Source organism: Eriocheir sinensis, unplaced genomic scaffold (genome assembly GCF_024679095.1).
Source record: "Eriocheir sinensis breed Jianghai 21 unplaced genomic scaffold, ASM2467909v1 Scaffold205, whole genome shotgun sequence".
Classification (NCBI taxonomy): domain Eukaryota; kingdom Metazoa; phylum Arthropoda; class Malacostraca; order Decapoda; family Varunidae; genus Eriocheir; species Eriocheir sinensis.
In genome coordinates this window covers 261,823-333,911 of record NW_026111462.1, presented here as the reverse complement: position 1 = coordinate 333,911, position 72,089 = coordinate 261,823, and positions in this window count along the sequence as shown.

The following is a 72,089-nucleotide window of genomic DNA, read 5'->3' as shown; positions in this document are numbered from 1 at the left end:
ATTTAAAATTGCATGAAATGAATATATGAAACAAACATAAAATAAGGTAAATTTGTAATGAAATATATGTAAAAATACACATAAAATAATTTAAATTTGTATGAAAATATGTAAAAAATAAAATAACATGAATTTGTATAAAATTTGTATCAAAATATATATATATATATATATATATATATATATATATATATATATATATATATATATATATATATATATATATATATATATATATATATATATATATTTTTTTTTTACGTCGCGGCCTATAGCGCCGGTAGGCTTTTTCCCGGTGGGGCCTGATTGTCGGCCCAAGGCTTCTTCCCGGTGGGTCCTGATGGTCGGCCCAGCCCGTTCTGGCGCAGGCGAGTGTTTATAGTGGCGCCATCTTGCATTGGCTTATGCTGCCCTCCCGGAGCTCATCTTTAATCCTAGAATCTAGAGTCCGGGTTGATAGGTGGTCTTCTGGACAGCATGTGGGTAGTTTTAAGCCACTCGGCTTACACATAAAATAATGTAAATATGTAGAAACATATATATACAAAATACACATAAAGTAATGGAAATTCGTTTCAAAATAAATAAACAAAATTGCAATAATAGAATGTATATATGTAGGAAAATATATATACAAAATACAAATAAAATAACAAAAATTTGTATAAAAATTTATACAAAAATACGCAAAAATAATTTAAATTTGTTAGAAAATAGATAGGTAAAATACACATAAAATTAGGCAAATTTGGATTGAAATACATATACAAAACACTCATAAAATAATGTAAATCTATATGAAAATATATAAACAATGTATTTAAATACATTTACAAAATACACATCAAATAGTGTAAATTTGAATTAAAATATATATACAAATACACTTAAATTAACGTAAATGTGTATAAAAAAATATATATAAAATCACATTAAATAATATAAATATGCATACAAAAATATATACAAAACACAAATAGAATAATGTAAAATCGTATCAAAATAAATAAACAGAATATTAATAAAATAATGTAAATTTGTATGAAAATTAAGATGCAAAATACCCCAAAAATAGCGCATTTTTTATAAAAATATATATACCAAAACACATAAAATATTTGAATTTTTATTAAAATAAATACACGAAATGCACATACAATAAGGTAAATTTGTATTGAAATAGATATGCAAAATACATATTAAACAATGTAAATTTGTGTCAAAATATATATACGAATACACATAAAATAACGCATATTTTATAAATATAAATATACAAAATACACATAAAATAACGTAAATTGATATAAAAGTATATACAAAAATAAACAAATTTAGTTTATTTTATGTGTATTTTGTATATCTATTTTCATACAAATTTAACTACTTTTGTGTATTTTTGTATATAGTTTTATATAAATTTACGATATTTTATATGTATTTTGTATATTTATTTTTATACAAATACACATTTTTTTATTGGTATTTTGTTTATTTATTTTGATACGAATTTACATTATTTTATTTGTATTTTGTATACATTTTTTTATACGTATTTACTTCATTTTATGTGTATTTTGTATATATATTTTTATAGAAATCTACGTTATTTTATGTGTACTCGTATATATATTTTGAAACAAATTTTACATTGTTTTATATGTATTTTGCATATCTATTTCAATATAAATCTACCTAATTGTATACAAAATACACATAAAATTATGTAAATTTGTATTGAAATACATATACAAAATACACATAAAATAATGTAAATTTGAATGAAAATATATAAACAAATACACTTAAAAAAACGTAAATTTGTATGAAATATATATATAAAATACACATTAAATAATGTAAATATATACATTTTCATAAAAAATTACGTTATTTTATTGTGTGTATAAGTATATATTTTGATACAAATTTTATACAAATTCATGTTATTTAATGTGTATTTGTATATATATTTTCATACAAATTTATATTATTTTATGTGTATTTTTTCATATATTTCATTACAAATTTACCTTATTTTATGTTTATTTTGTATATTTATTTCATTCAATTTTAAATTATTTTATGTGTATATTTGTATTTGTATTTAGGTTATTTTATGTGAATTTTGTATATATATTTTCATTCAAAATTACATTATTTTATTGGTATATCTTAATTTAACTCGATACGAATTTAGATTATTTCATAGGTATTTTCTATACATATTTTTATACTCATTTACATTATCTCATGTGAGTTTTGTATATATATTTTTATGCAAATTTATATAATATTCATTTTTGTACATATATTTTTATAGAAATTTGCGTAATTTTATGTATATAGTTTTATATAAATTTACGTTATTTTATGTGCATTTTGTATATTTATATTTATACAAATACACATTCTTTTATTGGTATATTGTTTATTTACATTTATACGATTTTACATTATTTTATGTGTATTTTGTATACATTTTTTTATACGTATTTACTTAATTTTATGTGTATTTTTTATATGTATTTTTATAGAAATCTACGTTATTTTATGTGTATTCGTATATATATTTTGAAAGAAATTTACATTATTTTATATATATTTTGCATATCTATTTCAATACAAATTTACCTTATTATATGTGCATTTTGTATATTTATTTTAATACAAGCTCAAATATTTTATGTGTATTTTGGTATCAATATTTTTATAAAAAATGCGTTATTTTATGGGTATTTTGCTTCTTTATTTTCATACAAATTTACATTATTTCATTAATATTCTGTGTATATATTTTTGATACGATTTCATTATTCTATTTGTGTTTTGTATATATTTTTTTATACATATATACATTATTTAATGTGTATTCTGTATATATATTTGATACAAATTTACGTTAATTTAAGTGTATTTGTTTATATATTTTCTTTCAAATTTACATTATTCTATGTGTATTTTGTATATGTATTTCAATACAAATTAACCTAATTTTATGTGTATTTTGTATATTTCTTTTCAGACAAATTTAAATTATTTTTGTGTATTTTTGTATATAGTTTTATAAAAAAAATTAGGTTATTTTACGTATGTATTTACATTATTTAATGTGTGTTTTGTATATATATTTTTATCCAAAGTTTGTATATGTTTTCTCATACAAATTTACATTATTTTATTGATATTTTGTTTATTTAGTTTGATACGAATTACATGATTATATGTGTATTTTGTACATATTTTTTATACGTTTTTACATTACTTAATGTGTATTTTGTTTATATATTTTTAAACAAATTTACGTTATTATATGTATTTTTATAAATATTTTGATACAAATTTACATTATTTTATGTATTTTGTATATACATTTCAGTTCAAATTTCAAATTTTGTATATCTATTTTCACACGAATTTAATTACTTCTGTGTATTTTTGTATATAGTTTTATACAAATTTACGTTATTTTATGAGTATTTTGTATATTTATATTTATACAAATACACATTCTTTTATTGGTATTTTGTTTATATATTTTGATACGAATTTACATTATTTTATGTGTATTTTGTATACATTTTCTTATACGTATTTACTTAATTTTATGTGTATTTTGTATATATATTTTTATAGAAATCTACGTTATTTTATGTGTATTCGTATATATATTTTGAAACAAATTTACATTGTTTTATATGTTTTTTTGCAAATCTATAGAAATGCATATACAGTATGGTAAATTTGTATTGAAAGAGATATTAAAAAATACATATAAAACAATGTAAATTTGTTTCAAAATATATATACGAACACACATAAAATAACGTAGATTTCTATAAAAAATATATACACAAAATACACATAAAATGAAATAAATACGCATAAAAAAATGTATACAAAATACACATAAAATAATGTAAACTCGCATCAAAATAAATATACAAAATACCAATAAAAGAATGTGTATTTGTATAAATACACATATATTAATATATTAATATTCTGTGTATTTATTTTGATACTATTTTACATTATTCTATTTGTGTTTTGTATATATTTTTTTATACATATTTACATTATTTAATGTGTATTTTCTATATATATTTCATACAAATTTACGTTATTTTAAGTGAATTTGTTTATATATTTTCATTCAAATTTACATTATTTTATGTGTATTTTGTATATGTATTTCAATAGAAATTTAACTAGTTTTATGTGTATTTTGTATATATATTTTTATACAAATATAGATTATTTTTGTGTATTTTTTGAATAGAGTTTTATACAAATTTACAATATTTTATGTGTATTTTGTATATCTTTTTTCATACAAATACACATTCTTTTATTGATATTTTGTTTCTTTATTGGATGCGAGTTTACATTATTTAATGTGTATTGTGTATATATATTTTTATACGTATTTACGTCATTTCATGTGTATTTTGTATATATATTTCTATAGAAATATACGTTATTTTATGTGTATTCGTATATATATATTTTGAAACAAATATACATTGTTTTATGTGCATTTTGTATATTTTTTCATTACAAATTTACCTTATTGTACGTGCATTTTGTATATTAATTTTAATACAAATTTAATCATTCTATGTGTATTCTTGTATATGTATTTTAAAAGAAATATGCTTTATTTTATGGGTATTTTGCATCTTTGTTTTCATACAAAACTACATTATTTTATTGATATTCTGTGTATTTATTTTGATACGATTTTACATTATTCTATGTATATTTTGTATATCTATTTTATACAAATGTACGTTATTTTATGTGAATTTTTTTTCATTTCATACAAATTTTGTTTATTTATTTTGATACGAATTTTCATTTTTTTAGGTGTATTTGATATATATATTTTTAAACTTATTTATATAATTTTATATGTATTTTGAATATCTATTATCACAGAAATTTACTCTATATGTTTATACAAAAAAACACAAAAATAATTTAAATTTGTATGAAAATAAATATACAAAATACACATAAAATTAGGTAAATTTGTATTGAAATACATATACAAAATACACTTAAAATAATGTAAATTTGAATGAAATTATATAAACAAATACACTTAAAATAACGTTAATTTGTATAAAATATATATAAAAAACACACATTAAATAATGAAAATATGAATAAAAAAAAATATACAAAACACAAATAGTGTAATATAAAATCGTATCAAAATATATACACAGAATATTAATAAGATATTGTACATTTGTATGAAAACTAAGATGCAAAATACCTATAAAAAAAAAAATAACGCATTTTTTATAAAATTATATATACCAAAATACACATAAAATATTTGAATTTGTATTAAAATAAATATACAAAATGCACATACAATAAGGTAAATTTGTATTGAAATAGATATGCAAAATACATATAAAACAATGTAAATTTGTTTCAAAATATATATACGAATACACATAAAATAACGTAGATTTCTATAAGTATATATATACAAAATACAAATAAAATTAAGTAAATACGAATCAAAAATGTATACAAAATACACATAAAATAATGTAAATTCGTATAAATATAAATAAACAAAATACCAATAAGAGAGTGTGTATTTGTATAAATATAAATATTCAAAATGCACATAAAATAACGTAAATTTGTATAAAACTATATACAAAAATACACAGAAGTAATTAAATTTGTAAGAAAATAGATATACAAAATACACACAAAATAAGCTAAATTTGAATTAAAATATATATACAAAATACATAAAATAAAGTAAATTCGTTTCAAAATATTTATAACAAATACACATATAATAACGTAAATTTGTAAAAAAATATATAAACAAAATACACATTAAATAATGTAAATACGTATAAAAAATATTTACAAAATACACAAATAATCAAATCATTCATATCAAAATAAATAAACAAAAAACTAATTAAATAATGTAAATTTGTATGAGAAAACATGTACAAAATACACATAAAATAACGTTTTAAGTTTCAATAAAAATATATGTACAAAAATGCATATAAAATTAGTTTGCATAAAGAAATATATACAAAACATACGTTAGATAATGTAAATGAGTATAAAAATATGTATACAAAATACCTATGAAATAATCTAAATTCGTATTTTTGGATTTTTGGAAATTTCCATTATTTTATGTGTATTTTGTATATGTATTTCAATACAAATTTACCTAATTTTATATATTTTTAGTATATTTATTTTCATACAAATTAAAATTATTTTGTGTATTTTTGTATATAGTTTTATACAAATTTAGGTTATTTTATTTGTATTTTGTATATATATTTTCCTACAAATACACATTCTTTTCATGATATTTTGTTTATTTATTATGACACGAATTTACATTATTTTATGTGTATTTTGTATATATATTTATATACGTATTTTCATTATTTAATGTTTTTGTATGTATATATATTTCTATAGAAATTCTCGTTATTTTATTGTGTGTATTCGTATATATTTTGAAACAAATTTACATTGTTTTATGTGTTTTGCATATTTTTCAATAAAAATTTACCTTATTGTATGTGCATTTTGTATATTTATTTTAATACAAATTTAATTATTTTATGTGTATTTTTACATATATATATTTTTAAAATATGAGTTATTTTATGGGTATATTGCATCTTTAATTTTACAAATTTACATTATATTGATATTCTGTGTATTTATTTTGATATGATTTTACATTATTCTATGTGTATTTTGTATATATATTTTATACTAATTTACGTATTATATGTGTATTTGAATATATATTTGATACAAATTTACATTATTTTATGTGTTTTTTGTATATTTATTTAAATTCAAATTTAGCTTATTTATATGTATTTTGTATATCTATTTTATGTATATTTTCATAGAAATTTTTTATTTATAGTATTCGTATATATATTTTGATACAAATTTACGTTATTTTATTTGTATTTTATATATTTATTTTTATACAAATTTACATTCTTTTATTGCATTTAGTTTATTTATTTTGATACAAATTTACATTATTTTATGTGTATTTTGTATGAAAATAGATATACAAAATATTTATTCGTTTCAAATTCAATAAAGAAAATTCAGATATATATTTGTAGTATATATATTTTGAAAAGATAACATTGTTTTATATGTATTTTGCATATCTATTTCAATACAAATTTACCTTATTCAATGTGCATTTTGTATATTTATTTTAATACAAATTTAAATATTTTATGTGTATTTTGGTATATATATTTTTATAAAAAAGATGTGTTATTTTATGGGTATTTTGAATCTTTATTTTTATACAAATTTACATTATTTTATTAATATTATGTCTTTTTATTTTATACTATTTTACATTATTCTCTTTGTATTTTGTATATATTTTTTTATACATATTTACATTATTTAAAGTGTATTTTGTATATATATTTTATACAAATTTACGTTATTTTAAGTGTATTTGTTTATATATTTTCATTCAAATTTACATTATTTTATGTGTATTTTGTATATGTATTTCAATACAAATTTACCTAGTTTTATGTGTATTTTGTATATTTATTTTCATACAAATTTAAATATTTTATGTGTTTTTTGGTATATATATTTTATACAAAAATGCGTTATTTAATGTGTATTTTGTATAACTATTTTCATACAAATTTACATTCTTTTATTGATATTTTGTTTATTTATTTTGACACGAATTTACATTATTAAATGTGTGTTTTGTATATATTTTTATACGTATTTACGTCATTTCATCTATTTTGTATATATATTTTATACAAATTTACGTTATTTATGTGTATTCGTATATATATATATATATATATATATATATATATATATATATATATATATATATATATATATATATATATATATATATATATATATATATATATATATATATATATATATATATATATATATATATATATATATATATATATATATATATATATATATATATATATATATATATATATATATATATATATATATATATATATATATATATATATATATATATATATATATATATATATATATATATATATATATATATATTTACATTATTTTATGTGTATTTTTGTATATTTTTTTTTTAAATATGTGTTATTTTATGTGTATTTTGTATATCTATTTTCACACAAATTTAATTACTTTTGTGTATTTTTGTATATACTTTTATATCAATTTACGTTATTTTATGAGTATTTTGTATATTTATATTTATACAAATACAAATTCTTTTATTAGTAGTTTCTTTATTTATTTCGATACGAGTTTACATTATTTTATGTGTATTTTGTACAAATTTTTTAAACGTATTTACTTCATTTTATGTGTATTTTGTATATATATCTTTATAGAAATCTGCGTTATTTTATGTGTTTTCGTATATATATTTTGAAACAAATTTACATTGTTTTATATGTATTTTGCAAATCTATTTCAGTACAAATTTACCTTATTGTGTGTGCATTTCGTATATTTATTTTAATACAAATTCAAATATTTTATGTGTGTTTTGGTATATATATTTTTATAAAAAATGCGTTATTTTATGGGTAATTTGCATCTTTATTTTCATGCACATTTATAATATTTTATTAATATTCTGTGTATTTTGATACGATTTTACATTATTCTATTTGTGTTTTGAATATATTTTTTTATACATATTTACATTATTTAATGTGTATTTTGTATATATATTTCATACAATTTTACGTTATTTTAAGTGTATTTGTTTATATATTTTCTTTCAAACTTACATTATTTTATGTGTATTTTGTATATGTATTTCAATACAAATTTGCCTAATTTTATGTGTATTTTGCATATCTATTTTCAAACAAATATATATAATTTTTGTGTGTTTTTGTATATATTTTTATACCAATTTTAGTTATTTTATTTGTATTTTCTATATATATTTTCCTACAAATATACATTCTTTTATTGGAATTCTATCTATTTATTCTGATACGAATTTACTTTATTTTATGTGTATTTTGTACATATATTTTTCTACGTGTTTACATTATTTTATGTGTATTTTGTATATATATTTTAATAAAAATTTACTTTATTTTATTGTGTGTATTCGTATATAATTTTATACAAATTTTATACAAATTCATGTTATTTTATGTGCATTTGTATATATATTTTCATACAAATCTACATTATTTTATGTGCATTTTTACATATATTTCATTACAAATTTACCTTATTTTATGTTTATTTTGAATATTTATTTCCTTCAATTTTAAATTATTTTATGTGTATATATGTATTTGTATTTAGGTTATTTTATGTGTATTTGCTATATATATTTTCATCAAAAATTACATTATTTTATTGGTATTTTGTTAGTTTAATTCGATACGAATTTAGATTATTTCATAGGTATTTTGTATACATATTTTTATACGCATTTACATTATTTAATGTGTGTTTTATATATTTATTTTTATGCAAATTTACTTTATTTTATGTGTATTTGAATATATATAAATATACAAAATGCACATAAAATAACGTAAATTTATATAAAACAATATATAAAATACACAAAAGTAATTAAATTTGTATGAAAATAGATATACAAAATACACACAAAATAAGCTTAATTTGAATTGAAATATATATACAAAATACATAACATAAAGTAAATTTGTATCAAAATATTTTTACAAATACACATATAATTACGTAAATTTTATATAAAAATATATAAACAAAATACACATTAAATAATGTAATTACGTATAAAAAAATATATACAAAATACATATATAATCATGTAATTCGTATCAAAATAAATAAACAAAATACCAATAAAACAATGTAAGTTTTTATGAGAAAACATATACAAAATACACATAAAATAAATAAATTTCTATAAAAATATATGTACAAAAATGGATATAAAATAAATTTGCATTAAAAAATATATACAAAACACACATTACATAATGTAAATGAGTATAAACATATGTATACAAAATACCTATGAAAAAATCTAAATTCATATCGAGTTAAATAAAGAAAATACCAATAAAATAATGTAGTTTTGGAAGAAAATATATATAGAAAATACACATAAAATTACGTAAATACAAATACAAATATACACATAAAATAATTTAAAATTGAATGAAATAAATATACAAAATAATCATAAAATAAGGTAAATTTGTAATGAAAAATATGTAAAAATACACGTAAAATAATATAAATTTGTATGAAAATATATATACAAATACACATAAAATAACATGAATTTGTATAAAATTTTTATCAAAATAAATAGGAATACTCACAATAAAATAATGTAAATTTTCATTAAAATATATATACAAAATACACATAAAATAATGTAAATACGTAGAAAAATATATATACAAAATACACATGAAATAATGTAAACTCGTATCAAAATAAATAAACAAAATTATAATAAAAGATTGTATATTTGTAGGAAAATATATATACAAAAAACAAATAAAATAACTAAAATTTGTATAAAAATAAATATAAAAATACACAAAAATAATTTAAATTTGTTTGAAAATAGATATGCAAAATACACATAAAGCTAGGCAAATTTGTATTGAAATACATATACAAAATACACATAAAATAATGCAAATTTGTATGAAAATATATAAACAAATACACATAAAATAACGTAAATTTGGATAAAATATACATACAAAATATACATTAAATAATGTAAATATGTATAAAATAGTTATACAAAATACACATAGAATAATGTTAAATCGTATCATAATAAATAAACAGAATATCAATAAAATAATTTAAATTAGTATGAAAATAAAGATGCAAAATACCCATATAATAACGCATATATGCATAAAAATATATATACAAAAATACACATGAAATAATTAAATTTGTATTGAAATAAATATACAAAATGCATATACAATAAAGTAAATTTGTATTGAAATACATATGCAAAATACACATCAATAATGTAAATTTGTATCAAAATATATATACGAATACACATAAAATAGAGTAAATTTCTATGAAAATATACATACAAAATACATATAAAATGATGTAAATAGTATAAAAATATATATTCCAAATACACCTAAAATAATGTAAATTCGTATATTTGTAGGAAAATAAATATACAAAATACACATAAAATAACGAAAATTTGTATAAAAATATATACAAAAATAACAAAAATAATTTCAATTTTTATGAAAATTGATATACAAAATACACATATAATTTGTTAAATTTTACAAATTTGTACATGTACAAAATACACATTATAATGAAAATTTGTATGAAATGAAAACAAATACACATAAAATAACGTACATTTGTATTAAATATATATACAAAATACACATAGAAAATAATGTAAAATCGTATCAAAATAAATACACAAAATATCAATAAAATAATGTAAATTTGGATGAAACTAAAGATGCAAAATACCAATAAAATAAAGCATGTTTCTATAAAAATACATATACATAAATACGCATTCAATAATTAAATTTGTAGTAAAATTAATATACAAAATGCACATACAATAAGGTAAATTTTTATTAAAAAAAATATGCAAAATACACATAAAACAATGTAAATTTGTTTCAAAATATATATACGAATACACATAAAATAACGCAGATTTCTATAGAAATATATATACAAAATACACTTGAGATGCTGTAAATACGTATAAAAATATATATACAAAATAGACATTAAATAATGTAATTTCGTGTCAAAATAAATAAACAAAATATCAATGAAAGAATTTGTATTTGTATGAAAATAGATATACAAAATACTCATAAAATAATATAAATTCGTATCAAAATAAATAAACAAAATACCAATAAAAGAATGTGTATTTGTAATACAATATAATTAGTTAAATTTGTATTTTAATACATGTACAAAATACACATAAAATTATGTAAATTTGTATGAAATGAAAACAAATACACATAAAATAACGTACATTTGTATAAAATATATATACAAAATACACATAGAGTAATGTAAAACCGTATCAAAATAAAGCATTTTTTATAAAAATATATATACCAAGACACACATAAAATATTTGAATTTGTATTAAAATAAATATACAAAATGCACATACAATAAGGTAAATTTGTATTGAAATAGATATGCAAAATACATATAAAACCATGTAAAAAAATTTCAAAATAGATATACGAATACACATAAAATAACGTAGATTTCTATGAAAATAAATATACAAAATACACATAAAATGATGTAAATACGTATAAAAAAAGGTATACAAAATACACATAAAATAATGTAAACTCGTATCAAAATAAATAAACAAAATACTAATAAAAGAATGTGTATTGTATAAATATAAATATACAAAATACAAATAAAATAACGTAAATTTATTTAAAACTATATGCAAAAATACACAAAAATAATTAAATTTGTGTGAAAATAGATATAAAAAATACATGTGTATTTTGTATAATTATTTTCATACAAATTGAAATTATTTTTGTTTTTTTTTATATATTTTCAAAAAAAAATTCGTTATTTTATGTGTATTTTGTATATTTTTTTTTTTTACAAATATACTTTCTTTTATCTGAATTTTGTTTATTGAATTTGAAACGAATTTACCTTATTTTGTATATAATGTAAAATTGTTTAAAAAAAAATAAACAGAATATAAATAAAATAATGTAAATTTGTATGAAAATAAAAATGCAAAATACCCATAAAATAAAGCATATTTTTATAAAAATACATATACAAAAATACACATAGCACAATTAAATTTGTATTAAAATTAATATACAAAATGCATATACAATAAGGTAAATTTGTATTGAAAAATATGCAAAATACACATAAAACAGTGTAAATCTATTTCAAAATCTATATACGAATACTCATAAATCAACGTAGATTTCTATAGAAATATATATACAAAATACACATCAAATATATATATATATATATATATATATATATATATATATATATATATATATATATATATATATATATATATATATATATATATATATATATATATATATATATATATATATATATACACATTAAATAATGTAAATTCGCGTCAAAATAAATAAACAAAATATCAATAAAAGAATGTGTATTTGTATGAAAATAGATATACAATATACACATAAAATCACCTAAATTTGTATAAAACTATATACAAAAATACACAAAAATAATTTTAATTTGTATGAAAATAAATATACAAAATACACATAAAATTAGGTAAATTTGTATTGAAATACATTTACAAAATACACATAAAATAATGTAAATTTGAATGAAAATATATAAACAAATACACTTAAAATAACGTAAATTTGTATAAAATATATATATAAAATACACATTAAATAATGTAAATATGTATAAAAAAATATATACAAAACACAAATAGAATAATATAAAATCGTATCAAAATAAATACACAGAATATTAATAAAATAATGTAAATTTGTATGATAATTAAGATGCAAAATACCCATAAAATAACGCAATTTTTATAAAAAATATATATACCAAGACACATAAAATATTTGAATTTGTATTAAAATAAATATACAAAATGCACATACAATAAGGTAAATTTGTATTGAAATAGATATGCAAAATACATATAAAACCATTTAAATTTGTTTCAAAATATATATACGAATACACATAAAATAACGTAGATTTCTATGAAAATAAATATACAAAATACACATAAAATGAAGTAAACACGTATAAAAAAGGTATACAAAATACACTTAAAATAATGTAAACTCGTATCAAAATAAATAAACAAAATACTAATAAAAGAATGTGTATAGTATAAATATAAATATACAAAATACAAATAAAATAACGTAAATTTATATAAAACTGTATACAAAAATACACACAAGTAATTAAATTTGTGTGAAAATAGATATACAAAATACATGTGTATTTTGTATATTTAATTTCAAACAAATTGAAATTATTTTTGTTTATTTTTTTATATATTTTCATACAAATTTTCGTTATTTTATGTGTATTTTGTATATTTATTTTTTCTACAATTATACGTTCTTTTATCTGAATTTTGTTTATTGAATTTGAAAAGAATTTACCTTATTTTGTATATCTATTTTCATACAAATTAAAATACTTCTGTGTATTTTTCTATATAGTTTTATATAAATGTACGCTATTTTATGTGTATTTTGTATATTTATATTTATACAAATACACGTTCTTTTATTGGTATTTTGTATATTTATTTTGATGCGATTTTACATTATTTTATGTATATTTTGTATACATTTTTTTATACGTATTTACTTCATTTTATGTGTATTTTGTATATATATTTTTATAGAAATCTACGTTTTTTCATTTGTATTCGTATATATATTTTGAAACAAATTTACATTGTTTTATATGTATTTTTGCATATCTCTCATTACAAATTTATCTTATTGTATATATACGAATACACATAAAATAACGTAGATTTCTATAGAAATATATATACAAAATGCACATGAAATTACATTATTTTATGTATTTTGTATATACATTTCAATTCAAATTTAGCTTATTTTATCTGTATTTTGTATATCTATTTTCATACGAATTTAATTACTTCTGTGTATTTTTGTATATAGTTTTATACAAATTTACGTTATTTTATGTGTATTTTGTATATTTATATTTATACAAATACACATTCTTTTATTGGTATTTTGTTTATTCATTTTGATACGAATTTACATTATTTTATGTGTATTTTGTATACATTTTTTTATACGTATTTACTTCATTTTATGTGTATTTTGTATATATATTTTTATACAAATCTACGTTATTTTATGTGTATTCGTTTATATATTTTGAAACAAATTTGCATTGTTTTATATGTATTTTGCATATCTATTTCAATACAAATTTACCTTATTGTAAGTTTTTTTTTTGTATATTTATTTTAATACAAATTTAGTTTTTTGATGTGTATTTTTGTATATATATTTTTATAAATAAAAAAAATGCGTTATTTTATGAGTATTTTGCTTCTTTATTTTCATACAAATTTACATTATTTTATTAATATTCTGTGTATTTATTTTGATACGATTTTACATTATTCTATTTGTGTTTTGTACATATTTTTTTTATACAAATTTACGTTATTTTCAGTGTATTTGTTTATGTATTTTCATTCAAATTTACATTATTTTATGTGTATTTTGTGTATGTATTTCAATAAAAATTTACCTAATTTTATGTGTATTTACTATTTTGTATATTTATTTTCATACAAATTTAAAATATTTTTGTGTATTTTTGTATATAGTTTGATACAAATTTAGGTTATTTTATGTGTATTTTGTATATCTATTTTCATACAAATACACATTCTTTTATTGATATTTTGTTTATTTATTTTGACGTGAATTTACATTATTTAATGTGTATTTTGTATATATATTTTTATACGTATTTACATCATTTCATGTGTATTTTGTATAGTTTTAAACAAATTTATATTATTTAATGTGTATTTTGTATATATATATTTATACAAATACACATTCTTTTATTGGTATTTTGTTTATTTATTTTGATACTAATTTACATTATTTTATGTGTATTTTGTATACATTTTTTATACGTATTTACTTAATTTTATGTGTATTTTGTATATATATTTTTATAGAAATCTACCTTATTTCATGTGTATTCGTATATATATTTTGAAACAAATTTACATTGTTTATATGTATTTTGCATATCTATTTTTGTGTATTCTGTATTTATTTTTGTTATACATAGAATAATGTAAAATCGTATCAAAATAAGTACACAGAATATCAATAAAATAATTTAAATTTGTATGAAAATAAGGATGCAAAATACCCATAAGATAAAGCATATTTTTTTTTAAATACATATACAAAAATACACATAGAATAATTAAATTTGTATTAAAATTAATATACAAAATGCATATATACAATAAGGTAAATTTGTAATGAAAAAAAACGCCAAATACAAATAAAACAGTGTAAATTTGTTTCAAAATATATATACGAATACACATAAAATAACGTAGATTTCTATAGAAATATATGTACAAAATACACATGAAATTATGTAAATACTTATAAAAAAATTTATATAAAATACATATTAAGTAATGTAAGTTCGTGTCAAAATAAATAAACAAAATATCATGAAAAGAATGTGTATTTGTATGAAAATAAATAATAGATAATAAATTTGTATGAAATATATATGCAAGATACACATTAAATAATATAAATCTGTATAAAAAATATATATATACAAAAAACAAATAGAATAATGTAAAATCGTATCAAAATAAATACACCGAATATTAATAAAATAATGTAAATTTGTATGAAAATAAAGATGCAAAATTCCCATCAAATAGCGCATTTCTTATAAAAATATATATACCAAAATACACATAAAATATCTAGATTTGTATTGAAATAAATATACAAAATGCACATACAATAAGGTAAACTTCTATTGAAAGAGATATGCAAAAATACATATAAAACAATGTAAATTTGTTTCAAAATATATATACGAATACACATAAAATAACGTAGATTTCTATAAAAATATATATACAAAATACACATAAAATTAGGTAAATACGTATTAAAAAATGTAAACAAAATACACATAAAATACTATAAATTCGAAACAAAATAAAAAAAACAAAATACCAATGAAAGAATGTGTATTTGTTCTGTGTATTTTTGTATATAGTTTTATACAAATTTACGGTATTTTATGTGTATTTTGTATATTTATATTTATACAAATACAAATTTTTTTACTGGTATTTTGTTTATTTATTTTGATACGATTTTTATATGTATTTTGTATTCATTTTTTTATACGTATTTACTTCATTTTATGTGTATTTTGTATATATTTTTATAGAAATCAACGTTATTTTATGTGTATTCGTATATATATTTTGAAACAAATTTACATTGTTTTATATGTATTTTGCATATCTATTTCAATACAAATTACCTTACAGTATATGCATTTTTTATATTTATTTTAATACAAATTTTATTATTTTATGGTTATTTTGGTATATATATTTTTATAAAAAAATGCGTTATTTTATGGCTATTTTGCATCTTTATTTTCATACAAATTTACATTATTTAATTAATATTCTGTGTATTTATTTTGATACGATTTTACATTATTCTATTTGTGTTTTGTATATATTTTTTTTATACATATTTACATTATTTAATTAGTATTTTGTATATATATTTGATACAAATTTACGTTATTTTAAGTGTATATGTTTATATATTTTCATTCAAATTTCCATTATTTTATGTGTATTTTGTATATGTATTTCAATACAAATTTACCTAATTTTATGTCTATTTTGTATATTTATATTCATACAAATTTAAATTATTTTTGTGGTTTTTTGTATATAGTTTTATACAAACTTAGGTTATGAGTATTTTGTATATCTATTTTCATACAAATACACATTCTTTTATTGATATTTTTTTATTTATTTTGACGATAATTTAAATTATTTAATGTGTATTTTGTATATATATTTTTATACGTATTTACATCATTTAATGAGTATTTTGTATATATATTTCTTTAGAAATCTACGTTATATTACGAGTATTCGTATATAGATTTTTAAACAAATTTACACTTTTATGTGTATTTTGCATATTTTTTCAATACAAATTTACCTTATTGTATATGCATTTTGTATATTAATCTTAATACAAATTTAATTATTCTATGTGTATTTTTGTATATGTATTTTTTATAAAAATATGCTTTATTTTATAAGTATTTTCCATCTTTATTTTCATACAAATTTACGTTATTGTATTGATATTCTGCTCATTCATTTTGATACGATTTGACATTATTCTATGTGTATTTTGTATATATTTTTCATACAAATTTACGTTATTTTATGTGTATTTGTTTATATATTTTGACACAAATTTACAATATTTTATGGGTATTTTGTATATATATTTCAAAAGAAATTTACCTAGTTTTATGTGTATTTTGAATATCTATTTTCATACAGACTCAAATTATTTCTATGTATTTTTGTATATATTTCAATACAAATTTTAGTTATGTTATGTGTATTTTGTAAATCTATTTTCATTCAAATATATATTATTTTATTGGTATTTTGTTGATTTATATTGATACGAATTTACATTATTTTATATGTACTTTTTATTATATTTTTATACGCATTTACATTATTTAATATTTATTTTGAATATATAATTTTATACAAATTCATGTTTTTTTATGTGTATTTTTATATATATTTTCATATAAATTTACATTATTTTATGTGTATTTTGTACATATATTTCATTACAAATTTACCTTATTTTATGTTTATTTTATATGTGTATTTTGTACATTTATATTTATACACGTTTGCTCATACAAATTTATATTATTTTATTGGTATATTGTTTATTTATTTTGATACGAATTACATGATTATATGTGTATTTTGTACACATTTTTTTATACGTATTTACATTATTTATTGTGTATTTTGTTTATATATTTTCATACAAATTTACTTTATTATATGTGTATTTGTATAAATATTTTGATACAGATTTACTTTACTTCATGTATTTTGTATATATATTTCAATTCAAATTTAGCTTTTATTGTGTGTATTTTGTATATATTTTCATACAAATTTAATTATTTCTGTGTATTTTTGCATATAGTTTTATATAAATTTACGTTATTTTATGTGTATTTTGTATATTTATATTTATACGAATTTACATTATTTTATGTGTTTTTTGTATACATTTTTTTATACGTATTTACTTCATTTTATGTGTATTTTGTATATATATTTTTATAAAAAATCTACGTTATTTTATGTGTATTCGTATACATATTTTGAAACAAATTTACATTGCTTTATATGCATTTTGCATATCTATTTCAATACAAATTTAACTTATTGTACATATAAAACAATGTAAATTTGTTTCAAAATATATATACGAATACATATAAAATAACGTAGATTTCTCTAAAAATATATTTACAAAATACACATAGAATTAAGTAAATACGTATAAAAAAAGTAAACAAAGTACACATAAAATAATGTAAATTCGAAACAAAATAAATAAACAAAATACCAATAAAAGAATGTGTATTTGTATAAATATAAATTTACAAAATACACATACAAAATAAACATAAAATAAGGTAAATTTGTAATGAAATATATGTACAAAATACACATAAAATAATGTAAATTTATATGAAAATATATATACAAATACACATAAAATACCATGAATTTGTACAAAATTATATATTTAAAATAAATATTAAATAATGTAAATGCGTATAAAAATATATATACAAAGTACATATAAAATAATGTAAATTCGTATCAATATAAATCTACAAAATACCAATAAAATAATACATATTTGAATGAAAATAGATTTACAAAATACACATAACCTAATTAAAATTTGTTTTGAAATATATACAAAAATACATAAAAATAACGTAAATTTGTATGAAAAATATATACAAAATACACATAGAATAATGTCAAATCGTATCAAAATGAATGAGCAGAATATCAATAAAATAACGTAAATTTGTATGAAAATAAAGATGCAAAATACCAATAAAATAAAGCACATTTTTATAAAAATACATATAGAAAAATACACATAGAAAAATTAAATTTGTATTAAAATTAATATACAAAATGCATATACAATAAATTTAAATTTGATTATATTAAATGAAATATATATACAAAATAAACATAAAATAAGGTAAATTTCTAATAAAATATATGTAAGAATACACATAAAATAATATAGATTTGTATGAAAATATATATACAAATACACGTAAAAGAACATGAATTTGTATAAAATTTGTTTCAAAATATATACACATACACACAATAAAATAACGTAAATTTTTATGAAAATGTATATATAAAATACACATAAAATAATTTAAATACGTAGAAAAATATGTATTTTTATACTCATTTACATTATCTAAAGTGTGTTTTGTATATATATTTTTATGCAAATTTATTTAATGTTCATTTTTGTACATATATTTTTATAGAAATTTGCGTTATTTTATGTATATAGTTTTATATAAATTTACGTTATTTTATGTGCATTTTGTATATTTATATTTATACAAATACACATTCTTTTATTGGTATATTGTTTATTTACATTTATACGAATTTACATTATTTTATGTGTATTTTGTATACATTTTTTTATACGTATTTACTTAATTTTATGTGTATTTTGTATATGTATTTTTATAGAAATCTACGTTATTTTATGTGTATTCGTATATATATTTTGAAACAAATTTACATTATTTTATATGTATTTTGCATATCTATTTCAATACAAATTTACCTTATTGTATGTGCACTTTGTATATTTATTTTAATACAAATTGAAATATTTTATGTGTATTTTGGTATCAATAATTTTATAAAAAAATGTAAATTTGTATAAAAAAATATGTACAAAACACAAATAGAATAATGTAAAATCGTATCAAAATAAATACACAGAATATTATTAAAATAATGTAAATTTATATGAAAATAAAGAAGCAAAATACCCATAAAATAACGCATTTTTTTTATTTATAAAAATATATATACCAAAATACACATCAAAAAATTAAATTTATATTAAAATAAATATACAAAAAACACATACAATAAGGTAAATTTGTATTGAAATAGATATGCAAAATACATATAAAACAATGTAAATGCACATAAAAATCGTATCAAAATAAATAAACAAAATACCAATAAAAGAATGTGTATTTGTATAAATATAAATATACAAAATACACATAAAATAACGTAAATTTATATAAAACTATATACAAAAATACACAGAAGTAATTAAATTTGTATGAAAATATATAGAAAATACGCACAAAATAAGCTAAATTTGAATTGAAATATATATACAAAATACACATATTTAGCATATCTATTTTCAAACAAATTTAAATTATTTTTGTGTATTTTAGTATATATTTATTTTTGTTATACATAGAATAATGTAAAATCGTATCAAAATAAGTACACAGAGTATCAATAAAATAATTTAAATTTGTATGAAAATAAAGATGCAAAATACCCATAACATAAAGCATTTTTTTTTTAAATACATATACAAAAATACACATAGAATAATTAAATTTGTATTAAAATTAATATACAAAATGCTCACATACAATAAGGTAAATTTGTATTGAAAAAAAACGCAAAATACAAATAAAACAGTGTGAATTTGTTTCAAAATATATATACGAATACACAAAAAAAAACGTTGATTTCCATAGAAATATATATACAAAATACACATGAAATTATGTAAATACGTATAAAAATATATATACAAAATACATATTAAGTAATGTAAATTCGTGTCAAAATAAATAAACAAAATATCATGAAAAGAATGTCTATTTGTATGAAAATAAATAATAGATAATAAATTTGTATGAAATATATATGCAAGATACACATTAAATAATGAAAATATGTATAAAAAAAATATATATACAAAAAAACAAATAGAATAATGTAAAATTGTATCAAAATAAATACACCGAATATTAATAAAATAATGTAAATTTGTATGAAAATAAAGATGCAAAATTCCCATTATATAGCGCATTTCTTATAAATATATATATATACCAAAATACACATAAAATATTCAAATTTGTATTGAAATGAATATACAAAATTCACATACAATAAGGATATATACAAAATACACATGAAATGATGTAAATAAGTATAAAAAAATATATACAAAATACACTTTAAATACTGTAAATTCGCGTCAAAATAAATAAACAAAATATCAATAAAAGAATGTGTATTTGTATGAAAATAGATATACAAAATACACATAAAATAGCCTAAATTTGTATCAAACTATATACAAAAATACACAAAAATATTTTAAATTTGTATGAAAAGAAATATACAAAATACAAATAAAATAATGTAAATTTGAATGAAAAGACATAAACAAATACATTTAAAATAACGTAAATTTGTATAAAAAAAATATATACAAAACACAAATAGAATAATGTAAAATCGTATCAAAATAAATACACAGAATATTAATAAAATAATGTAAATTTGTATGAAAATAAAGAGGCAAAATACCCTTCAAATAACGCTTTTTTTTTATAAAAATATATATACCAAAATACACATAAAAAAATTAAATTTGTATTAAAATAAATATATAAAAAACACATACAATAAGGTAAATTTGTATTGAAATAGATATGCAAAATACACATAAAATAACGTAAATTTATATGAAACTATATACAAAAATACACAGAAGTATTTTAATTTGCATGAAAATAGATATACAAAATAAGGTAAATTCTTTTCAAATTCAATAAACAAAATTCAGATAAAAGAACGTATATTTGTAGAAAAAATAAATATACAAAATATACATAAAATAACGAAAATTTGTATGAAAATATATAAAAAAATAAACAAAAATAATTTCAATTTGTATGAAAATAAATATACAAAATACACATGAATTTTGTATATCTATTTTCACACAAATTTAATTACTTTTGTGTATTTTGTATATCTATTTTATATAAATTTACGTTATTTTATTTGTATTTTGTATATTTATATTTATACAATACACATTCTTTTATTAGTATTTTGTTTATTTATTTTGATACGAGTTTACATTATTTTATGTGTATTTTGTATACCTTTTTTTATACGTATTTACCTCATTTTATGTTTATTTTGTATATTTATTATCATAGAAATCTATGCTATTTTATGTGTATTCGTATATATATTTTACATGGTTTTATATGTATTTTGCATATCTATTTCAATACAAATTTACCTTATTGTATGTGCATTTTGTATATTTATTTTAATACAAATTCAAATATTTTATGTGTGTCTTGGTATATATATTTTTATAAAAAATGCGTTCTTTTATGGGTATTTTGCATCTTAATTTTCATACAAATTTACATTATTTTATTAATATTCTGTGTATTTATTTTGATACGATTTTATATTATTCTATTTGTGTTTTGTATATATATTTTTTTTCATATTTACATTATTTAATGTATATTTTTTATATATATTTTATAGAAATTTACGTTATTTTAAGTGTATTTGTTTATGTATTTTCATTCAAATTTACATTATTTTATGTGTATTTTGTAAATGTATTTCAATACAAATTTACCTAATTTTATGTGTATTTTGTATATTTATTTTCATACAAATTAAAATTATTTTTGTGTATTTTTTTATATAGTTTTATACAAATTTAGGTGATTTTATGTGTATATTGTATATCTATTTTCATACAAATACACATTCTTTTATTGATATTTTGTTTATTTATTTTGTCGCGAATTTACATAATTTAATGTGTTTTTTATATATATATATTTTTATACGTGTTTACATCATTTGATGTGTATTTTGTATATATATTTCTTTAGAAATCTACGTTGATTTATGAGTATTCGTATATAGATTTTGAAATAAATTTACACTGTTTTATGTGTATTTTGAATATTTTTTCAATACAAATTTACCTTATTGTATATGCATTTTGCATATTAATTTTAATACAAATTTAATTATGCTATGTGTATTTTTGTATATGAATTGTTATAAAAATATGCTTTATTTTATGGGTATTTTGCATTTTTATTTTCATACAAATTTACGTTATTTTATTTATATTCTGTTTATTTTTTTTAAACAATTTTACATTATTCTATGTGTATTTTGTATATCTTTTTTTATACGTATTTACTTAATTTTATGTGTATTTTGTATATATTTTTAAAGAAATCTACGTAATTTTATGTGTATTCGTATATACATTTTGAAACAAATTTACATTGTTTTATATGTATTTTTGCATATCTCTTTCAATACAAGTTTACTTTATTGTATGTGCATTTTGTATATTTATTTCAATACAAATTTAAATATTTTATGTGTACTTTGGTATATATATTTTTATAAGAAATGCGCTATTTGATGGGAATTTTGCATCTTTATTTTCATACAAATTTACATTATTTTATTAATATTCGGTGTATTTATTTTGTTACGATTTCACATTATTCTATTTGTTTTTTGTATATATATTTTTTATACATATATACATTATTTAATGTGTATCTTGCATATATATTTCATACAAATTTATTATCTATTATTTTTTTTCATGCAAATACACATTCTTTTCATGATATTTTGTTTATTTATTTTGACACGAATTTACCTAGATATGTATTTTGTATATATATTTTTATACGTATTTACATAATTTCATGTGTATTTTGTATATATATTTCTATAGAAATCTACGTTATTTTATGTGTATTCGTATATATATTTTGAAACAAATTAACTTTGTTTTATATGTATTTTTGAATATCTCTTTCAATACATATTTACCTTACTGTATATGCATTTTGTATATTTATTTCAATACAAATTTAAATATTTTATGTGTATTTTGGTATATATATATTTATAAAAAATGCGCTTTTTTATGGGAATTTTGCATCTTTCTTTTCATGCAAATTTACATTATTTTATTGATATTCTGTGTATTTATATTGATATGATTTCACATTATTCTATTTCTTTTTTGTATATATTTTTGTATACACATTTACATTATTTAATGTGTATCTTGCATATATATTTGATACAAATTTACGTTATTTTAAGTGTATTTGTTCATATTTTTTCATTCAAATTTACATTATTTTATGTGTATTTTGTATATGTATTTCAATACAAATTTACCTAATTTTATGTGTATTTTGTATATTTCTTTTCATACAAATTTTAAATATTTTTGTGTTTTTTTGTATATAGTTTTATACAAATTTAGGTTATTTTATGTACGCATTTACAATATTTAATGTGTGTTTTTTATATATATTTTTATGCAAATTTACTTTATTTTATGTGCATTTTTGTATATATATTTTTTTAGAAATTTGCGTTATTTTATGTGTATTTGTATATGTTTTCTCATACAAATTTACATTATTTTATTGCTATTTTGTTTATTTATTTTGATACGAATGAAAATAGATATACAAAATATTCATAAAATAATGTAAATTTGTATCAAAATATTCTAACAGATGCGCATAAAATAACGTAAATTTGTTTTAAAATATACAAAATACACATTAAATAATGTAAATATGTATAAAAAAATATATACAAAACACAAATAGAATAATGTAAAATCGTATCAAAATAAATACACAGAATATTAATAAAACAATGTAAATTTGTATGAAAATAAAGATGCAAAATACCCATTAAATAACGCATTTTTTTATAAAAATATATTTACCAAAATACACATGAAAAAATTAATTTGTATTAAAATAAATATACAAAATACACATACAATAAGGTAAATCTGTATTGAAATAGATATGCAAAATACATATAAAACAATGTAAATTTGTTTCAAAATATATATACGAATACACATAAAATTACGTAGATTTGTATAAAAATATATATACAAAATACACATAAAATGAAGTAAATACGTATAAGAAAATGTATACAAAATATACATAAAATAATGTAAATTCGTATCAAAATAAATAAACAAAATACCAATAAAAGAATGTGTATTTGTATAAATATTTAATATACAAAATACACATAAAATAACGTAAATTTGTATAAAACTATATACAAAAATACACAGAAGTAATTAAATTCGTATGAAAATAGATATACAAAATACAGATAAAATAAGCTAAATTTGAATTGAAATGTATATACAAAATACAATATTTTATGTGTATATTTGTATTTGTATTTAGGTTATTTTATGTGTATTTTGTATATATATTTTCATCCAAAATTACATTATTTTATTGGTATTTTCTTAATTTAACTCGATACGAATTTTGATTATTTCATAGGTATTTTCTATACGTATTTTTATACTCATTTACATTATCTAATGTGTGTTTTGTATATATATTTTTATGCAAAATTATTTCATGTTCATTTTTGTACATATATTTTTATAGAAATTTGCGTTATTTTATGTATATAGTTTTATATAAATTTACGTTATTTTATGTGCATTTTGTATATTTATATTTATACAAATACACATTCTTTTATTGGTATATTGTTTATTTACATTTATACGAATTTACATTATTTTATGTGTATTTTGAATACATTTTTTATACGTATTTACTTAATTTTATGTGTATTTTGTATATGTATTTTTATAGAAATCTACGTTATTTTATGTGTATTCGTATATATATTTTGTTTTTATTTTATATGTATTTTGCATATCTATTTCAATACAAATTTACCTTATTGTATGTGCTTTTTGTATATTTATTTTAATACAAATTGAAATATTTTATGTGTATTTTGGTATCAATAATTTTATAAAAAATGCGTTATTTTATAGGTATTTTGCATCTTAATTTTCATACAAATTTGCATTATTTTATTAATATTCTGTGTATATATTTTGATACGATTTTACATTATTCTATTTGTGTTGTGTATATATTTTTTTATACATATTTATATTATTTAATGTGTATTTTGTTCATATATTTCATACAAATTTACGTTATTATATGTGTATTTGTTTATATATTTTCTTTCAAATTTACATTATTTTATGTGTATTTTGTATATGTATTTCAATATAAATTAACCTAATTTTATTTATTTTCATACAAATTGAAATTATTTTTGTTTATTTTTTTATATATTTTATACAAATTTTCGTTATTTTATGTGTATTTTGTATATTTATTTTTTCTACAAATATACGTTCTTTTATCTGAATTTTGTTTATTGAATTTGAAACGAATCTACCTTATTTTCTATATCTATTTTCATACAAATTAAAATATTCTGTGTATTTTTGTATATAGTTTTGTATAAATTTACGTTATTTTATGTGTATTTTGTACATTTATATTTATACAAATACACATTCTTTTATTGGTATTTTGTATATTTATTTTGATGCGAATTTACATTATTTAATGTGTATTTTGTATACATTTTTTTATACGTATTTACTTCATTTTATGTGTATTTTTTATATATATTTTTATAGAAATCTACGTTATTTTATGTGTATTCGTATATATATTTTGAAACAAATTTACATTGTTTTATATGTATTTTGCATATCTATTTCAATACAAATTTAATTTATTGTATGGGTTTTTTATATATTTATTTTAATACAAATTTAATTTTTTTGTGTATTTTTGTATATATGGTAAGGTAAATTTGTATTGAAAGAGATATTCACAAATACATATAAAACAATGTAAATTTGTTTCACAATATATATACGAATACACATAAAATAACGTAGATTTCTATAAAAATATATACAAAATACACATAAAAAAAATGAATACAAAATACACATAAAAATCGTATCAAAATAAATAAACAAAATACCAGTAAAAGAATGTGTATTTGTATAATTATATATATATACAAAATACACAAAAATACCGTAAATTTGTTCAAAACTATATACAAAAATACACAAAAGTAATTAAATTTGTATGAAAATATATATACAAAATACAGCTAAAATAAGCTAAATTTGAATTGAAATGTACATACAAAATACATAAAATAATGTAAATCTGTATCAAAATATTTATACAAATATATATAATAACGTAGATTTGTTTAAAAATATATAAACAAAATACACATTAAGTAATGTAAATACGTATAAAAAATATTTACAAAATGCACATACAATCATGTAATTCGTATCAAAATAAATAAACAAAATAGCAATAAAATAATGTAAATTTGTATGAGAAAACATTTACAAATAACGCAGATTTCTATAAAAATATATGTACAAAAATGCACATAAAATAAAGTAAATTTGCATAAAAATATATATAAAAAACATACTAAATAATGTAAATGCGTACATAAAATAACCTAAATTTGTATAAAACTATATACAAAAATACACAAAAATAATTTAAATTTGTTTGAAAAGAAATATACAAAATACACATAAAATTAGGTAAATTTGTATTGAAATACATATACAAAATACACATAAAATAATGTAAATTTGAATGAAAATATATAAACAAATACACTTAAAATAACGTAAATTTGCATAAAATATATATGCAAGATACACATTAAATAATGTATATGTGTATAAAAAAATATATATATACAAAAAACAAATAGAATAATGTAAAATCGTATCAAAATAAATACACAGAATATCAATAAAATAATGTAAATTTATATGAAAATAAAGATGCAAAATTCCCAAAAATTATCGCATTTTTTATAAAAATATATTTACCAAAATACACATAAAATATTTAAATTTGTATTGAAATAAATATACAAAATGCATATACAGTAAGGTAAATTTGTATTGAAAGAGATATTCAAAAATATATATAAAACAATGTAAATTTGTTTCAAAATATATATACGAATACACATAAAATAAAGTAGATTTCTATAGAAATATATATACAAAATACATATGAAATTATGTAAATACGTATAAAAATATATATACAAAATACATATCAAATAATGTAAATTCGTGTCAAAATAAATAAACAAAATATCATGAAAAGAATGTGTATTTGTATGAAAATAGATAATAGATAATATATTTGTATAAAATATATATGCAAGATACACATTAAATAATGTAAATATGTATAAAAAAGTATATACAAAAAACAAATAGAATAATGTAACATCGTATCAAAATAAATACACCGAATATTAATAAAATAATGTAAATTTGTATGAAAATAAAGATGCAAAATTCCCATAAAATAGCGCATTTCTTATAAAAAAATATATACCAAAATACACATAAAATAATATAAATTCGAAACAAAATAAATAAACAAAATACCAATAAAAGAATGTGTATTTGTATAAATATAAATGTACAAAATACACATACAAAATAAACATAAAATAAGGTAAATTTGTAATAAAATATATGTACAAAATACACATAAAATTTAGGTTATTTTATGTGTATTTTGTATATCTATTTTCATACAAATACACATTCTTTTATTCATATTTTGTTTATTTATTTTGACGTGAATTTACATTATTTAATGTGTATTTTGTATATATATTTTTATACGTATTTACATCATTTCATGTGTATTTTGTATAGTTTTAAACAAATTTATATTATTTAATGTGTATTTTGTATATATATATTTATACAAATACACATTCTTTTATTGCTATTTTGTTTATTTATTTTGATACTAATTTACATTATTTTATGTGTATTTTGTATACATTTTTTATACGTATTTACTTAATTTTATGTGTATTTTGTATATATATTTTTATAGAAATCTACCTTATTTCATGTGTATTCGTATATATATTTTGAAACAAATTTACATTGTTTATATGTATTTTGCATATCTATTTTTGTGTATTCTGTATTTATTTTTGTTATACATAGAATAATGTAAAATCGTATCAAAATAAGTACACAGAATATCAATAAAATAATTTAAATTTGTTTGAAAATAAAGATGCAAAATACCCATCAGATAAAGCATTTTTTTTAAATACATATACAAAAATACACATAGAATTATTAAAATTTAGTATTTCTAAAAAATATATACAAAATACACATGAAATTATGTAAATACGTATAAAATAAATACATATTAAGTAATGTAAGTTTGTCAAAATAAATAAACAAAATATCATGAAAAGAATGTGTATTTGTATGAAAATAATTAATAGATAATAAATTTGTATGAAATATTTATTCAAAATACACATTAAATAATGTAAATATGTATAAAATATATATAAAAAACCCAAATAGAATAATGTAAAATCGTATCAAAATAAATACACCGAATATTAATAAAATAATGTAAATTTGTATGAAAATAAAGATGCAAAATTCCCATCAAATAGCGCATTTCTTATAAAAATATATATACCAAAATACACATAAAATATTTAGATTTGTATTGAAATAAATATACAAAATGCACATACAATAAGGTAAACTTCTATTGAAAGAGATATGCAAAAATACATATAAAACAATGTAAATTTGTTTCAAAATATATATACGAATACACATAAAATAACGTAGATTTCTATAAAAATATATATACAAAATACACATAAAATTAGGTAAATACGTATAAAAAAATGTAAACAAAATACACATAAAATACTATAAATTCGAAACAAAATAAAAAAAAACAAAATACCAATGAAAGAATGTGTATTTGTTCTGTGTATTTTTGTATATAGTTTTATACAAATTTACGGTATTTTATGTGTATTTTGTATATTTATATTTATACAAATACAAATTTTTTTACTGGTATTTTGTTTATTTATTTTGATACGATTTTTATATGTATTTTCTATTCATTTTTTTATACGGATTTACTTCATTTTATGTGTATTTTGTATATATTTTTATAGAAATCAACGTTATTTTATGTGTATTCGTATATATATTTTGAAACAAATTTACATTGTTTTATATGTATTTTGCATATCTATTTCAATACAAATTACCTTACAGTATGTGCATTTTTTATATTTATTTTAATACAAATTTTAATATTTTATGGTTATTTTGGTATATATATTTTTATAAAAAATGCGTTATTTTATGGCTATTTTGCATCTTTATTTTCATACAAATTTACATTATTTAATTAATATTCTGTGTATTTATTTTGATACGATTTTACATTATTCTATTTGTGTTTTGTATATATTTTTTTTATACATATTTACATTATTTAATTAGTATTTTGTATATATGTTTGATACAAATTTACGTTATTTTAAGTATATATGTTTATATATTTTCATTCAAATTTCCATTATTTTATGTGTATTTTGTATATGTATTTCAATACAAATTTACCTAATTTTATGTCTATTTTGTATATTTATATTCATACAAATTTAAATTATTTTTGTGGTTTTTTGTATATAGTTTTATACAAAATTTGGGTTTTTTATGAGTATTTTGTATATCTATTTTCATACAAATACACATTCTTTTATTGATATTTTGTTTATTTATTTTGACGAGAATTTAAATTATTTAATGTGTATTTTGTATATATATTTTTATACGTATTTACATCATTTAATGTGTATTTTGTATATATATTTCTTTAGAAATCTACGTTATATTACGAGTATTCGTATATAGATTTTTAAACAAATTTACACTTTTATGTGTATTTTGCATATTTTTTCAATACAAATTTACCTTATTGTATATGCATTTTGTATAATAATCTTAATACAAATTTAATTATTCTATGTGAATTTTTGTATATGTATTTTTTATAAAAATATGCTTTATTTTATAAGTATTTTCCATCTTTATTTTCATACAAATTTACGTTATTGTATTGATATTCTGCTCATTCATTTTGATACGATTTGACATTATTCTGTGTGTATTTTGTATATATTTTTCATACAAATTTACGTTATTTTATGTGTATTTGTTTATATATTTTGACACAAATTTACAATATTTTATGGGTATTTTGTATATATATTTCAAAAGAAATTTACCTAGTTTTATGTGTATTTTGAATATCTATTTTCATACAGACTCAAATTATTTCTATGTATTTTTGTATATATTTCAATACAAATTTTAGTTATGTTATGTGTATTTTGTAAATCTATTTTCATTCAAATATATATTATTTTATTGGTATTTTGTTGATTTATATTGATACGAATTTACATTATTTTATATGTACTTTTAATATATATTTTTATTCGCATTTACATTATTTAATATTTATTTTGAATATATAATTTTATACAAATTCATGTTTTTTTATGTGTATTTTTATATATATTTTCATATAAATTTACATTATTTTATGTGTATTTTGTACATATATTTCATTACAAATTTACCTTATTTTATGTTTATTTTATATGTGTATTTTGTACATTTATATTTATACACGTTTACTCATACAAATTTATATTATTTTATTGGTATATTGTTTATTTATTTTGATACGAATTACATGATTATATGTGTATTTTGTACACATTTTTTTATACGTATTTACATTATTTATTGTGTATTTTGTTTATATATTTTCATACAAATTTACTTTATTATATGTGTATTTGTATAAATATTTTGATACAGATTTACTTTACTTCATGTATTTTGTATATATATTTCAATTCAAATTTAGCTTATTTTGTGTGTATTTTGTATATATTTTCATACAAATTTAATTATTTCTGTGTATTTTTGCATATAGTTTTATATAAATTTACGTTATTTTATGTGTATTTTGTATATTTATATTTATACAAATACACATTCTTTTATTGATATTTTGTTTATTTATTTTGATACGAATTTACATTATTTTATGTGTTTTTTGTATACATTTTTTATACGTATTTACTTCATTTTATGTGTATTTTGTATATCTATTTTATAAAATCTACGTTATTTTATGTGTATTCGTATACATATTTGAAACAAATTTACATTGCTTTATGCATTTTGCATATCTATTTCAATACAAATTTAACTTATTGTACATATAAAACAATGTAAATTTGTTTCAAAATATATATACGAATACATATAAAATAACGTAGATTTCTCTAAAAATATATATACAAAATACACATAGAATTAAGTAAATACGTATAAAAAAAAGTAAACAAAATACACATAAAATAATGTAAATTCGAAACAAAATAAATAAACAAAATACCAATAAAAGAATGTGTATTTGTATAAATATAAATTTTCAAAATACACATACAAAATAAACATAAAATAAGGTAAATTTGTAATGAAATATATGTACAAAATACACATAAAATAATGTAAATTTATATGAAAATATATATACAAATACACATAAAGTACCATGAATTTGTACAAAATTATATATTTAAAATAAATATTAAATAATGTAAATGCGTATAAAAATATATATACAAAGTACATATAAAATAATGTAAATTCGTATCAATATAAATCAACAAAATACCAATAAAATAATACATATTTGAATGAAAATAGATTTACAAAATATACATAACCTAACTAAAATTTGTTTTGAAATATATACAAAAATACATAAAAATAATTTGAGTTTGTATGAAAATAGATATTCAAAATACACATAAAACTAGGTAAATTTCTTTTGAAATATATATTCAAAATACCCATAAAATATTGTAAATTTGTGTCAAAATATATAAACAAATACACGTAAAATAACGTAAATTTGTATGAAAAATATATACAAAATACATATAGAATAATGTCAAATCGTATCAAAATGAATGAGCAGAATATCAATAAAATAACGTAAATTTGTATGAAAATAAAGATGCAAAATACCAATAAAATAAAGCACATTTTTATAAAAATACATATAGAAAAATACACATAGAAAAATTAAATTTGTATTAAAATTAATATACAAAATGCATATACAATAAATTTAAATTTGATTATATTAAATGAAATATATATACAAAATAAACATAAAATAAGGTAAATTTCTAATACAATATATGTAAGAATACACATAAAATAATATAGATTTGTATGAAAATATATATACAAATACACGTAAAATAACATGAATTTGTATAAAATTTGTTTCAAAATATATACGAATACACACAATAAAATAACGTAAATTTTTATGAAAATGTATATATAAAATACACATAAAATAATTTAAATACGTAGAAAAATCTATATTTTTATACTCATTTACATTATCTAAAGTGTGTTTTGTATATATATTTTTATGCAAATTTATTTTATGTTCAGTTTTGTACATATATTTTTATAGAAATTTGCGTTATTTTATGTATATAGTTTTATATAAATTTACGTTATTTTATGTGCATTTTGTATATTTATATTTATACAAATACACATTCTTTTATTGGTATATTGTTTATTTACATTTATACGAATTTACATTATTTTATGTGTATTTTGTATACATTTTTTTATACGTATTTACTTAATTTTATGTGTATTTTGTATATGTATTTTTATAGATATCTACGTTATTTTATGTGTATTCGTATATATATTTTGAAACAAATTTACTTTATTTTATATGTATTTTGCATATCTATTTCAATACAAATTTACCTTATTGTATGTGCACTTTGTATATTTATTTTAATACAAATTGAAATATTTTATGTGTATTTTGGTATCAATAATTTTATAAAAAAACGTAAATTTGTATAAAAAAAATATGTACAAAACACAAATAGAATAATGTAAAATCGTATCAAAATAAATACACAGAATATTATTAAAATAATGTAAATTTATATGAAAATAAAGAAGCAAAATACCCATAAAATAACGCATTTTTTTTATTTATAAAAATATATATACCAAAATACACATCAAAAAATTAAATTTATATTAAAATAAATATACAAAAAACACATACAATAAGGTAAATTTGTATTGAAATAGATATGCAAAATACATATAAAACAATGTAAATACACATAAAAATCGTATCAAAATAAATAAACAAAATACCAATAAAAGAATGTGTATTTGTATAAATATAAATATACAAAATACACATAAAATAACGTAAATTTATATAAAACTATATACAAAAATACACAGAAGTAATTAAATTTGTATGAAAATATATAGAAAATACGCACAAAATAAGCTAAATTTGAATTGAAATATATATACAAAATACACAGATTTAGCATATCTATTTTCAAACAAATTTAAATTATTTTTGTGTATATTAGTATATATTTATTTTTGTTATACATAGAATAATGTAAAATCGTATCAAAATAAGTACACAGAGTATCAATAAAATAATTTAAATTTGTATGAAAATAAAGATGCAAAATACCCATAAGATAAAGCATTTTTTTTTAAAAATACATATACAAAAATACACATAGAATAATTAAATTTGTATTAAAATTAATATACAAAATGCACACATACAATAAGGTAAATTTGTATTAAAAAAAAAACGCAAAATACAAATAAAACAGTGTAAATTTGTTTCAAAATATATATACGAATACACATAAAAAAACGTTGATTTCCATAGAAATATATATACAAAATACACATGAAATTATGTAAATACGTATAAAAATATATATACAAAATACATATTAAGTAATGTAAATTCGTGTCAAAATAAATAAAAAAAATATCATGAAAAGAATGTCTATTTGTATGAAAATAAAAAATAGATAATAAATTTATGAAATATATATGCAAGATACATAAATAATGAAAATATGTATAAAAAAAATATATATACAAAAAACAAATATAATAATGTAAAATTGTATCAAAATAAATATACCGAATATTAATAAAATAATGTAAATTTGTATGAAAAAAAAAGATGCAAATTTCCCATTATATATATATATATATATATATATATATATATATATATATATATATATATATATATATATATATATATATATATATATATATATATATATATATATATATATATATATATATATATATATATATATATATATATATATATATATATATATATATATATATATATAAAAAATATATACAAAATACACATTAAATACTGTAAATTATGTCAAAATAAATAAACAAAATATCAATAAAAAATGTGTATTATTTGAAATAGATATACAAAATACACATAAAATAACCTAAATTTGTATCAAATATATATACAAAAATACACAAAAAATAACGTAATTTTGTATAAAAAAAATATACCCAAAACACAAATAGAATAATGTAAAATAGTATCAAAATAAATACACAGAATATTAATAAAACAATGTAAATTTGTATGAAAATAAAGAGGCAAAATACCCTTCAAATAACGCTTTTTTTTTTATAAAAATATATATACCCAAATACACATAAAAATTTTTAATTTGTATTAAAATAAATATATAAAAAACACATACAATAAGGTAAATTTGTTTTGAAATAGATATGCAAAATACACATAAAATAACGTAAATTTATGAAACTATATACAAAAATACACAGAAGTATTTTAATTTGCATGAAAATAGATATACAAAATGAGGTAAATTCTTTTCAAATTCAATAAACAAAATTCAGATAAAAGAACGTATATTTGTAGAAAAAATAAATATACAAAATACACAGAAAATAACGAAAATTTGTATGAAAATATATAAAAAAATAAACAAAAATAATTTCAATTTGTATGAAAATAAATATACAAAATACACATGTATTTTGTATATATATTTTTATACGTATTTACATAATTTCATGTGTATTTTGTATATATATTTCTATAGAAATCTACGTTATTTTATGTGTATTCGTATTTATATTTTGAAACAAATTAACTTTGTTTTATATGTATTTTTGAATATCTCTTTCAATACATATTTACCTTACTGTATATGCATTTTGTATATTTATTTCAATACAAATTTAAACATTTTATGTGTATTTTGGTATCTATATTTTTATAAAAAATGCGCTATTTTATGGTAATTTTGCATCCTTCTTTTCATACAAATTTACATTATTTTATTGATATTCTGTGTATTTATATTGATAGGATTTTACATTATTCTATTTCTTTTTTGTATATATTTTTTTATACACATTTACATTATTTAATGTGTATCTTGCATATATATTTTAAGTGTATTTGTTTATATATTTTCATTCAAATTTACATTATTCTATGTGTATTTTGTATATGTATTTCAATACAAATTTACCTAGTTTTATGTGTATTTTGTATATTTCTTTTCATACAAATATTAAATATTTTTGTGTATTTTTGTATATAGTTTTATACAAATTTAGGTTATTTTATGTACGCTTTTACATTATTTAATGTGTGTTTTGTATATATATTTTTATGCAAATTTACTTTATTTTATGTGCATTTTTGTACATATATTTTTTTAGAAATTTGCGTTAATTTATGTGTATTTGTATATGTTTTCTCATACAAATTTACATTATTTTATTGCTATTTTGTTTATTTATTTTGATACGAATGGAAATAGATATACAAAATATACATAAAATAAACTAAATTTGTATTAAAATATATATACAAAATACATAAAATAATGTAAATTTGTATCAAGATATTTTAAGAGATGCGCATAAAATAACGTAAATTTGTTTTAAAATATACAAAATACACATTAAATAATGTAAATATGTATAAAAAAAATATATACAAAACACAAATAGAATAATGCAAAATCGTATCAAAATAAAAACACAGAATATTAATAAAACAATGTAAATTTGTATAAAAATAAAGATGCAAAATACCCATTAAATAACGCATTTTTTATAAAAATATATATACCAAAATACACATGAAAAAATTAATTTGTATTAAAATAAATATACAAAATACACACACAATAAGGTAAATCTGTATTGAAATAGATATGCAAAATACATATAAAACAATGTAAATTTGTTTCAAAATATATATACGAATACACATAAAATAACGTAATTTGTATAAAAATATATATACAAAATACACATTAAATGAAGTAAATACGTATAAGAAAATGTATACAAAATACACATAAAATAATGTAAATTCGTATCAATTAAATAAACAAAATACCAATAAAAGAATGTGTATTTGTATAAATATAAATATACACATAAATAACGTAACTTTTTATACAACTATACAAAAATACACAAAAGTAATTAAATTCGTATGAAAATAGATATACAAAAAACAGATAAAATAAGCTAAATTTGAATTGAAATGTATATACAAAATACAACATTTTATGTGTATATTTGTATTTGTATTTAGGTTATTTTATGTGTATTTTGTATATATATTTTCATCCAAAATTACACTATTTTATTGGTATTTCTTAATTTAATTCGATACGAATTTAGATTATTTCATAGGTATTTTGTATACATATTTTTATACTCATTTACATTATCTAATGTGTGTTTTGTATATATATTTTTATGCAAATTTATATAATGTTAATTTTTGTACATATATTTTTATAGAAATTTGCGTTATTTTATGTATATAGTTTTATATAAATTTACGTTATTTTATGTGCATTTTGTATATTTATATTTATACAAATACACATTGTTTTATTGGTATATTGTTTATTTACATTTATACGAATTTACATTATTTTATGTGTATTTTGTATACATTTTTTATACGAATTTACTTAATTTTATGTGTATTTTGTATATGTATTTTTATAGAAATCTACGTTATTTTATGTGTATTCGTATATATATTTTGAAACAAATTTACATTATTTTATATGTATTTTGCATATCTATTTCAATACAAATTTACCTTATTGTATGTGCATTTTGTATATTTATTTTAATACAAGTTCAAATATTTTATGTGTATTTTGGTATCAATAATTTTTTTTAAAAATGCGTTATTTTATAAGTATTTTGCATCTTAATTTTCATTTTATATCTACTTTGTATATATATTTTTATACGCTCTTACATTATTTAATATTTATTTTGAATATATATTTTTATACAAATTCATGGTATTTTATGTGTATTTGTATATATATTTTCATATAAATTTACATTATTTTATGTGTATTTTGTACATATATGTTATTACAAATCTACCTTATTTTATGTTTATTTTATATGTGTATTTTGTATATTTATATTTATCCAAATACACATTCTTTTATTGGTATTTTGTTTATTGATTTTAATTCGAATTTGCATTATTTTATGTGTATTTTGTATTTATTTTGTATTTATTTGGGTAGGCGGTGGCCGAAATGGTAGCGTACTGGGCCCACATTCACCGCGTGATGGACGACGCGGGTTCGAATCCTCACGCTACCACTCGGATTTTTCAGTCACCGCCGAGTGGCTTAAAACTACCCACATGCTGTCCTGAAGACCACCCATCAACCCGGACTCTAGAGGAAGCCGTCCAAGCGAATCAAGAACGAGTTCCGGGGGGCAGCATGAGCCAATGCAAGATGGCGCCACTATAAACACTCGCCTGCGCCAGAACGGGCTGGGCCGACCATCAGGCCCCACCTGGAAGAAGCCTTGGGCCGACCATCAGGCCCCACCAGGAAGATGCCTACCGGCGCAACAGGCAGCGACGTAAAAAAAAAAAAAAAAAAAAAAAAACATTATTTTATACGTATTTACTTAATTTTATGTGTATTTTGTATATATTTTTTTTATAGAAATCTACGTTTTTTTTATTTGTATTCGTATATATATTTTGAAATAAATTTACATTGTTTTATATGTATTTTTGCATATCTCTTTCAATACAAATTTACCTTATTGTATGTGCATTTTGTATATTTATTTCAATACAAATTAAAAAATTTTATGTGTATTCTGGTATATATATTTTTATAAGAAGTGCGCTATTTTATGGGAATTTTACATCTTTATTTTCATACAAATTTATATTATTTTATTAATATTCGGTGTATTTATTTTCATACGATTTTACATTATTCTATTTGTTTTTTGAATATATATATTTACATTATTTAATGTGTATCTTGCATATATATTTTATACAAATTTATTATCTATTATCTATTTTCATACAAATATACTTTCTTTTCATGATATTTTGTTTATTTATTTTGACACGAATTTACATTATTTGATATGTATTTTGTATATATATTTTTAAACGCATTTACATAATTTCATATGTATTTTGTATATATATTTCTATAGAAATCTACTTTATTTTATGTGTATTCGTATATATATTTTGAAACAAATTTACATTGTTTTATATGTATTTTTGAATATCTCTTTCAATACTAATTTACCTTACTGTATATGCATTTTGTATATTTATTTTAATACAAATTTAAATTTTTTAGGTGTATTTTGCTATATATATTTTTATAAAAAATGCGATAATTTTTGGGAATTTTGCATCTTTATTTTCATACAAATTTACATTATTTTATTGATATTCTGTGTATTTATTTTGATACGATTTTACATTATTCTATTTGTTTTTTGTATATATTTTTTTATACACATTTACATTATTTAATGTGTATCTTGCAAATATATTTTTTACAAATTTACGTTATTTTAAGTGTATTTGTTTATGTATTTTCATTCAAATTTACATTATTTGATGTGTATTTTGTATATGTATTTCAATACAAATTTACCTAATATTATGTGTATTTTGTATATTTCTTTTCAAACAAATTTAAATTATTTTTGTGTATTTTTGTATATAGTTTTATACAAATTTAGGTTATTTTATGTACGGATTTACATTATTTAGTGTGTGTTTTGTATATATATTTTTATGCAAATTTACTTTATTTTATGTGCATTTTTGTGCACATATTTTTTATAGAAATTTGCGTTATTTGTATATGTTTTCTCATACAAATTTACATTATTTTATTGCTATTTTGTTTATTTATTTTGATACGAATTACATGATTATAAGTGTATTTTGTACATATTTTTTTATACGTATTTACATTACTTAATGTGTATTTTGTTTATATATTTTTAAAAAAAATCTACGTTATTATATGTATTTGTATAAATATTTTGATACAGATTTACATTATTTTATGTATTTTGTATGTACATTTCAATTCAAATTTAGCTTATTTTAGTTGTATTTTGTATATATATTTTCATACAAATTTAATTTTGTGTATTTTGTATATTTATAATTATACAAATACACATTCTTTTACTGGTATTTTGTTTATTTATTTTGATACGATTTTTATGTGTATTTTGTATTTATTTTTTTATACGTATTTACTTCATTTTACGTGTATTTTGTATATATTTTTATATAAATCTACGTTATTTTATGTGTATTCGTATATATATTTTAAAACAAATTTACTTTGTTTTATATGTATTTTTGAATATATCTTTCAATACAATTTTACCTTACCATATATACCAAAATACACATAAAAAAATTAAATTTGTTTTAAAATAAATATATAAAAAACACATACAATAAGGTAAATTTGTATTGAAATAGATATGCAAAATACATATAAAACAATGTAAATTTGTTTCAAAATATATATACGAATACACATAAAATAAGGTAGATTTCTATAAAAATATATATACAAAATACACATAAAATGAAGTAAATACGTATAAAAATGTATACAAAATACATAAAATAATGTAAATTCATCAAAATAAATGTACAAAATACCAATAAAAGAATGTGTATTTGTATAAATATAAATATACAAAATACACATAAAATAACGTAAATTTATATAAAACTATATACAAAAATACACAGAAGTATTTTAATTTGTATGAAAATAGATATACAAAATAAGGTAGACTCGTTTCAAATTCAATAAACAAAATTCAGATAAAAGAACGTATATTTGTAGAAAAAATAAATATACAAAATACACATAAAATAACGAAAATTTGTATGAAAATATATAAAAAAATAAACAAAAATAGTTTCAATTTGTATGAAAATAAATATACAAAATACATATGTATTTTATATATCTATTTTCACTCAAATTTAATTACTTTTGTGTATTTTTGCATATACTTTTATATAAATTTACGTTATTTTATTTGTATTTTGTATATTTATATTTATACAATACACATTCTTTTATTAGTATTTTGTTTATTTATTTTGATACGAGTTTACATTATTTTAGGTGTATTTTGTATACATTTTTTTATACGTATTTACTTCATTTGATGTGTATTTTGTATATTTATTTTCATAGAAATCTACGTTATTTTATGTGTATTCGTATATATATTTTGAAAAAATTTACATGGTTTTATATGTATTTTTCATATATATTTCAATACAAATTTAACTTATTGTATGTGCATTTTGTATATTTATTTTAATACAAATTCAAATATTTTATGTGTGTCTTGGTATATATATTTTTATAAAAAATGCGTTATTTTATGGGTATTTTTCATCTTAATTTTAATTTATATTATTTTATTAATATTCTGTGTATTTATTTTGGTACGATTTTATATTATTCTATTTGTGTTTTGTATATATTTTTTTATACATATTTACATTATTTAATGTGTATTTTTTATATATATTTTATACAAATTTACGTTATTTTAAGTGTATTTGTTTATATATTTTCATTCAAATTTACATCATTTTATGTGTATTTTTTAAATGCATTTCAATACAAATTTACCTAATTTTATGTGTATTTTGTATATTTATTTTAATACAAATTAAAATTATTTTTGTGTATTTTTGTATATAGTTTTATACAAATTTAGGTGATTTTATGTGTATATTGTATATCTATTTTCATACAAATACACATTCTTTTATTGATATTTTGATTATTTATTTTGACGCGAATTTACATTATTTAATGTGTATTTTATATATATATTTTTATACGTGTTAACATCATTTGATGTGTATTTTGTATATATATTTCTATAGAAATCTACGTTGATTTATGAGTATTCGTATATAGATTTTGAAATAAATTTACACTGTTTTATGTGTATTTTGCATATTTTTTCAAAACAAAATTTATCTTATTGTATATGCATTTTGTATATTAATTTTAATACAAATTTAATTATGCTATGTGCATTTTTGTATATGTATTTTTATAAAAATATGCTTTATTTTATGAGTATTTTGCATTTTTATTTTCATACAAATTTACATTATTTTATTTATATTGTTTATTTTTTTTAAACAATTTTACATTATTCTATGTGTATTTTGTATATCTATTTTTATACGTATTTACTTAATTTTATGTGTATTTTGTATATATATTTATATAGAAATCTACGTTATTTTATGTGTATTCGTATTTTGAAACAAATTTACATTGTTTTATATGTATTTTTGCATATCTCTTTCAATACAAGCCTACCTTATTGTATGTGCATTTTGTACATTTATTTCAATACAAATTTAAATATTTTATGTGTATTTTGGTATATATATTTTTATAAGAAATACGCTATTTGATGGGAGTTTTGCATCTTTATTTTCATACAAATTTACATTATTTTATTAATATTCGGTGTATTTATTTTGATACGATTTCACATTATTTTATTTGTTTTTTGTATATATTTTTTTATACATATTTACATTATTTAATGTGTATCTTGCATATATATTTCATACAAATTTATTATCTATTATTTATTTTCATACAAATACACATTGTTTTCATGATATTTTGTTTATTTATTTTGACACGAATTTATCAAGATATGTGTTTTGTATATATATTTTTATACGTATTTACATAATTTCATGTGTATTTTGTATATATATTTCTAAAGAAATCTACGTTATTTTATGTGTATTCGTATATATATTTTGAAACAAATTAACTTTGTTTGATATGTATTTTTGAATATCTCTTTCAATACATATTTACCTTACTGTATATGCATTTTGTATATTTATTTCAATAAAAATTTAAATAATTCATGTGTATTTTGTTATATATATTTTTTAAAAAAATGCGCTATTTTATGGGAATTTTGCATCTTTCTTTTCATACAAATTTACATTATTTTATTGATATTCTGTGTATTTATATTGATAGGATTATACATTACTCTATTTCTTTTTTGTATATATTTTATTATACACATTTACATTATTTAATGTGTATCTTGCATATATATTTAATACAAATTTACGTTATTTTAAGTGTATTTGTTTATATATTTTCATTCAAATTTACATTATTTGATGTGTATTTTGTATATGTATTTCAATACAAATTTACCTAATTTTATGTGTATTTTGTATTTTTCTTTTCATACAAATTTTAAATATTTTTGTGTATTTTTGTATATAGTTTTATACAAATTTAGGTTATTTTATGTACGCATTTACATTATTTAATGTGTGTTTTGTATATGTATTTTTATGCAAGTTTACTTTATTTAATGTGCATTTTTGTACATATATTTTTTTAGAAATTTGCGTTATTTTATGTGTATTTGTATATGTTTTCTCATACAAATTTACATTATTTTATTGCTATTTTATCTATTTATTTTGATACGAATGAAAATAGATATACAAAATATACATAAAATAAACTAAATTTGTATTGAAATATATATACAAAATTCATAAAATAATGTAAATTTGTATCAAAATATTTTAACAGATGCGCATAAAATAACGTAAATTTGTTTTAAAATATAAAAAATACACATTAAATAATGTAAATATGTATAAAAAAATATATACAAAACACAAATAGAATAATGTAAAATCGTATCAAAATAAATACACAGAATATTAATAAAACAATGTAAATTTGTATGAAAATAAAGATGCAAAATACCCATTAAATAACGCATTTTTTTATAAAAATATATATACCAAAATACACATGAAAAAACTAATTTGTATTAAAATAAATATACAAAATACACATACAATAAGGTAAATCTGTATTGAAATAGATATGCAAAATACATATAAAACAATGTAAATTTGTTTCAAAATATATATAAAAATACACATAAAATAACGTAGATTTGTATAAAAATATATATACAAAATACACATATAATGAAGTAAATACGTATAAGAAAATGTATACAAAATACACATAAAATAATGTAAACTCGTATCAAAATAAATAAACAAAATACCAATAAAAGAATGGGTATTTGTATAAATATAAATATACAAAATACACATAAAATAACGTAAATTTGTATAAAACTATATACAAAAATACACAGAAGTAGTTAAATTCGTATGAAAATAGATATACAAAATACAGATAAAATAAGCTAAATTTGAATTTAGATGTATATACAAAATACATAAAATATTGTAAATTTGTATCAAAATATTTATAAAAATACATATAATAATGTAAATTTGTTTAAAAATATATAAACAAAATACACATTAAGTAATGTAAATACGTATAAAAAATATGTACAAAATACATATAATCATGTAATTCGTATCAAACTAAATAAACAAAATATCAATAAAATAATGTAAATTTGTATGAGAAAACATATACAAATACATTTAAAATAACGCTAATTTCCATAAAAATATATGTCCAAAAATGAACGTAAAATAAAGTAACTTTGGATAAAAATATATATACAAAACACACATTAAATAATGTAAATGCGTACTTAAAATAACCTAAATTTGTATAAAACTATATACAAAAATACACAAAAATAATTTAAATTTGTATGAAAAGAAATATACAAAATACACATAAAATTAGGTTAATTTGTATTGAAATACATATACAAAATACACATAAGATAATGTAAATTTGAAAGAAAACATATAAACAAATACACATATAATAACGTAAATTTGTATGAAATATACATTGAAAATACACATTAAATAATGTAAATATGTATAAAAAAATATATACAAAACACAAATAGAATAATGTAAAATCGTATCAAAATATATACACAGAATATTAATAAAATAATGTAAATTTGTATGAAAATAAAGATGCAAAATACCTATAAAATAACGCATTTTTTTATAAAATTATTGATAACAAAATACACAAAATATTTGAATTTGTATTAAAATAAATATACAAAATGCACATACAGTAAGGTAAATTTGTATTGAAATAGATATGCAAAATACATATAAAACAATGTAAATTTGTTTCAAAATATATACGAATACACATAAAATAACATAGATTTCTATAAAAATACATATACAAATACACATAATATTAAGTAAATACGTATAAAAAAAATGTATACAAAATACACATAAAATAATGAAAATTCGTATAAATGTAAATAAACAATATACCAATAAAAGAATGTGTATTTGTATAAATATAAATATACAAAATGCACATAAAATAACGTAAATTTATATAAAATTATATACATAAAATATCGCAAATTTCTATAAAAATATATGTATAAAAATGAACATAAAATAAATTTGCATAAAAATATACATACAAAACACACTTTAGATGATGTAAATGAGTATAAAAATATGTATACAAAATACCTATGAAATAATCTAAATTCGTATCGAATTAAATTAAGAAAATATTAATAAAATAATGTAATTTTGGATGAAAATATATATACAAAATACACATAAAATAACCTAAATACAAATACAAATATACACATAAAATAATTTAAAATTGAATGAAATAAATATACAATATAAACATAAAATAAGGTAAATTTATAATGAAATATATATATATATATATATATATATATATATATATATATATATATATATATATATATATATATATATATATATATATATATATATATATATATATATATATATATATATATATATATATATATATATATATATATATATATCAAAATATATACTTATACACACAATAAAATAACGTAATTTTTTATGAAAATGTATATACAAAATACACATAAAATAATTTAAATACGTAGAAAATATATATACAAAAACATATAAAATAACGTAAATAGGTATGAAAATATATAAACAAATACACATAAAATAATGTAAATTTGGATAATATATATATATATATATATATATATATATATATATATATATATATATATATATATATATATATATATATATATATATATATATATATATATATATATATATATATATATATATATATATATATATATATATATATATATATATATATATATATATATATATATATATATATACAAAAACACATAGAATAATGTTAAATCGTATCAAAATAAATAAAGAGAATATCAATAAGATAATATAAATTTGTATGAAAATAAAGATGCAAAATATCCATATAATAACTCATATTTGCATAAAATATATATACAAAATACATATAAAAAAATTAAATTTGTATTAAAATAAATATACAAAATGCACGTACAATAAAGTAAATTTGTATTGAAATAGATATGCAAAATACACATTAATAATGTAAATTTGTATCAAAATATATATTCGAATACTCATAAAATAGAGTAAATTTCTATGAAAATATACATACAAAATAGATATACAAAATACACATATAACTAGGAGGCGGTGGCTGAGTCGTCAAAGTAACGGCCTCGTGTTCAGGAGGACGCGAGTTCAATCCCCGCCCGGTGCCACCAAGCTGGGATTTTTCAGCCGCCGCCGAGTGGCTTAAAACTACCCACATGCTGTCCAGAAGACCACCTATCAACCCGGACTCTAGATTCAAGGATCAAAGATGAGCTCTGGGAGGGCAGCATGAGCCAATGCAAGATGGCGCCACTATAAACACTCGCCTGCGCCAGAACGGGCTGGGCCGACCATCAGGACCTACCGGAAAGAAGCCTTGGACCGACCATCAGGATCCACCGGAAGAAGCCTACCGGCGCAATAGGCTGCAATGTAAAAAAAAAAAAAAAAAAAATTAAATACATGTACAAAAAACACATAAAATAATGTAGATTTGTATGAAATGAAAACAAATACATTTTATATAAAATATATAAACAAAATACACATAGAATAATGTAAAATCATATCAAAATAAATACACAGAATATCAATAAAATAATGTAAATTTGTATGAAAATAAAGATGCAAAATACCCATAAAATAAAGCATATTTTTATAAAAATACATATACAAAAATACACATAGATTAATCAAATTTGTATTAAAATTAATATACAAAATGCACATACAATAAGGTAAATTTGTATTGAAGAAATATGCAAAATACACTTAAAACAATGTAAATTTGTTTCAAAATATATATACGAATACACATAAAATAAGGCAGATTTCTATAGAATCATATATACAAAATACACTTGAAATAATGTAAATACGTATAAAAATATATATACAAAATTCACATTAAATAATGTTAACTCGTGTCAAAATAAATAAACAAAATATCATGAAAGGAATGTGTATTTGTATTAAAATAGATATACAAAATACACATAAAATAACCTAAATTTGTATAAAACTATATACAAAAATACACAAAAATAATTTAAACTTGTATGAAAATAAATATACAAAAAACATATAAAATTAGGTAAATTTGTATTGAAATACATATACAAAATACACATAAAATAATGTAAATTTGAATGAAAATATATAAACATATAGACTTAAAATAACGTAAATTTGTATCAAATATATATACAAAAAACACATTAAATAATGTAAATATGTATAAAAAATATATACAAAACACAAATAAAATAATGTAAAATCGTATCAAAATAAATACAGAAAATATTAATAAAATAATGTAAATTTGTAAGAAAATTAAGTTGCAAAATACCCATAAAATAACGCATTTTTTATAAAAATATATATACGAAAAAACATAAAATATTTGATTTTGATTTAAAATAAATAGATATACAAAATACACATAAAATAAGCTAAATTTGAATTGAAATATATATACAAAATACATAAAATAATGTAAATTTGTATCAAAATACTTATACAAATACACATATAATAACGTAAATTTGTATAAAAATATATAAACAAAATACACATTGAATAATGTATATACGTATAAAAAAAATGTACAAAATACACAAATAATCATGTAATTCGTATCAAAATAAATAAGTTAAAATACCAATAAAATAATGTAAATTTCTATGAGAAAAGATATACAAAATACACATAAATAACGCAAATATCAATAAAAAAATATATAATATAATATATTTTTATACATATTTAAAATATTTAATATATATTTTGTATATATATTTTATCCAAATTTACGTTAATTTATATGTATTTGTTTATATATTTTCATACAAATTTACATTATTTTATGTGAGTTTTGTATATGTATTTCAATACAAATTTGCCTTACTTTATGTGTATTTTGCATATCTATTTTCAAACAAATTTAAATTATTTTTGTGTATTTTTGTATATATTTTTATACAAATTTTAGTTATTTTATTTGTTTTTTATATATATATTTTCCTACAAATATACATTCATTTATTGGAATTTTGTGTATTTAATTTTTTACGAATTTACATTATTTTATGTGTATTTTGTATATATATTTTTCTACGTATTTAAATTATTTTAAATGTATTTTATATATACATTTTCATAAAAATTTACGTTATTTTATTTTGTGTATTCGTATATATTTTGAAACAAATTTTATACAAATTCATGTTATTTTATGTGTATTTGTATTTATATTTCATACAAATTGATATTATTTTATGTGTATTCTTACATATATTTTATTACAAATTTACCTTATTTTATGTTTATTTTGTATATTTATTTCATTCAATTTTAAATTATTTAATGTGTATATTTGTATTTGTATTTAGGTTATTTTATGTGTGTTTTCTATATATATTTTCATCCAAAATTACATTACTATATTTTTATTTTCTTAGTTTAACTCGATACGAATTTAGATTATTTCATAGGTATTTGTATACATATTTTTATACTCATTTACATTATCTAATGTGTGTTTTGTATATATTTTCTTAAGCAAACTAATTTTATGTGCATTTTTGTACATATATTTTTATAGAAACCTAAAACGTTATTTTATGTGTATTTTGTATATGTTTTCTCATACAAATTTACATTATTTAATTAGTTTTTTGTTTATTTATTTTGATACGAATGACTTGATTATTTGAGTATTTTGTAAATATTTTTTATACGTATTTACCTTACTTAATGTGTATTTTGTTTATATATTTTTTTACAAATTTACGTTATTATATGTGTATTTGTTAAAAATATTTTGAAACGAGTTTACTTTATTTTATGTATTTTGTATATATATTTCAATTCAAATTTAGCTTATTTTGTGTGTATTTTGTATATCTATTTTCATACAAATTTAATTACTTCTGTGTATTTTTGTATATAGTTTTATACAAATTTACGTTATTTTATGTGCATTTTGTATATTTATATTTATACAAATACATACTCTCTTATTGGTATTTTGTTTATTTATATTTATACGAATTTACATTATTTTATGTGTTTTTTGTAAACATTTTTGATTCGTATTTACTTAATTTTATTTGTATTTTGTATATATATATTTATAGAAATCTACGTTATTTTATGTCTATTCGTATATATATTTTGAAACAAATTAACATTGTTTTATATGTATTTTGCATATCTATTTCAATACAAATTTACCTTATTGTATTTGCATTTTGTATATTTATTTTAATACAAATTCAAATATTTTATGTGTATTTTGGTATATATAATTTAAAAAAAAATGCGTTATTTTATAGGTATTTTGCATCTTAGTTTTCATACAAATATACATTATTTTATTTCTGTGTATATATTTTGATACGATTTTATATTATACTATTTGTGTTTGGTATATATTTTTTTTATACATATTTTCATTATTACTGTGTATTTTTTATATATATTTTATACATATTAACGTTATTTTAAGAGTATTTGTTTATATAATTTCATTCAAATTTACATTATTTTAAGTGTATTTTGTATATGTATTTAAATACAAATTTACCTAATTTTATGTGTATTTTGTATATATATTTTTATACAAATTTAAATTATTTTTGTGTTTTTTTGTATAAACATATAGAGTAAATTTCTATGATAATATATATTCAAAATACATATAAAATTATGTAAATAAGTATAAAAATATATATATCAAATACACCTATAAAAAATAAAATTCGTATCAAAATAAATAAACAAAATTCCGATAAAAGAACGTATATTTGTAGGAAAATAAATATACAAAATACACATAAAATTACGAAAATTTTAATAAAAATATATACAAAAAACAAAAAAATAAATTTCAATTTGTATGAAAATAGATATACAAAATACACATATAATTAGTTAAATTTGTATTCAAATATATGTACAAAATACACATAAAATAATGTAAATTTGTATGAAATGAAAACAAATTCACATAAAATAACGTACATTTGTATAAAATAGATATACAAAATATACATAGAATAATGTAAATTCGTATCAAAATAAATACACAGAATATCAATAAAATAATGTAGTTTTGTATGAAAATAAAGATGCAAAATACCCTTAAAATAAAGCATATTTTTAAAAAAATGCATATACAAAAATACACATAGAATAATTAAATGTGTATTAAAATTAATATACAAAATGCACGTCCAATAAGGTAAATTTGTATTGAAAAAATATACAAAATGCACATAAAATTGTAGATTTGTTTAAAAATCTATATACGAATACACATAAAATAACGTAGATTTCTATAGAAACATATATACAAAATACACATGAAATTATGTAAATACGTATAAAAATATATATACAAAATACATATTAAATAATTTAAATTCTCGTCAAAATAAATTAACAAAATATCAATAAAAGAATGTGTATTTGTATGAAAATAGATATACAAAATACTCATAAAATAACCTGTTTGTATAAAACTATATACAAAAATACAAAAAAATAGTTTAAATTTGTATGAAAATAAATATACAAAATACACATAAAATTAGGAAAATTTGTATTGAAATACATATACAAAATACACATAAAATAATGGAAATTTGAATGAAAATATATAAACATATACACTTAAAATAACGTAAATTTTTATCAAATATATATACAAAATACACATTAAATAATGTAAATATGTATAAAAAAATATATACAAAACACAAATAGAATAATGTAAAATCGTATTAACAATAAATACACAGAATATTAATAAAATAATGTAAATTTGTATGAAAATAAAGATGCAAAATAGCCATAAAATAACGCATTTTTTATAAAAAATATATATACCAAAATACACATAAAATATTAAAATTTGTATTAAAATAAATATAAAAAATGCACATACTTTAAGGTAAATTTGTATTGAAATAGATATGCAAAATACATATAAAACAATGTAAATTTCTTTCAAAATATATATACGAATACACATAAAATAACATAGATTTCTCTAAAAATATATAAAAAATACACATAAAATGAATTAAATACGTATAAAAAAATGAATACAAAATATACATAAAAATCGTATCAAAATAAATAAACAAAATACCAGTAAAAGAATGTGTATTTGTATAAATATAAATATACAAAATACACATAAAATATCGTAAATTTGTATAAAACTATATACAAAAAAACACAGAAGTAATTAAATTGTATGAAAATATATATACAAAATACAGCCAAAATAAGGTAAATTTGAATTGAAATGTACATACAAAATACATAAAATAATGTAAATCTGTATCAAAATATTTATACAAATACATATAAAAACGTAGATTTGTTTAAAAATATATAAACAAAATACACATTAAGTAATGTAAATACGTATAAAAAAATATGTACAAAATACACATATAATCATGTAATTCGTATCAAAATAAATAAACAAAATAGCAATGAAATGATGTAAATTTGTATGAGAAAACATATACAAATAACGCAAATTTCTATAAAAATATATGCACAAAAATGCACATAAAATAAAGTAAATTTGCAAAAAAATATATATACAAAACACACACTAAATAATGTAAATGCGTACATAAAATAACCTAAATTTGTATAAAACTATATACAAAAATACACAAAAATAATTTAAATTTGTTTGAAAAGAAATATACAAAATACACATAAAATTAGGTAAATTTGTATTGAAATACATATACAAAATACACATCAAATAATGTAAATTTGAATGAAAATATATAAACAAATACACTTAAAATAACGTAAATTTGTACTAAATATATATGCAAGATACACTTAAATAATGTAAATGTGTATAAAAAAAATATATACAAAAACAAATACAATAATGCAAAATCGTATCAAAATAAATACACAGAATATCAATAAAATAATGTAAATTTGTATGAAAATAAAGATGCAAAATTCCCAAAAATTATCGCATTTTTTATAAAAATATATTTACCAAAAAACACATAAAATATTTAAATTTGTATTGAAATAAATATACAAAATGCATATACAGTAAGGTAAATTTGTATTGAAAGAGATATTCAAAAAAACATATAAAACAATGTAAATTTGTTTCAAAATATATATACGAATACACATAAAATAAAGTAGATTTCTATAGAAATATATATACAAAATACATATGAAATTATGTAAATACGTATAAATATATATATATATATATATATATATATATATATATATATATATATATATATATATATATATATATATATATATATATATATATATATATATATATATATATATATATATATATATATATATATATCAAATAATGTAAATTCGTGTCAAAATAAATAAACAAAAGATCATGAAAAGAATGTGTATTTGTATGAAAATAGATAATAGATAATAAATTTGCATAAAATATATATGCAAGATACACATTAAATAATGTAAATATGTATAAAAATATATATACAAAAAAACAAATAGAATAATGTAACATCGTATCAAAATAAATACACGGAATATTAATAAAATAATGTAAATTTGTATGAAAATAAAGATGCAAAATTCCCATAAAATAGCGCATTTCTTATAAAAATATATATACCAAAATACACATAAATTTTTTTAATTTGTATTGAAATAAATATACAAAATGCACATAAAATAAGTTAAATTTGTATTGAAATAGATATGCAAAATACATATAAAACCATGTAAATTTTTTCAAAATATATATACGATTACACATAAAATAACGTAGATTTCTATGAAAATAAATATACAAAACACACATAAAATGAAGTAAATACGTATAAACGAAGGTATACAAAATACACATAAAATAATGTAAAATCGTATGAAAATAAATAAAGAAAATACTAATAAAAGAATATGTATTGTATAAATATAAATATACAAAATACAAATAAAATAACGTAAATTTATATAAAACTATATGCAAAAATACACAAAAGTAATTAAATTTGTGTGAAAATAGATATACAAAATACATGTGTATTTTGTATATTTATTTTCATACAAATTGAAATTATTTTTGTTTATTTTTTTATATATTTTCATTCAAATTTTCGTTATTTATGTATTTTGTATATTTATTTTCTACAAATATACGTTCTTTTATCTGAATTTTGTTTATTGAATTTGAAACGAATTTACCTTATTTTGTATATCTATATTCATACAAATTAAAATACTTTTGTGTATTTTTGTATATAGTTTTATATAAATTTACGTTATTTTATGTGTATTTTGTATATTTATATTTATACAAATACACATTCTTTTATTGATATTTTTTTATTTATTTTGATAGTAATTTACATTATTTTATGTTTATTTTGTATACAATTTTTTATACGTATTTACTTCATTTTATGTGTATTTTGTATATATATTTTTATAGAAATCTACGTTATTTTATGTGTATTCGTATATATATTTTCAAACAAATTTACATTGTTTTATATGTATTTTGCATATCTATTTCAATACAAATTTATATTATTGTGTGTTTTATATAGTTATTTTAATACAAATTTTTTTTTTTATGTGTACTTTGGTATATATATTTTTATAAATCAAAAAAATGCGTTATTTTATGGGTATTTTGCCTCTTTATTTTCATGCTATTTCTAATTTAAATTTGTATGAAAATAAATATACAAAATACACATAAAATTAGGAAAATTTGTATTGAAATACATTTACAAAATACACATAAAATAATGTAAATTTGAATGAAAATATATAAACAAATACACTTAAAATAACGTAAATTTGAATAAAATATATATAAAAAATACACATTAAATAATGTAAATATGTATAAAAAAATATATACAAAACACAAATAGAATAATATAAAATCGTATCAAAATAAATACACAGAATATTAATAAAATAATGTAAATTTGTATGAAAATTAAGATGCAAAATACCCATAAAATAACGCATTTTTTATAAAAATATATATACCAAGACACACATAAAATATTTGAATTTATATTAAAATAAACATACAAAATGCACATTCAATAAGGTAAATTTGTATTGAAATAGATATGCAAAATACATATAAAACCATGTAAATTTTTTTCAAAATATATATATGCATACACATAAAATGACGTAGATTTCTATGAAAATAAATATACAAAATACACATCAAATGAAGTAAATACGTATAAAAAAAGGTATACAAAATACACATAAAATAATGTAAACTCGTATCAAAATAAATAAACAAAATACTAATAAAAGAATGTGTATTGTATAAATATAAATATACAAAATACAAATAAAATAACGTAAATTTATATAAAACTATATGCAAAAATACACAAAAGTAATTAAATTTGTGTGAAAATAGATATACAAAATACATGTGTATTTTGTATATTTATTTTCATACAAATTGAAATTATTTTTGTTTATTTTTATAATTTCATACAAATTTTCGTTATTTTATGTATTTTGTATATTTATTTTTTTCTACAAATATACGTTCTTTTATCTGAATTTTGTTTATTGAATTTGAAACGAATTTACCTTATTTTGTATATCTATTTTCATACAAATTAAAATTATATAAATTTACGTTATTTTATGTGTATTTTGTATATTTATATTTATACAAATACACATTCTTTTATTGGTGTTTTGTATATTCATTTTGATGCGAATTTACATTATTTTATGTGTATTTTGTATACATTTTTTATACGTATTTACTTCATTTTATGTGTATTTTGTATATATATTTTTATAGAAATCTACGTTATTTTATGTGTATTCGTATATATATTTTGAAACAAATTTACATTGTTTTATATATATTTTGCATATCTATTTCAATACAAATTTACCTTATTGTATGTGTTTTTTATATATTTATTTTAATACAAATTTAATATTTTTATGTGTATTTTGGAATATATGGTAAGGTAAATTTGTATTGAAAGAGATATTCAAAAATACATATAAAACAATGTAAATTTGTTTCAAAATATATATACGAATACACATAAAATAACGTAGATTTCTATAAAAATATATACAAAATACACATAAAATGAAGTAAATACGTATAAAAAATGAATACAAAATACACATAAAAATCGTATCAAAATAAATAAACAAAAGACCAGTAAAATAATGTGTATTTGTATAATTATAAATATACAAAATACACAAAAAATATCGTAAATTTGTATAAAACTATATACAAAAATACACAGAAGTAATTAAATTTGTATGAAAATATATATACAAAATACAGCTAAAATAAGCTAAATTTGAATTGAAATGTACATACAAAATACATAAAATAATGTAAATCTGTATCAAAATATTTATACAAATACATATAATAACGTAGATTTGTTTAAAAATATATATACAAAACACACACTAAATAATGTAAATCCGTACATAAAATAACCTAAATTTGTATAAAACTATATACAAAAATACATAAAAATAATTTAAATTTGTTTGAAAAGAAATATTCAAAAAACACATAAAATTAGGTAAATTTGTATACACATCAAATAATGTAAATTTGAATGAAAATATATAAACAAATACACTTAAAATAACGTAAATTTAAATAAAATATATATGCAAGATACACATTAAATAATGTAAATGTGTATAAAAAAATATATACAAAAAACAAATAGAATAATGTAAAATCGTATCAAAATAAATACACAGAATATCAATAAAATAATGTAAATTTGTATGAAAATAAAGATGCAAAATTCCAAAAATTATCGCATTTTTTATAAAAATATATTTACCAAAATACATATAAAATATTTAAATTTGTATTGAAATAAATATACAAAATGCATATACAGTAAGGTAAAATTGTATTGAAAGAGATATTCAAAAATACATATAAAACAATGTAAATTTGTTTCAAAATATATATACGAATACACATAAAATAAAGTAGATTTCTATAGAAATATATATACAAAATACATATGAAATTATGTAAATACGTATAAAAATATATATACAAAATACATATCAAATAATGTAAATTCGTGCCAAAATAAATAAACAAAATATCATGAAAAGAATGTGTATTTGTATGAAAATAGATAATAGATAATAAATTTGTATAAAAAATATATGCAAGATACACATTAAATAATGTAAATATGTATAAAAAAGTATATACAAAAAACAAATAGAATAATGTAACATCGTATCAAAATAAATACACCGAATATTAATAAAATAATGTAAATTTGTATGAAAATAAAGATGCAAAATTCCCATAAAATAGCGCATTTCTTTTAAATATATATATATACCAGAATACACATAAAATATTTAAATTTGCATTGAAATAAATATACAAAATGCACATACAATAAGGTGAATTTGTATTGAAAGAGATATGCAAAAAATACATATATAACAATGAAAATTTGTTTCAAAATATACATACGAATACAAATAAAAAAACGTAGATTTCTATAAAAATATATATACAAAATACACATAAAATTAAGTAAATACGTATAAAAAAATGTATACAAAATACACATAAAATAATGTAAATTCGAATTAAAATAAATAAACAAAATACCAATAAAAGAATGTGTATTTGGATAAATATAAATATACAAAATACACTTACAAATTAAACAAAAAATAAGGTAGATTTGTAATAAAATATATGTACAAAATACACATAAAATATTGTAAATTTATATGAAAATATATATACAAATACACATAAAATACCATGAATTTGTATAAAAATATATATTCAAAATAAATATTAAATAATGTAAAAGCGTATAAAAATATATATACAAAGTACATGTAAAATAATGTAAATTCGTATCAATATAAATCAACAAAACACCAATAAAATAATATATATTTGAATGAAAATAAATTTACAAAATACACATAACAAAACTAAAATTTGTATTAAAATATATACAAAAATACATAGAAATAATTTGAGTTTGTTTGAAAATAGATATACAAAATACACATAAAACTAGGTAAATTTCTTTTGAAATGTATATACAAAATACTCATAAAATATTGTAAATTTGAGTCAAAATATATAAACAAATACACATAAAATAACGTAAATTTGTATGAAAAATATATACAAAATACACATAGAATAATGTCAATTCGTATCAAAATGAATGATCAGAATATCAATAAAATAAAGTAAATTTGTATGAAAATAAAGATGCAAAATACCAAAAAAATAAAGCATATGTTTATAAAAATACAGATACAAAAATACACATCGAATAATTAAATTTGTATTAAAATTAAAATACAAAATGCGTATATAATAATGTAAATTTGTATTGAAAAAATATGCAACATACACGTTTACTCATACAAATTTATATTATTTTATTGGTATTTTGATTATTTATTTTGATACGAATTACATGATTATATGTGTATTTTGTACACATTTTTTTATACGTATTTACATTATTTAATGTGTATTTTGTTTATATATTTTCATACAAATTTACGTTATTATATGTGTATTTGTATAAATATTTTGATACAAATTTACTTTATTTCATGTATTTTGTATATATATTTCAATTCAAATTTAGCTTATTTTGTGTGTATTTTGTATATATTTTCATACAAATTTAATTACTTCTGTGTATTTTTGTATATAGTTTTATATAAATTTACGTTATTTTATGTGTATTTTATATATTTATATTTATACAAATACACATTCTTTTATTGGTATTTTGTTTATTTATTTTGATACGAATTTACATTATTTTATGTGTATTTTGTATACATTTTTTTATACGTATTTACTTTATTTTATGTGTATTTTGTATATATATTTTTATAGAAATCTACGTTATTTTAAGTGTATTCGTATATATATTTTGAAACAAATTTACATTGTTTTATATGTATTTTGCATATCTATTTCAATACAAATTTACCTTATTGTATGTGTTTTTTGTATATTTATTTTAATACAAATTTAATTTTTTGATGTGCATTTTGGTATATATATTTTTATAAATAAAAAAATGCGTTATTTACATTATTTTATGTGTTTTGTTATTTTTATTTTATTTATTTTGTGTATTTATTTTATGATACAAATTTTTACATTATTCAATTGTGTATTTTGTATATTTATTTTCATACAAATTTAAAATATTTTTGTGTATTTTTGTATATAGTTTGATACAAATTTAGGTTATTTTATGTGTATTTTGTATATCTATTTTCATACAAATACACATTCTTTTATTGATATTTTGTTTATTTATTTTGAAGCGAATTTACATTATTTAATGTGTATTTTTTATATATATTTTTATACGTATTTACATCATTTCATGTGTATTTTGTATAGTTTTAAACAAATTTATATTATTTAATGTGTATTTTGTATATATATATTTATACAAATACACATTCTTTTATTGGTATTTTGTTTATTTATTTTGATACTAATTTACATTATTTTATGTTTATTTTGTATATATATTTTTATAGAAATTCACCTTATTTCATGTGTATTCGTATATATATTTTGAAACAAATTTATATTGTTTATATGTATTTTGCATATCTATTTTTGTGTATTCTGTATTTATTTTTGTTATACATAGAATAATGTAAAATCGTATCAAAATAAGTACACAGAATATCAATAAAATAATTTAAATTTGCATGAAAATAAAGATGCAAAATTCCCATAAGATAAAGCATATTTTTTTGTAAAATACATATACAAAAATACACATAGAATAATTAAATTTGTATTAAAATTAATATACAAAATGCACACATACAATAAGGTAAATTTGTATTGAAAAAAAACGCAAAATACAAATAAAACAGTGTAAATTTGTTTCAAAATATATATACGAATACACATAAAATAAATTAGATTTCTATAGAAATATATATACAAAATACACATGAAATTATCTAAATACGTATAAAAAAAAAAAAAAAATATATATATATATATATATATATATATATATATATATATATATATATATATATATATATATATATATATATATATATATATATATATATAAAATACATATTAAGTAATGTAAATTCGTGTTAAAATAAATAAACAAAATATCATGAAAAGAATGTGTATTTGTATGAAAATAAATAATAGATAATAAATTTGTATGAAATATATATGCAAGATACACATTAAATAATGTAAATATGTATAAAAAAAATATATACAAAAAAAACAAATAGAATAATGTAAAATCGTATCAAAATAAATACAATGAATATTAATAAAATAATGGAAATTTGTATGAAAATAAAGATGCAAAATTCCCATCAAATGGCGAATTTCTTATAAAAATATATATACCAAAATACACATAAAATATTTAAATTTGTATTGAAATAAATATACAAAATGCACATACAATAAGGTAAACTTCTATTGAAAGAGATATGCAAAAATACATATAAAACAATGTAAATTTGTTTCAAAGTATATATACGAATACACATAAAATAACGTAGATTTCCATAAAAATATATATACAAAATACACATAAAATTAGGTAAATACGTATAAAAAATGTAAACAAAATACACATAAAATAATATAAATTCGAAAAAACAAAATAAACAAAAATCAATAAAAGAATGTGTATTTGTATAAATATAAATGTACAAAATACACATTCAAAATAAACATAAAATAAGGTAAATTTGTAATGAAATATATGAACAAAATACCATAAAATAATGTAAATTTATATGAAAATATATATACAAATACACATAAAATACCATGAATTTGTATAAAATTATATATTCAAATTAAATATTAAATAATGTAAATGCGTATAAAAATATATATAAAAAGTACATATAAAATAATGTAAACTCGTATCAATATAAATCAACAAAATACCAATAAAATAATATTTATTTGAATGAAAATAGATTTACAAAATACACATAACATAAGTAAAATTTGTATTTAAATATATACAAAAATACATAAAAATAGTTTGAGTTTGTATGAATATAGATATTCAAAATACACATAAAACTAGGTAAATTTCTTTTGAAATATGTATACAAAATACCCATAAAATATTGAAAATTTGTGTCAAAATATATAAACAAATACACATAAAATAACGTAAATTTGTATGAAAAATATATACAAAATACACATAGAATAATGTCAAATCGTATCAAAATGAATGAGCAGAATATCAACAAACAAACGTAAATTTACATAAAAATAAAGATGCAAAATACCCATAAAATAAAGTATATTTTTTTAAAAATACATATACAAAAATACACATAGAATAATTAAATTTGTATTAAAATTAATATACAAAATGCATATACAATTAGGTAAATTTGTATTGAAAAAATATGCAAAATACACATAAAAGTGTAAATTTGTTTAAAAATCTATATACGATAACGTAGATTTCTATAGAAATATATATACAAAATACACATGAAATGATGTAAATACGTATAAAAATATATATACAAAATACACATTAAATAATTTAAATTCTAGTCAAAATAAATAAACAAAATATCAATAAAAGAATGTGTATTTGTATGAAAATAGATATACAAAATACTCATAAAATAACCTTAGTTTGTATAAAACTAAATACAAAAATACACAAAAATAATTTAAATTTGCATGAAAATAAATATACAAAATACGCATAAAATTAGGTAGATTTGTATTGAAATACATATACAAAATACATATAAAATAATGGAAGTTTGAATGAAAATATATAAACATATACACCTAAAATAACGTAAATTTGTATTAAATATATATACAAAATACTAATTAAATAATGTAAATATGTATAAAAAAATATATACAAAACACAAATAGAATAATGTAAAACCGTATCAAAATAAATACACAGAATATTAATAAAATAATGTAAATTTGTATGAAAATAAAGATGCAAAATAGCCATAAAATAACGCACTTTTTATAAAAATATATATACCAAAATACATATAAAATATTAAAATTTGTATTAAAATAAATATAAAAAAATGCGCATACTGTAAGGTAAATTTGTATTGAAATAGATATGCAAAATACATATAAAACAATGTAAATTTGTTTCAAAATATATATACGAATACACATAAAATAACGTTGATTTATATAAAAATATATACAAAATACACATAAAATGATGTAAATACGTATAAAAAAATGAATACAAAATACACATAAAAATCGTATCAAAATAAATAAACAAAATACCTGTAAAAGAAAGTGTATTTGTATAAATATAAATATACAAAATACACATAATATATCGTAAATTTGTATAAAACTATATACAAAAATACACAAAAGTTATTAAATTTGAATGAAAATATATATACAAAATACAGCTAAGATAAGCTAAATTTGAATTGAAATGTACATACAAAATACATAAAATAATGTAAATCTGTATCAAAATATTTATACAAATACATATAATATCGTATATTTGTTTAAAAATATATAAACAAAATACACATTTGGAAATGTAAATACGTATAAAAAAATGTACAAAATACACATATAATCATGTAATTCGTATCAAAATAAATAAACAAAATAGCAATAAAATAATGTAAATTTGTATGACAAAACATATACAAATAACGCAAATTTCTCAAAAATATATGTACAAAATGCACATAAAATAATGTAAATTTGTATGAAAATATATATATAAAACAAATGTAAATGCGTACATAAAATAACCTAAATTTGTATAAAACTATATACAAAAATACACAAAAATAATTTAAATTTGTTTGAAAAGAAATGTACAAAATACACATAAAATTAGGTAAATTTGTATTGAAATATATATACAAAATACACATCAAATAATGTAAATTTGAATGAAAATATATAAACAAATACACTTAAAATAACGTAAATTTGAATAAAATATATATGCAAGATACACATTAAATAATGTAAATGTGTATAAAAAAATATATACAAAAAACAAATAGAATAATGTAAAATCGTATCAAAATAAATACACAGAATATCAATAAAATAATGTAAATTTGTATGAAAATAAAGATGCAAAATTCCCAAAAATTATCGCATTTTTTATAAAAATATATATACCAAAATACACATAAAAAATTTAAATTTGTATTGAAATAAATATACAAAATGCATATACAGCAAGGTAAATTTGTATTGAAAGAGATATTCAAAAATACATATAAAACAATGTAAATTTGTTTCAAAATATATATACGAATACACATAAAATAAAGTAGATTTCTATAGAAATATATATACAAAATACATATGAAATTATGTAAATACGTATAAAATATATATACAAAATACATATCAAATAATGTAAATTCGTGTCAAAATAAATAAACAAAATATCATGAAAAGAATGTGTATTTGTATGAAAATAGATAACAGATAATAAATTTGTATAAAATATATATGCAAGATTCACATTAAATAATGTAAATATGTATTAAATAATATAAATTTGTTTAAAACTATACAAAATACACATGAAATGATGTAAATACGTATAAAAATATATATACAAAATATACATTAAATAATGTAAACTCGCGTCAAAATAAATAAACAAAATATCAATAAAAGAATTTGTATTTGTATGAAAATAGATATACAAAATTCACATAAAATAACCTAAATTTGTATCAAACTATATGCAAAAATACAAAAAAATATTTTAAATTTGTATGGAAATAAATATACAAAATACACATAAAATTAGGTAAATTTGTATTGAAATACATACGCAAAATACACATAAAATAATGTAAATTTGAATGAAAATACATAAACAAATACACTTAAAATACCGTAAATTTGTATAAAAAAAATATGTACAAAACACAAATAGAATAATGGAAAATCGTATCAAAATAAATACACAGAATATTAATAAAATAATGTAAATTTGTATGAAAATAAAGAAGCAAAATACCCATATAATAACGATTTTTTTTTATTTATAAAAATATATATACCAAAATGTACTCAAAAATTAAATTTGTATTAAAATAAATATACAAAAAACACATACAATAAGGTAAATTTGTATTGAAATAGATATGCAAAATACATATAAAACAATGTAAATTTGTTTCAAAATAGGTAAATTTGTATTGAAAGAGATATTCAAAAATACATATAAAACAATGTAAATTTGTTTCAAATATATATATACGAATACACATAAAATAAAGTAGATTTCTATAGAAATATATATACAAAATACATATGAAATTATGTAAATACGTATAAAAATATATATACAAAATACATATCAAATAATGTAAATTCGTGTCAAAATAAATAAACAAAATATCATGAAAAGAATGTGTATTTCTATGAAAATAGATAATAGATAATAAATTTGTATAAAATATATATGCAAGATACACATTAAATAATGTAAATATGTATAAAAAAGTATATGCAAAAAACAAATAGAATAATGTAAAATCGTATCAAAATAAATACACCGAATATTAATAAAATAATGTAAATTTGTATGAAAATAAAGATGCAAAATTCCCATAAAATAGCGCATTTCTTATAAAAATATATATATACCAAAATACACATAAAATATTTAAATTTGTATTGAAATAAATATACAAAATGCACATACAATAAGGTAAATTTGTATTGAAAGAGATATGCAAAAATACATATAAAACAATGTAAATTTGTTTCAAAATATATATACGAATACAAATAAAAAAACATAGATTTCTATAAAAATATATATACAAAATACACATAAAATTAAGTAAATACATATAAAAAAATGTATACAAAATACACATAAAATAATGTAAATTTGAATTAAAATAAATAAACAAAATATCAATAAAAGAAAGTGTATTTGGATAAATATAAATATACAAAATACACATACAAAATAAACATAAAATAAGGTAGATTTGTAATAAAATATACGTACAAAATACACATAAAATAATGTAAATTCATATGAAAATATATATACAAATACACATAAAATACCATGAATTTGTATAAAATATATATTCAAAATAAATATCAAATAATGTAAAAGCGTATAAAATATATATACAAAGTACATATAAAATGAAAATTAAGATGCAAAATACCTTTAAAATAACGCATTTTTTATAAAATTATTGATACCAAAATACACATAAAATATTTGAACTTGTTTTAAAATAAATATACAAAATGCACATACAATAAGGTAAATTTTTATTGAAATAGATATGCAAAATACATATAAAATAATGTAAATTTTTTTCAAAATATATATACGAATACACATAAAATAACGTAGATTTCTATAAAAATACATATACAAAATACATATAAAATTGTGTAAATACGTATAAAAAATGTATACAAAATACACATAAAATAATGTAAACTCGTATAAATATAAATATTCAAAATGCACATAAAATAACGTAAATTTATATAAAACTATATACATAAAATAACGCAAATTTCTATAAAAATATATGTACAAAAATGAACATTAAATAAATTTGCATAAAAATATATATACAAAACACACATTAGATAATGTAAATGAGTATAAAAATATGTATACAAAATACCTATGAAATAATCTAAATTCGTATCGAATTAAATTAAGAAATACCAATAAAATAATGTAATTTTGGATGAAAATATATATACAAAATACACATAAAATAACCTAAATACAAATACAAATATACACATAAAATAATTTAAAACTGAATGAAATAAATATACAAAATAAACATAAAATAAGGTAAATTTGTAATGAAATATATGAAAAAATACACATAAAATAATATAAATTTGTATGAAAATATATATACAAATTCACATTAAATAACATGAATTTGTATAAAATTTGTATCAAAATATATACTTTTACACACAATAAAATAACGTAATTTTTTTATGAAAATGTATATACAAAATACACATAGGGTAGGCGGTGGCGTAGGTGGTAGCGTACTGGGCCCACATTCACCGCGTGATGGACGACGCGGGTTCGAATCCCCACGCTACCACTCGGATTTTTCAGTCACCGCCGAGTGGCTTAAAACTACCCACATGCTGTCCTGAAGACCACCCATCAACCCGGACTCTAGAGGAAGCCGTCCAAGCGAATCAAGAACGAGTTCCGGGGGGCAGCATGAGCCAATGCAAGATGGCGCCACTATAAACACTCGCCTGCGCCAGAACGGGCTGGGCCGACCATCAGGCCCCACCTGGAAGAAGCCTTGGGCCGACCATCAGGCCCCACCGGGAAGATGCCTACCGGCGCAATAGGCAATCAACGTAAAAAAAAAAAAAATAAATAAATAAAATAATTTAAATACGTAGAAAAATATATATACAAAAAACACATAAAATAATGTAAATATGTATGAAAATATATAAACAAATACACATAAAATAATGTAAATTTGGATAAAATATATATACAAAATGAACATTAAATAATGTAAATATGTATAAAAAAAAATATATACAAAAAACACATAGAATAATGTTAAATCGTATCAAAATAAATAAAGAGAATATCAATAAAATAATGTAAATTTGTATGAAAATAAAGATGCAAAATATCCATATAATAACGCATATTTGCATAAAAATATATATACAAAAATACATATAAAATAATTAAATTTGTATTAAAATAAATATACAAAATGCACGTACAATAAAGTAAATTTGTATTGAAATAGATATGCAAAATACACATTAATAATGTAAATTTGTATCAAAATATATATACGAATACTCATAAAATAGAGTAAATTTCTATGAAAATATACATACAAAATAGATATATAAAATACACATATAACTAGTTAAATTTGTATTTAAATACATGTACAAAAAACACATAGAATAATGTAGATTTGTATGAAATGAAAACAAATACATTTTATATAAAATATATATACAAAATACACATAGAATAATGTAAAATCATATCAAAATAAATACACAGAATATCAATAAAATAATGTAAATTTGTATGAAAATAATGATGCAAAATACCCATAAAATAAAGCATATTTTTATAAAAATACATATACAAAAATACACATAGATTAATCAAATCTGTATTAAAATTAATATACAAAATGCACATACAATAAGGTAGATTTGTATTGAAAAAATATGCAAAATACACATAAAACAATGTAAATTTGTTTCAAAATATATATACGAATACACATAAAATAACGCAGATTTCTATAGAAATATATATACAAAATACACTTGAAATAATGTAAATACGTATAAAAATATATATACAAAATACACATTGAATAATGTTAATTCGTGTCAAAATAAATAAACAAAATATCATGAAAAGAATGTGTATTTGTATGAAAATAGATATACAAAATACACATAAAATAACCTAAATTTGTATAAAACTATAAACAAAAATACACAAAAATAATTTAAACTTGTATGAAAATAAATATACAAAAAACATATAAAATTATGTAAATTTGTATCAAATATATATACAAAAAACACATTAAATAATGTAAATATGTATAAAAAAATATATACAAAACACAAATAAAATAATGTAAAATCGTATCAAAATAAATACAGAAAATGTTAATAAAATAATGTAAATTTGTATGAAAATTAAGATGCAAAATACCCATAAAATAACGCATTTTTTATAAAAATATATATACGAAAAAACATAAAATATTTGATTTTGTATTAAAATAAATAGATATACAAAATACACATAAAATAAGCTAAATTTGAATTGAAATATATATACAAAATACATAAAATAATGTAAATTTGTATCAAAATACTTATACAAATACACATATAATAACGTAAATTTGTATAAAAATATATAAACAAAATACACATTAAATAATGAAAATACGTATAAAAAAAATGTACAAAACACACAAATAATCATGTAATTCGTATCAAAATAAATAGACAAAATACCAATAAAATAATGTAAATTTCTATGAGAAAACATATATAAAATACACATAAATAACGCAAATATCAATAAAAATATATATAATATAATATATTTTTACACATATTTAAAATATTTAATGTATATTTTGTATATATATTTTATCCAAATTTACGTTATTTTATATGTATTTGTTTATATATTTTCATACAAATTTACATTATTTTATGTGAGTTTTGTATATATATTCAATACAAATTTGCCTAACTTTATGTGTATTTTGCATATCTATTTTCAAACAAATTTAAATTATTTTTGTGTATTTTTGTATATATTTTTATACAGATTTTAGTTATTTTGTTTTTTGTATATATATTTTCCTACATATATACATTCTTTTATTGGAATTTTGTGTATTTAATTTTTTACGAATTTACATTATTTTATGTGTATTTTGTATATATATTTTTCTACGTATTTAAATTATTTTGTGTATTTTATATATATTTTCATAAAAATTTACGTTATTTTATTGTGTGTATTCGTATATATTTTGAATCAAATTTTATACAAATTCATGTTATTTTATGTGTATTTGTATATATTTTCATACAAATTGATATTATTTTATGTGTATTCTTACATATATTTTATTACAAATTTACCTTATTTTATGTTTATTTTGTGTATTTATTTCATTCAATTTTAAATTATTTAATGTGTATATTTGTATTTGTATTTAGGTTATTTTATGTGTGTTTTCTATATATATTTTCATCCAAAATTACATTATTTTATTGTTATTTTCTTAATTTAACTCGATACGAATTTAGATTATTTCATAGGTATTTTGTATACATATTTTTATACTCATTTACATTATCTAATGTGTGTTTTGTATATATTTTTTTTTGCAAACTAATTTTATGTGCATTTTTGTACATATATTTTTATTGAAACTTAAAACGTTATTTTATGTGTATTTTGTATATGTTTTCTCATACAAATTTACATTATTTAATTAGTTTTTTGTTTATTTATTTTGATACGAATGACTTGATTATTTGTGTATTTTGTAAATATTTTTTTATACGTATTTACATTACTTAATGTGTATTTTGTTTATATATTTTTTTACAAATTTAATTTATTATATGTGTATTTGTTAAAAATATTTTGAAACGAATTTACTTTATTTTATGTATTTTGTATATGTATTTCAATTCAAATTTAGGTTATTTTGTGTGTATTTTGTATATCTATTTTCATACAAATTTAATTACTTCTGTGTATTTTTGTATATAGTTTTATACAAATTTACGTTATTTTATGTGCATTTTTTATATTTATATTTATACAAATACACACTCTCTTATTGGTATTTTGTTTATTTATATTTATACGAATTTACATTATTTTATGTGTATTTTGTATACATTTTTGATTCGTATTTACTTAATTTTATTTGTATTTTGTATATATATTTATAGAAATCTACGTTATTTTATGTGTATTCGTATATATATTTTGAAACAAATTTACATTGTTTTATATGTGTTTTGCATATCTATTTCAATACAAATTTACCTTATTGTATTTGCATTTTGTATATTTATTTTAATACAAATTCAAATATTTTATGTATATTTTGGTATATATAATTTTATAAAAAATGCGTTATTTTATAGGTATTTTGCATCTTAGTTTTCATACAAATGTACATTATTTTATTAATATTCTGTGTATATATTTTGATACGATTTTATATTATACTATTTGTGTTTTGTATATATTTTTTTATACATATTTTCATTATTTAATGTGTATTTTTTATATATATTTTATACAAATTAACGTTATTTTAAGTGTATTTGTTTATATAATTTCATTCAAATTTACATTATTTTAAGTGTATTTTGTATATGTATTTCAATAAAATTTACCTAATTTTATGTGGGTTTTGTATATTTATGTTCATACAAATTTAAATTATTTTTGTGTTTTTTTGTATAAACATATAGAGTAAATTTATATGATAATATATATTCAAAATACATATAAAATTATGTAAATAAGTATAAAAATATATATATCAAATACACCTAAAAAAAAAAAATTCGTATCAAAATAAATAAACAAAATTCCGATAAAAGAACGTATATTTGGAGGAAAATAAATATACAAAATACACATAAAATTACGAAAATTTGAATAAAAATATATACAAAAAAACAAAAAAATAAATTTCAATTTGTATGAAAATAGATATACAAAATACACAGATAATTAGTTAAATTTGTGTACAAAATACACATAAAATAATGTAAATTTGTATGAAATGAAAACAAATTCACATAAAATATCGTACCTTTGTATAAAATAGATATTTTTTTTTTTTACAGCAAAGGAGACAGTTCAAGGGCACAAAAAAAGTAAACATTAATAAAAAAAAAGCCCGCTACTTGCTGCTCCTAAAAGAATCCAAAGAGGTGGCCGAAAGATAGGTCAGTTTCGGGAGGAGAGGTGTCCTGATACCCTCCTCCTGAAAGAGTTCAAGTCGTAGGCAGGAGGAAATACAGATGAAGGAAGATTGTTCCAGAGTTTACCAGCGTGAGGGATGAAAGAGTGAAGATGCTGGTTAACTCTTGCATAAGGGGTTTGGACAGTATAGGGATGAGCATGAGTAGAAAGTCGAGTGCAGCGGGGCCGCGGGAGGGGGGGAGGCATGCAGTTAGCAAGTTCAGAAGAGCAGTCAGCGTGGAAATATCGATAGAAGATAGAAAGAGAGGCAACATTGCGGCGGAATTTAAGAGGTAGAAGACTATCAGTATGAGGAGGAGAGCTGATGAGACGAAGAGCCTTAGCCTCCACTCTGTCCAGAAGAGCTGTGTGAGTGGAGCCCCCCCACACATGAGATGCATACTCCATACGAGGGCGGACAAGGCCCCTGTATATGGACAGCAACTGTGCAGGGGAGAAGAACTGGCGGAGACGGTACAGAACGCCCAGCCTCGAGGAAGCTGATTTAGTAAGAGATGAGATATGAAGTTTCCAGTTGAGATTTTGAGTTAAGGATAGACCGAGGATGTTTAGTGTTGAGGAAGGTGATAGCTGGGTGTTGTCAAAGAATAGGGGATAGTTGTTTGGAAGATTGTGTCGAGTGGATAGGTGGAGAAACTGTGTTTTTGAGGCGTTGAAGGACACCAGGTTCTTCTTGCCCCAATCGGAAATAATAGTAAGGTCTCAGGCTAAGCGTTCTGCAGCCTCCAGCCTTGAGTCGTTAAGTTCCTGAAGGGTGGGTCTTCTATTAAAAGAAGTTGAATAATGCAGAGTGGAATCATCGGCGTAGGAATGGATAGGACAGTTCGTTTTGGAAAGAAGATCATCAATGAACAACAGAAAAAGAGTGGGAGATAGGACAGAACGCTGTGGGACACCACTGTTAATAGATTTAGAGGAAGAACAGTGACCGTCTACCAC